The sequence below is a fragment of the Aquarana catesbeiana genome, linkage group LG06, assembly GCF_042186555.1.
Source record: "Aquarana catesbeiana isolate 2022-GZ linkage group LG06, ASM4218655v1, whole genome shotgun sequence".
NCBI classification, from domain to species: domain Eukaryota; kingdom Metazoa; phylum Chordata; class Amphibia; order Anura; family Ranidae; genus Aquarana; species Aquarana catesbeiana.
In genome coordinates this window covers 281,370,719-281,442,807 of record NC_133329.1, presented here as the reverse complement: position 1 = coordinate 281,442,807, position 72,089 = coordinate 281,370,719, and the positions used below count along the sequence as shown (strand labels likewise).

Genomic DNA, 72,089 nt, shown 5'->3' with positions numbered 1-72,089 from the left:
AAACTTAAGTGTGTGCATAGCCAAAGCTTTTTAAAGCTTTGGGTAGAGTGGGGAAGGGTTATAACCCCTGCATGTTTTTATTGCTGTTTGTGTCCCACTGGGGAGATTCAACTATTTGTCCGGTTGGCTATAGAGAGGAAATCTTTCAGTGGGGCAACTCAGTTTTGTTTCCATGCCAGGAAGTGAACGGAAATCTCCCCAACAGGAAACAGACAACAAAAAATAAATTAGCAAAAAAAAAAGGTTTGGGTATACAAAACTGGATGCAATTATTTTATTCCATGTTAACCAGTTGCGGACCGGCCACCATAGATTTACTGCAGCAGGACGACTGCTGTGCACCAGATCACCTACCTGGTACGTGATCGGCGCTTCTAGGTAGGGGGCGCGTGTCCACCCACCCAGCAGTGCTACGATTCGCATCAGCACCGATCTGTCTACAGGTCCAGGCCAATTATTATTGGTCTGGACCCGCTGATCGGTACTGGTGAATGAGAGATCATCATGTGCCCGTGTTTACATGGGCACAGGATGTAGTTACATACATAGTAAGGTTGAATAAAGAGACCAGTCCATATAGTTCAACCTGAGTGTGGGTGCGTGTCTACAATTGTCCCTATCCCTGTACATTGTGTCTCATTAAGATGCTCATCTATTATATTATTATTTTTATTTAAGGTACCCATATAGCGTTGTCAATTTTACACAGTGCTCTACACATACATTGCGCACTCATATCGGCCCCTACCCTCAAGGAGCCCACAATCCAAGGTCCCCAACTCACATTTATATACTAGGGCCAATTTTGGACAGAAGCCAATTAACCTACCAGCATGTCTTTGAAAGGTGGGAGGAAACCGGAGTACCCAGAGGAAACCCACGCAGGCACAGTGAGAACATGCAAACTCCAGGCAGGCAGATGTGACAAGCTCATCTCTTGTGGAGTCCTTTGTGGTTCCAGAGAGAGAATTTTACAAGACTAGGGATGAGCTTGATGTTCGGGTCGAACATAAGTTCAACTCGAACATCGGGTGTTCACCCATTCGCAGAACAGCGAAAATTATTGGGCGTTCGCGGGAATTTCAAGCGCCCGCGGAATGCCCCATAATGAACTGAGATCGCAGTGCATTGCTGTATGATGATTGGCCAAATCATGCACCTGACCTGTTGGCGTGGACGGAGAGATAGTGTGATTTAGATTAAGCTGGCAGGTTATTCAGTTAGTGGCAGATGCAGTGTATTTGATATATATACTCTCAGTCTAGTATATATATATATATATATATATATATATATATGTATTTTTATATATATATATATATATATATATAAAAATCCAAAAGGGGATTGCTGCACAAACCGTATTTATTTTTAAATTTTCAAAAGGACATCACCATGACATCCATAAAATCAGGAATACATATTTGATATTTGATATATATATATATATATATATATATATATATATATAGTTGAAGCCCTATGGCCGATGCGGACATGGATAACCTTTAAAAGTGTGCCTTGGTCTGATGGACGGTATGCCAAAATAAGGGGGCATACCCTAGTTTAAGAAATGATTATATTGTAAAGAGAAATGAATAATTGAGAAATGCCCTGAAAAGGGGGATGGGAGGGTGGGTATCGCGCAGAGGAAACCGACAAGTACCACAGGCGAGTGGGCTGGTTAAATACCCCCCGGGCTCCTCCCATAAATTCAGACCACCATACTGGCTTCCTACTTATGGTTGAAGCCCTATGGCTGATACGGACATGGATAACATTTATAGTTAAGATAAGACTTACCATATGAAATGAACCTGGAAGTGTGGACTTACCATATGAAATGGACCTGAAAGTGTGCCTTGGTCTGATGGACGGTATGCCAAAATAAGGGGGCAAAAACATTCAGGTAGGGGTATAGTATTTTATTGGTATTAATTTATTCATTGAGCCAATTTTGAAAATGTCTGTGCCATCTCCACTTGAGGATTAGGGATATACTGGGTGAAGCAGGCTGACTTCCACCTGCCTAGTCTTTTAATGACGTGGTCTGGGACCCCGTGGCAGGATGCTGCTGAGGCCGATCCAATACGAAAGGAGTGGCCGGAGTACTAACTAGGGTTAAGGTCAAGGTTGTGGAGAAGTATCCTTATGTGTTTTACAAACTGACAGGCACTTAAGGGTTTGACTGGAAATGTTAGAAGGGGACTGGAGGCCGATTGTTCAGGCAGGAGTGACAGAAAATGATTAAGTACGGTGACTGGACACCAGGCATTATTGGTTTTGTAAAGGTGAATGTCCACTCCAGAGCCTGCCTGTTGGGTTTTAGAAACCTCGAGGTGGAGGACGAAGTGGTCTTGGTAGTGAACCAAGTGCCGTCTGCGTAGTACTTGGCCTGCGGGGTTGTTACAGGTAAACTCGCCAGGTCGCAAGAACGCGTAGTAGGCCAAGTATATGGCTGCTTGTAGGACCGTACTGGAGAGAAGACCGAATGGAGAAGTATTCAGGATGGTCGACATATCCCTAAAGATAGGCCCCGTAATGGGTAAAAGTTTGGTACTGACCACCGGTTGGTGTTTCTGAGTGCCACGTAGGATGGTTCGGATAGCGTGGGATGAAAACAGTGAAGACTTTGCAGGGACTTGAAGAGTCAAGAAATGTTGTATGCCGGCTAGGTATAGCCGAGTAATATTATGGGATAAGGCTAGCTGAGTGTGGCAATATGAAATGAAGGCCAGTACTTGCTTGACATCTGTTGTTCCCTCGAAGCAGGGTGCCAGGAATTTATTGAACGCCCTCCAAGCTGTCTGGTAGGCTTTGAGTGTGTTATGGGACAGTGAGTGATTGATGAGCTGCGTTGCTCCTTGTAAATGTTGAACTAGTCCAGGGTCAGCTGAGACCAAACGGGGATAGGGGCCGACACTGGGTTGGCTCCGGGAACCTGTTTGAAATAGGAAGCGTAATTAAAACGTGATAGTGCATCTGCAGCTAGGTTGTATTTGCCTGGAATAAATGAGCAGTGGATATTAAATTGATGTTGCAAAGACAGTTATACCAATATGCTCAGGAAGGACATGACTGCTAGGGACTTGGACCTGCCTTTGTTGATAATGTCTGCCGTGGCCTGATTGTCGGTGGTGAAGACCACAGTTTGCCCTGTCCAATGATGACCCCAGAGCTGTGCGGCTGCCACTATGGGTTAGAGCTCGAAGAGGGAGGATGTTCGGGTGAAGCTGGGTATCAACAGTATCTGCGGAGGCCAGGGTCCTAAAAACTATTGGTGGCCAAAAATTGCCGCAAAGCCTGTAGAAGCTGCAGCATCTGTCACCACCCGGGGTGAATGGGATGAAACCGTAGGTATAAATAGGGATATACCATTCCAGGTGGAAAGGAATTCCTCCCACATAGATAGGTCCGCTATTGCTGCGGTATCTAGATTTAGGATCTGATCGGGGTCTTGTGTTTATGACAGAAATACCAGCAGACGTGACACGAAGGTGCGACCTTGTGGAATAATTCGCATGGTGAAATTAAGCATTCCCAGGAGAGATTGCAGCTGCTTTTTAGTACACCCCCTAGTGTGGGTAAGCTCTTGGAGGACCGCCCTAATGCGGGTTAGTTTGTCGAGGGGGAGACTGGCCTGCATGGTGCCGTTGTCTAAGTTGACCCCAAGAAAGGTGATATTATGTGCTGGACCGTCGACTTTATGCTCAGCGATGGGAACATTGAGATTTCCGAATACGACTCTGAGTTTGTCAAGGTCTCCTGGGGGCATACTGGGTGGTTCTATTAGTAAGAAGTCGTCCAAGTAATGGATGACCTCTTGACACTGAGCTTTGTGCAAGAGTATCCAGGCGAGGGACTGAGCGAATGTGTCAAAGAGCCAAGGGCTACTCTTTGAACCGAAAGTCAATTTTGTGGCAAAATAGTATGCCTCCTTCCACTTGATGCCATGCCAGCACCAAAGGGATGGGTGGATAGGCAGGAGCTTGAAGGCGTCTGAGATGTCGGCTTTGGAGAGCCAGGCGCCTGTACCTGCTTTGATGATCGCTTGGATTGCCATATCCATGGAGGAATATTTTAGGGAGAACTCTTCAGGGGGATTGGGGAATTGCAACTGGGGATGTGGGAAGAATGAGGTGCAGACAGGTCGTACACCAAGCGTAGTTTATTTGAGAACTTGCCCTTGACAAGCCCAATAGGGCTGACTCTCCAAATACTGAAAGGGGGCTGAGTGAAGGGGCCTATAATGAACTCTCGATCTATTTCTGTCTGTAAGAGCTGGTCTATGGCCTGCTCGTCAGTGGCCACTGAGCAGAGATTCCTACATTCGTAGGTAGTATGGGGCAGTGAAATGAGGCCGGTGTAAAACCCTTCTGAGAAACCCTGGATAAGCTAGGTGGCAAGGGAGGGGGTGGGGTGTGAGGTGAGGTAGAGCCCTAGCCACAAGACATTGACTCGGCTTAGTCATGCCCTCTTCTGTTGCTTGACTTCGCACAGGTTTCTTGGATGCGCTCTTTGGCATAAGGTGCAAATGTGGAGCAGGCGGCACTGACTGAAGTTGCAGGACCCGTAGTTATAATTGTTGCAGATGGCTGCCCCTCCCACGGTTCGGACTGGTCGTCCGAATTTGTCCACCTGAGGCGTTTGTGCAGGGGCTGACTGACCTTGAAGTGCACCGGAGGTGGAGGTAAATTTGAAGGGGCGTCTGATTGTCGCATTGGCGCACCAGGTGGCGGTGTGAGTGGAGGACTGGCAAATTGCACACAGTGGTGAGCGCAAGCCGGCAAAGTGGCGACAGAACAGCTCTGTGTCCATGAGGCTCCAATTTGTGGTCTTTTGAAACTGTGTGAGTCTGGCTGCTGCCTTTGCGGAAAAAGAACGATGATAGTCATAAAATGAAAATCCTCCATACTTGTAGCCCAGATCTACTACGGTATGGAGGTATAAGTCCAGCTCTTCCCTCCTGCTGGGGCAGCTGAACATAGGACATCCCTCAGCATGCCAAAGGTCAATGTGAATTCTGGGACAGATAATTTCCAATTGAGTCTGGGGTCTTTGGCCTTAAGGACCACCGACACGTCACCCCAGGTATAGGCCTTATTTTCCGCCAGATCATGGACAGAAATGAGGAGAGAGGCAAGGTTGACGTCCCTGCCATCCAGAATGTCCTTCCTGATACTGGCCAGAACCAAATGGGAGGGGTAGACAATACTGGCTCCACCCTATTGTACCTGCAGGAAGGGGTGTCAAAACTTGGGTTGCGGTCGGGTCAGGAATAGCCGTGGCCGGCCGAGCCTCCAGGAGAGCCACTCTGGTTTGTACGTCCATGACCGAGGAAGACAGGGACGCTACCATAGTGTGGAGTTGTGAGATGGCAGAGGATATTGACTGGAGAGACACCTGCTGGGTGCTGGGTCCTGCTGCAGCTGGTGGGGGGAAGAGGAGCTTGAAGAGCTCGCCTTTCCTGGCTGTGGCAGGGAAGGGCACGCCTCTGTATCTCAGCTCTGCTGTCAACTTGGGAATAGTCCATCCCCTGAGGGACTGCACACTGCCGCTCTCTGAGACCGGAGAAGGTGACAGAGGGGCCGTGAGGTCTTCGCTGCCGGCCTGGGACATGGTTGATCTAGATAAGATATCCTGTCCTTGAGATCGTGTTTTGGTAGACTGGAACCTGTTGGGGGTGACATGAATTTTAAAGGGGTTGTAAACGTATAAATTTTTTCACCTTAATGCATTCTATGCATTAAGGTGAAAAAACTTTTGATAATACCGCCGCCCCCAGCCCCCCCGTTTTACTTACCTGACACCTCGAAACTCGGCCGCTCGCTCCCGACCGCCATTCAGCCGATCAGCCTGGTCGCTGATTGGCTATAGTGGATGGATTGAAAGCAGCACAGCCATTGGCTCGCGCTGCTGTCAATCAGATCCATTGACGCGGCGCGCCGGGGGCGGGGCCGAGTGATACAGCAAGCGGCTATAGCCACCGGCTGTATCACGGGAGCGCGCCCGCAATAACTAACCACCATGCGAGGGAGCTCGCATTAAGGTGGTTAGTTATTGCGGGGAGAAGCTGAGACAGCCGCCGAGGGACCCCAGAAGAGCAGGTTCGGGGCCACTCTGTGCAGAACGAGCTGCACAGTGAAGGTAAGTATAACATGTTTGTTATTTTTTTTTTTTTTTTAAATTTACCTTTACAAACCCTTTAAGTTTGCTTCCTTTCCCTAAAGCCATACTTACCCAGCTTATGCTCCTTTTTTTTTACCTGGGGGGATATAGTCCAACCTGGTGCAGGGTGGACCTACTGAACTTTGACTGACCTGGAGGAAAATGAAAGGTGACAACTCATGAAGGGTTTGCTAACTAATCTTAAAGTAGTACTTGTATGGTGATTTAAACGACAGGTGCATGGAATGAAACAACTAAGTGAAATGTTAATGCCTTGATGGTGGCACGAATTGATATGCTGCGACTGCGACAAGCTACGAGTCGAACTGTGGGGTCTGGCATGAAAGATTTGAATCTTAAGTGCGGTGTAGCAACAACGAAATTAATGAAATGTTTGCCTTGATCATGAAATGAATGAAATATTTTGCCATGACAGATGTCTGGCGCGGTCATGCCACGACTGTGACTGACAACGAACTGGACTCTGGAGCATGAACTGAAATGAAGCAACAGAAAACATCGGTGCACACTGGAACGAATCGGTGCATCTTTAGATGCGACTGGATTCGAATCGGAGCGCAGTACGTAACAATGAAATGACTGAAATGTTTTACCCTGACCGAGGTACGAATCGATTGTGCCACCACTGCGACTGACAATGAACCGAGCTCTGGTACAGGTATGGGATAAACCGAAACAACAGGGGCACGCCTTAACGAATCGGTGCATCTCGGATGCGACTGGATTCGCAACTGTGGTGCGATATGTGGGAGTGAAATGAATGGTATTTAATTCCCATGACAGAGATGCGGATCGGTCGCCCGGCATCTGCGACTAACCATGATCCGGACTCTGGAGCATGTACTGAAATGAGGCCGAGCCCTGGGGCACACCGTAACGAATCGGTGCATCATAGATGCGAGTGAATTCGAACCGGAGCGCGGTAAGTGACAGTGGAATAGTTTGTTTGCCATGACTGCAGCACGAATCGATCATGCCTCTTTGCGAATGACTACGAATCAGACTCTGGACATGTACCGAAATGTGGCAAATACCTGGGGCACGCCGAGACGAATCGGTGCGTTTTTTAATGTGACTGGATTCGTATCGGAGCATGATACATGACAGTGAAATGCTGGCCATGACAGAGATACGAATCTGTGAGTCGTGACGAGCAACTGACAACGAATCTGACTCTGGAGCATGTACTGAAATGAGGCCGTAAGCAACCGGGGCACACGGAGCGAATCGGTGCATCTTTAGATGTGACTGGATTCGAATCGGAGCGTGGTACGTGACTGAAATGAACAAAATAATTTGAAATGGTTTGAAATGTTTGAAATGCTTAGAAATGTTTCTGAAATGAGAAGTGACTTAGTATCGAACTGACACGAGTCAATAGAAAATTGCTAATTTGCGAATCACAACGGTTTGTCTAATGAAGCATGGTAACAATTGTTTAGATGGGCCTTTGGTGGTGGTGGTGCCACAACACTGTAACCCCTCACAGATACTCCTGTTGAGCACAGGAACGGGCCCTGCTGTGAAAAATTAGATCAGAAATTGTATTTACATGCCCGTGTTAAACAGGGACAGGAAAATTGGGCCTCAGGCAGAGGTGGTGGTGCCCTAAACCAAAAATATTGTTGGAAGCTAGCATCATCAAGATTAGGATAGTCTAGGAAAGAATAGGATAGTCACTCAGCATAGGCAGTCTTCACGGGATCCCACATCCATAGAAAAATCAATCAGTTACATTAGCACCGGGTGCTTGATAGCTGCTGATCCAAGACTTATTCATTTTTATGAATGTGAGCCTATCAACGGAGTCTGTGGACAGACGCACTCTATGATTCATTACAAACCCTCCAGCAGCACTGAACGTGCATTCAGAAGGAACGCTGGATGCAGGACAGGCCAGTAGCTCAATTGCATATTGAGCTATTTCTGGCCAGTGGTCCATCCTCAAGACCCAGTAACCCAGTGGATGCTCTGTTGGAAAGGTCTCCAAGTCTGCTCTTGCCCCTAGGTATTCCTGCACCATGTAATGCAGATGCTGGCGATGGTTGCTTGAACCGATCATACCTTGGTGCTGAGGACTGAAAAATTGTCTAAAGGCATTGGTCAGTCAGCCACCTTCTCCACCGCTCTTCCTCTGACTGATGAAGCCTCAGCAACACGTTGTCCAGCACCAGAAAATTGTAACCTCCCAGGGTCTGGAAATGCATAGCACAAACCTTTCTTCAAGGCCTCCTGAAGATGTTTCATCCTCTGCTCCCTCTGCAAAGGCAGGATGAGTTCTGCAACCTTACCCTTGTAACGTGGATCAAGAAGGGTTGCCAGCCAGTAATGATCCCTCTCCTTGATACCACGAATCCTAGGGTCCTTTCACAGGCTTTGCAGAACCAGGGAGGCCATGAAGCGTAAGTTTGCAGAGGCATTCGATTCTGAGTCCTCTGGGTCACTAAGGATCACGAGATCCGTAACAACCTCCTCCCAGCTACGTACAACTCCTTGGGTTTCTGGGGACTGAAAACCATACCTTGAAGACTGCTGCTCAGTGTTATCCTCTATGTCTATGCTGACACAATCCTCCTCCTCCTCTTCTTCTTCTTGTGTGTTTGGCGGGCCCGCAGGAATACTATCTGGATAAAGGGGGCCTTGAGGGGTACGGAAGTCCTCCTTTTCCTCCCGCTGTTCTACCTCAAGTGCCCTGTCCATTATTCCATGAAGTGTCTGCTCCAACAGGAAGACAAGAGGGACAGTATCACTGATGTATGCATCGCTGCTCACCATCCTCGTGGCCTCCTCAAATGGTGACAGGACAGTGCATCCATCCTTGATCAGTAGCCACTGGCGTGGCAAAAAGAAGTCAAGCTCCCCTGACCCTGTCCTGGTGCCATACTCACACAGGTACTTATTGATGGCCCTCTGCTGCGTGTGCAGCCACTTCAGCATTGCCAACGATGAGTTCCACCTAGTGGGGATGTCACAAATGAGGCGGTTGGTGGGCAGGTTTCATTCCCTTTGAATGTCAGTGTCAGCCAGTGGAGCACTGGCATTGTATGACTGGCGGAAATGACCACAGACTTTTCTGACCTGCCTCAGGAGATGTTGTAAGCCTGGGTATCTGCTCAAGAACTGCTGCACCACCAAATTCAGGACATGTGCCAAACAAGTGTCCCTGTCGGAGGGCAGAGAGAAGGTTGGTGCCATTGTTGCATACAACCATTCCTGGCTGAAGCTGGTGTGGCGTCAACCACCTCTGAGCCTGCCCCTGCAGAGCTGACAGAATCTCTGCCCCAGTGTGGCTCCTGTCCCCTAAGCAGACCAATTCAAGCACCGCATGGCATCTTTTTGCCTGAGTGTTTGCGTAGCCCCTTGAATGCTTACGGAGCACTGCTGGTTCAGAGGACAAATCTGCAGAAGAGGCCATAGAGTAAGAAGAAGAGGAGGGGGTGGAGGAGAGAGCTGTGGCAGTATCACCACTAGCATTTTGAAGGTGTGGTGGCGGAACAAGCTCCAGCAATACTGAACCCTGTCCTGCATCCTTCCCAGCTGCCAGCAGAGTTACACAGTGCACTGTGAAGGAAAGGTAATGTCCCTGCCCATGCCTGCTAGACCATGAGTCAGCAGTAATATACACCTTACTGCTGACCGCCCTGTCCAACGAGACCAAAAAATTGCCTTCCACATGCCGGTAGAGAATCGGAATGGCCTTCTGTGAAAAGAAATGGCATTTTGGAACCTGTAACTGAGGCACAGCACATTCCACAAATTCACAAAAGGGGACAGAGTCTACCAGCTGAAAAGGCAGCAGTTGCAGTGCTAGCAATTTGGCCAAGCTAGCATTTAGCACGCAGAGCAAGTGGATGGCTGGGACCAAATTTCTTTTTACAGTTTAGCAACTGAGGTTGGGAAATTTGCCTGCTAAATAGAATGGTGGTGTACTGCTAGCAGATTGGCTGCAAGTACTTGGGACACCTATTGCTATACCTTCATTCCTCTCAGTGCAGATTTTTGAGAGGAATGGAGGTATAGTAGGGTTGGAGATCCCAGATGAGGAGCAAGGAGAAGTCCGCCTTTTTCTTTGATGTGGGTCAATGGGATCCAAACCTCATTGTTTTACACACACTCACTTCAAAGGATCCCATGCTGGGATATGCAATGAAGGGAGGCCAACCCATAATCAATACTTAACTTCCTGGGAAAATTCAAGTTAATCTCCTGCTCAGAATAGTCACAAGGATTTGCATTAAAGGGGGCTGACTTCTGCAAAGTATAGGGATTCAAGATGTAGCCAGTCCTTAACCAGGAATAGGGAAGCTCACCAGTCAGAGCCACGCTATGCCAACCAATGAGGCATCAGCCTTTAATGATATACACAGACTAGATGGGAGGGAACAACACACACTTTTATGGGAGAGCAGCCATCAGAATGGAACCTTGGTGCAAAGGGTAATTATGGGAAAGGACTGCATTTTACTTGTAACTAAATATGTTTGCAGATTAATGTTTTAAGGAATATACTCTGTATTTCTTCATCTAATTCTGTTATTTTAACCTAATATTTTCTTCCTTGGTGTAGACTATAGATAGATGGTTGTGTATTAGATAGACTTTGAACTACTTACCAATAAATGTTGTTATTGTGTTAAAGCTTTCACTCATGGTTAAAGAACTCTCATTTAACCCAAATCATATCTGAGAGATATTAAATCTCAAATATAGTATATGGGAAACAGACTGCATGGGAGGTCGTCATATGTCTGGTCAAGCATGTGTTGCCCAAGCGGCTGCTGTTCTGGCCATGCTTGATCCGCTTCAGACATAGGTTGCAAACAGCAATGGTGCAATCTGCTGCACACGTGTCAAAAAAGGCCCACACCATGGAACCTTTTAAAATCAGCGGGGAGTCAGCAGCGCCCTGCACCTGCGGAGCTCTGCCGTGTGATGCAGTAGGGTGGCTGCACTTAAGCTGCCCCCTAGAGGTCATCCTGCCTCGTTGGAGTTGTGCCTCCTCCTCCTCTCTTCTATCAGGCACCCAAGTAGAGTCAGTGACCTCATCATCCCCTCCCTCCTCATCACTGGAGCAAACTTGGCAGTATGCTGCATCTGGGGGAACATGACTGCCAGTTTCTTGTCCTTCTTGGGCACCCCCTCTCTCTAGGTTCACTTTACTCCCTTCCTCAACCTGGGAACCAACAGTGGAGCCTACAAATCGCTGCACATCCTCCAGCAGCATGTACCCGACACTGTGGTCGAATAGTTCGAGGGACTCCTCCGTGCATGATGGAGGGGCTACGGAAGGAGTGACTGTGGACAAGGAGCCAGTGTAATAGGTAACTTTGGCAGCTGCATAGGAAGGCAAACTACTTTGAGCCTGGGTGACAGAGGATGAGGAGGATGAGAACGGCTCTGCCACCTGCAGAGGATGCACCATGTCCACGACCAGCACTGTTGACTGTAGACACAGAATCTGCTTGCCCTCTTTAATGGACTGTGAGTGTCTGCCTCTCCTTGGTGGCCTTCTGGACATGATGTATATTTTGTTTTGCAACACCGCACTACACTGTATTGTGTACTGTGTACACCACCAGAAACGTAGTAGCAACTGCACTACAGCTGCACTGTATTGTGTACTGTGTACACGACCAGAAAAGTCATAGCAACTGCACTATGGCTGCACTGTATTGTAATTACAATTTTTGATCTAATATTTCACAGCAGGACCCATTCCTGCGCCCACCAAGAGTATCTGTGAGGGGTTACAGTGTTCTGGTACCACCAACACCTAAGGCCCAATTTTCTGCAGAGTATATAGGGCAGGCTGTATAGTATGTATACTTCTGTTCAGAGAATATAGTGCCTGGGGGCCACGCCATTTTTAAAAAAAATTTGGGTGCAGGGTTCCCCTTAATATCCATACCAGACTCAAAGAGCCTGGTAATGGGGGGGGGGCATGCCCTTTTTCTCAATGATTTTTATCTATTTTGCCAAGACCCAATTCATTACAGCCGCAAGCAGTTTTACATTACTTTTTTTCCTTTAGAAATGTCATTTTGCTGTGGTATTGTTCTAAACACGGGAAAACTGCGCCACTTTACAGGCATACTATAGACACCCCCAGGCACGATATTTAAAGGAATATTTCATTTTTATGGTTTCACTTTAAGCATTATTAAAATCACTGCTCCTGAAAAAACGGCCATTTTTAAAACTATTTTTTGCATTGATACATGTCTCCTGGGGCAAGACTCGGCCCCCAAAAACTTTTTTATGGCAATAACTTGCATATAAGCCTTTAAAATGAGCACTTTTGATTTTTCACATTCGTGTCCAATAGACTTTAACGGCGTTCGCGTGTTCGAAACAAACTTTTTGCATGTTCGCATGTTCTGCTGCGAACCGAACCGTGGGGTGTTTGGCTCATCCCTAGACAAGACACAGTGAGTAAAAGCAGCACACAAAAACACAGTAAAACACTTAGATAGGCACAATTGACCCACCTGATTTCCCACAGTTAACCCTTTCACTCCCTGTCACAGTGTCTCAAGGTACAGTGTACAGATTCTTTACTGATCACTGTATTGTTGTCACTGTGTTAGTGTCAGTTAGTATCAGTTAACGTCAGTCCTATATAGCAGTTGTCATCAACCCTGTCCCCAAGGCCCACTAACAGGCCAGGCTTTATGTATTACCTTGGGGGGATGCAGACTAGAATACTGCAATCACTGAGCAGCAAATGATATCACCTGTGATGTATTTCAGTTATCTTGCAAACCTGGCCTGTTAGTGGGCCCTGAGGACAGGGTTGATGACCATTGCTATATAGAGTCAGGGTCCCACCACATATTCCCTAATAAAGTTTTAACCCCCTGACCACCCCCAGTTAACCCTTTCATTGCCCTGTCACAGGGTCATTAGTACAGTGTACAGATGTTTTTTCTGATCACTGTATTAGTATCACGGGTGACGCCAGATAGTGTTAGCATAAGTTAGCATCAATTCCTGACATCGACAGATTGCCCTCCACATAGTCACTAATACATTTTAACCCTTTGATTGCTAATGACACTAACACACACCGTACACCTCTATTACTAGTATAGTGTCTGAATGAATCAATATCTTTGATCAGATCAGAACTATACTAGCATCCCCAATAGTATAGTGTTCCCAAAAATGCAGCATTAGCAGAATCAGCCAAGACACCTGCCATCACTTGCATTTTGCCCCTCCGCCCTCTCCAACAAGTGTAGTGTCAATAGATAACTGTCACTTCCGATACACAGCACACAAAAACACAGCGTTAGCAGAGTCAGGCCTGATGTCTGCTAGCACTAGCTGGTAAATTTTTTTGTAGTAGTTCAAGCAGTCCCTGACAGCCAGGTGCTGTTTTACCCATAAGTCACACTAGATACATAAAAAAAATAGTGTCCAAAATGCCAAATGAATGGTACACTAGTAAAGAGGTCTACAGGATTCTGAGCATGACAGATGAGAATGATGGGGAAGCTTCACTGTCAGAATCAGGCTCACCTGTAGAGAGCAGCCACACTGACAGATAGCCCTGACAACACAGTAGAGGTCCCTGTTAAGGTCAGGCATACCGGACCCCATGCCCAGGTTGCTGAGGCAGTACAATCGCATGATTCACGTGTGGAGCAGAGTGCTAGTACTAGTGCCGCTCTACCTTCTGGTGAACTGGTGAGCCCCAGCGGCCTAATACAACCTGGTCTTAGACAAACCAGCACTGCAGTAACACTTGGTGACGTGGCGAGTCCCATAAGTGCAGTTCAAGCTGGTTAGCACAACTAGTGTACCGCAGCCACCAAGAATTCAAACGCAGGCCTGTAAAGCCCATAGTGCCATTCCTGATGCACTTGCAAATTCTGATTCGTAGCCCACAGATTCCGCAGCGCTTGTACTTCTCCCATTCACTGGCCAACCCAGAATTCAGGTGGAAACAGCACCCTTGGTTTTTTGAAGCTTTTTGTCATGGAAGATCTGTGCGGATTTATTGGACCCAAGCAATTTATACACTGAACAATTTATCGCCATAAACCCAAATTCGAACCTTGCCAGACAATTCGAATGGAAACGTATCTCGGTTTAGACGTTTTTGGGCCTACCCCTCAACAAGGGCATTACTAAAAAGATCCATTTCATCATATACCCATGTTTTCTGCTGCTATGGCCAGGCATAGATACGAGAATTTTATGCAATTTATGCCATTTGGCATTAATGAACTCTGTCATCCTTGGGGTGACCCTGAATATGATCAACTCCACAAAATTCAGCCCCTCATAAATAACTTTAACCAAAAATTTTCAGCCTTGTAAACCCCCTAACAAGTTGTCTGTGTAGACGAGTGCCTCAATAATTTTTCTGGCTGCCTTGCTTTCAAACAATTTCTCCCCAGCAAGCGTGCCAGATATAGTGTCAAAAAGGGAAGAGATAGTCACATGGAGTCCCCCCACTGCCCAGACTACATAAGGAGCAGTGGCAAGATTGTTTGGGACTTGGTGTCACACTTATTCGGATATATTGCATGTGGACAATTATTATACAAGCTTGCCACTTTTTAGACATCTTTTTGAATTTGGAATTGGCTCATGTGGCACCGTACGACTTAATCGATGGGGCTTCCCCCAACGGCTTGTAAATACTTAGACACTTAGATGGGGGGAGGGAGCCTGCTTGAGAAATAGAGAATTGCTTGCAGTGAAGTGGAAGGACAAACTGAATGTTTTTATCCTGTCTTACATTCACGCAGATATGACAGTCCAAATTGCAACAGCGACTGGTGTTGTTGATAAGCCCCTCTCTGTTCCCGACTAGAACATTAACATGGGAGGGGTGGACTTCAACGACCAGATGATGGCACTGTACTTAATTTCCTGTAAAGCCAGAAGCTGGTACAAAAAAGTGCCTGTATATTTATTCTAATTGGCCGTGTTCAACGCTTGTACTATACAAAGCATCAGGAAGAAGTGAATCCTTCCTAAAATTCCAGGAAAAGATCATCACAGTCCTTTTGTATCCAAAAGGTGATGTGACCCAATTTCCCAATCCAGATGCAGTGAGCCAGCTGAATCAGAGGCATTTTTTGGATGTTCACCCTGGTACCCCTACCCAAGGAGCACCCCAAAAAAGATGTTGTGTCTGTAGTAGATGCGGATACAGGCATGACACCAACTATTTTTGTCCCTCCTGTTCTGGCCAACCTGGTCTCTGCCTCAAGGACTGTTTCCATCGCTACCTCACACTAATGGACCATTAGTATAGGGTACAGCATGGCACAGTCTAGGGAACACATTCACACAGGCTCTCGAAAGATGCTAGATGGCTATCACATTTTGAGAGACCCTAGCCTGGTACGTTTAAAGTTTTTTACAGCTCCAAAAAAGTGTAAAATAAAGTTTTAAAAAAAACATAAAAAATTATAAATATAAAAAAAAAGCCATGTTGTTTTATTGAGCTAATGTTCTGTTCTTACTGTTATAGTGTACCGTATACTATACTGCTATACTTTGATGTTTCATTGTTACTATGTTTTATTGTTAACCATTGTTTGCTTTGCAGGTACGCTATTCTACTGTTTTACTGTACTGTATGCTATACTGCTGTATTGTAATGTTTTATTGTTACTGTGTTTTATTGTTAACCATTGTTTGCTTTGCAGGTACTCCATTCAGCTGCAGCACTGATCTGTTTATTCTGACAGCACAGTAAAGATGTTGTGTCTGTAGTAGATGCAGATACAGGCATGATACCAACTATTTCTGTCCCTCATGTTCTGGCCAACTTGGTCTCTGCCTCAAGGACTGTTTCCATCGCTACCACACACTAATGGACCATTAGTATAGGGTACAGTATGACACAGTCTAGGGAACACATTCACAAAGGCTCTCTAAAGATGTTAGATGGCTATCGCATTTTGAGAGACCCTAGCCCGGTACATTTAAAGTTTTTTACATTTCCAAAAAAGTGTAAAATAAAGTTTAAAAAAAAACATAAAAAATTATAAATATAAAAAAAGCCATGTCATTTTTTTGAGTTAATGTTCTGTTCTTACTGTTATACTGTACTGTATACTATACTGCTATACTGTGATGTTTCATTGTTACTGTGTTTTATTATTAACCATTGTTTGCTTTGCAGGTACGCCATTCTACTGTTTTTCTGTACTGTATGCTATACTGCTGTATTGTAATGTTTTATTGTTACTGTGTTTTATTGTTAACCATTGTTTGCTTTGCAGGTACTCCATTCAGCTGCAGCACTGATCTGTTTATTCTGCAACAGGGTTTGCCTTCACAATACATAAATCAGTAACTACAGCGCTGTAGGAGGTGATTTCACCACCGCAGTTTAAAAAAAGAGCATATATGGTGAAGCATAGGGGCTGGGGTGGACAGAGGGTGGATCCCAAGAATGCAGCCGGTGATTCCACCAGCTGACCATAGAGCTGATCGAAAAAACTCCAATCATCTCTATAGCCTAAGAAACTGGAAGTTACAAGTATTTCATCACTTCGATTTTGCTGGATATAAACAGGGCCATTTTTAAATTCATCTTATCACATGGATCTTGGTGTGGTCAGATGCTTTAGGGAAGAGGAGAGATCTAGAGTCTAATAGACCCCAATTTTTTTTAAAAAAGAGTACCTGTCACTACCTATTATAGGGCTTATTTACATTCCCTGTGATAACAATAAAAGTAATAAAAAAAAAATGAAAGGGGTAGTCTAAAAATAAAATAAAAAAGCAAAATAAATAATAATAATGAAAAATTAAAGCACTCCTGCCCCCCCCCCCCCATGCTTACACGCAAAAGCGGACACAATCTCCTGTCAAATGTAAACAGTAATTGTACCATGCATGTGAGGTATCACCGCAAACATTAGATTGAGGTCAGTAATTCTAGCACTAGACCTCCTCTGTAAATCTAAAGTGGTAACCTGTAAAAGCATTTAAGGGCTTTTAAAAATGTATGTAGTTTGTTGCAGCTGCATGGGCATGCATAATTTTAAAGCATGTTGTGGAACAACTTTTCACTGCAATTACAGCTGCAAGTCTTTTTTGGGTATGTCTCTACAAGCTTTGCACATCTAGAGAGTGAACTGTTTGCCCATTCTTCTTTGCAAAATAACTCAAGCTCTGTCAGATTGGATGGAGAGTCTTTCCACTGATTCTCAATTGGATTTAGGTCTGGACTTTGACTGGGCAATTCTAACACATGAATATGCTTTGATCTAAACCATTCCATTGTAGCTCTAGCTGTATGTTTAGGGATGTTGTCCTGCTGGAAGGTAAACCTCTGCCCCAGTCTCAAGTCTTTTGCAGACTCTAACAAGTTTTCTTCTAATATTGCCCTGTATTTGGCTCCATCCATCTTCCTATCAACTCTGATCAGCTTCCCTGTCCCTGCTGAAGAAAAGCATCGCCACAACATGATGCTGCCACCACCATGCTTCACGGTGGGCATGGTGGGTTCAGGGTGATGTGCAGTGTTAGTTTTCCACCATACATAGCATTTTGCTTTTAGGTCAAAAAGTTTCATTTTGGTCTCATCTGACCAGAGCACCTTCTTCCATATGTTTGCTGTGTCCACCACATGGCTTCTCACAAACTGCAAAAAATGTGACTTCTTATGGCTTTCTTTCAACAATGTTTTTTTTCTTGCCACTCTTCTATAAAGGCCAGATTTGTGGAGTGCATGACTAATAGTTGTACCGTGGACAGATTCTCCCACCTGAGCTGTGGCTCTCTGCAGCTCCTCCAGAATTACCATGGGCCTCTTGGCTGCTTATTTGATTAATACTGTCCTTGGCCAGCCTGTCAGTTTAGGTGGAAAGCCATGTCTTAATAGGTTTGCAGTTGTGCCATACTCTTTCCATTTTCAGATAATGGATTGAACAGTGAACCGTGAGATGTTCAAAGTTTGGAATACTTTTTTTTAAAACCTAACCCTGCTTTAAACTTGTCCATAACTTTATCCCTGACTTGTTTGGTGTGTTCCTTGGCCTTCATGATGCTGTTTGTTCACTAAGGTTCTCTAACAAACCTCTGAGGGCTTCACAGAACAGCTGTATTTATACTGAGATTAAATTACACACAGGTGGACTCTATTTACTAATTAGATGACTTCTGAAGGCAATTGCTTCTACTATATTTTAGTTGGGGTATCAGATTAAAGGGGGCTGAATACAAATGCACACCACACTTTTCACATATTTATTTGTAAAAAATGTTAAAAACCATTGTTTTCCTTCCACTTCACAATTATGTGCTACTTTGTGTTGGTCTATCACATAAAATCCCCCCCCCCCCCCCAAAAAAAAAAAAAAAAAATTGACACTTTTGGTTGTAACGTGACAAAATGTGGAAATATGATTACTTTTTCAATGCACTGTATATCTATATATATAGTATGTAGGTTATCCACTTGTAGACCAGACCTATTCTGACACTTCTCTCTACATGTAAAAATCAGTATTTGTTTGCTAGAAAATTGCTTAGAACCCTCAAACATTATATATTTTTTTAAACAGAGGCCCTAGAGAATAAAATGGTGATTGTTGCAATGTTTTATGTCACACGGTATTTGTGCAGCGGTTTTTCAAACACAATTAAAAAAAAAAAATACACTTTAATCAATTATAATATATACAATATATTATATGGTAAAATATAAAAGATGATGTTAGATACCTAACATGTCACGCTTTAAAATTGTGCACAGTCATGGAATAGCAACAAACTATGATACTTAAAAATCTCCATAGGTGATAGTTTAATTTTTTTTTACAGGTTATACATTTAGAGTTACAAAGGAGATCTAGTGCTAGAACCATTGTTCCTGCTGTAACGTTTGTGGCGATACCTCACATGTGTGGTGCGAACATTGTGTACATATGCATGCATGGCCTAGGTATGTGTTCGCCTCTGTGTGCGAACACGAGGGGACAGGGGTGCTTTAAAAAAAAAAAAATATTCTTATTTATTTTATGAGTTTTTTATTTTTACACTGTCCCTTTAATTTTTTGATCACTTTTATTCCAATCACAAGAAATGTAAACATTCCTTGTGATAGAAATAAAGCATGACAGGCCCTCTTTATGGAGACATCTGGGGTCTATAAGACCCCGGATCTCTCCTCTATCCTTGAAAGCATGAGATAAAAAAAATATTGATCTCACACTTTCCAGAAAAAAATCACCAGAAAATGATTGTCACGAAAATGCTTGTCACTTCTGGTCTCTTTGACTATAGCGGTGATTGGAGATGATTCCGGCTCCAAATACCTCTATTGTAAGACAGTGCAACCAGCAGATCAGATCCAGAACCACCTGCTGGGGTCATGGCTGACAGCTGCACCCATAACCACTTGATGTAAATCACATACATGTACGTGATTTGGTGGCAAGTGGTTTTGCTACATACTGCACTGACAGAGGCAGCTTCAGTTAGTGAAGGAAATACTTAATTTAGGCCGGATCTTTTTTTTTCTCTGACCACGGGAGGAGAACCAGGAAGTGCAAAGAAGAATAGAAAAATAAAAGGTAATTACAGCGATTTAAATTTTTTTAAATGGCATGTCAGCATCTAGGCAAGGAAGAGAATACATACAGATATTGTTCAAAATTTGTGTGGAACCCCGCTTTAAGGCCATTGTCCACCCCCCATCACAAATGCCAAATCCTTTTTCTTTCTACTGACACTGGAAAAGGTTTCTCTCCCACTGACCATCGACCCTGTTTTTTTCCTTCCCACTAATCCCTAACACTCCCCTGGTTCTGGGGCAATATTTCTTCTCACTTAACAGCTAACTTCCACTAATGCTGCAAATTTTTTTCGATGCCTAATGGTAAGAAGGGGCACTCTGGCATGACGGTAAGAAGGGGCACTCTGGTAAGGAGGCCTAATGGTAAGAAGAGGCACTCTGGTGGAGAAGCCTTACAGTAAGAAAGAACACTCTGGCAGGGACGCCTGATGGTAAGAAGAGACACTCCAGCGGGTACGCTTGCTAGTTAGAATGGGCACTCTGGCAGGAACATCTGATAGTAAGAAGAGGTACTCTGGCAAAGTCACTTCGATGGTAAGAAGCACACTCTGGTGAGGGCTCATGGTGGCAAGGGCCATTCTGGCGGGGACACCTGATCACAAGAAGGGGATACTCTGGAGGGGATGAATGATGGTAAGAAGGGGCCTTCTGGTTGAAAGGCATTATCTGGACCATAAGATAGCTGGCCAGTCCCTAGCACAGGTTCCCCCCTCCTTTACAGTGAATGGCTGATAGGTCTACCAGTGTCCTAACAAACAATGACTTCACAGGCCCGCCCCACTTCCATAATAATAGGAGGATGTTAGTGGAACTTCCTTCATCCAGAGCTGCAGCCTGCTCCAGCACCTACCCACTCCCTAACTAGACAAGTGCAAAAATTTGTTTTGGTTTTATCCATTGAGTAAATAATTACTTTTCGTCATAATCATTATGTTAGAATGATTCATTTTCCTATGGTGCTGGAGCCCTTTCTGCGCACGATTAGGGAAAATAGGAAGATCAAGGGGATTTGTATTGGATCAACGGAAAGTAAGATCTCAGCTTACGCAGATGATCTACTGTTGTAGCTCTCCTCAAGAGTCATTGACGGATCTGATGTTGGAAATAGACAGGTTTGGCCTTATATCTAATTTTAAAATAAATATTGAGGAATCAGTGTTGATGCCGAGCCATGTGCCTTTGAGGATGAAGACCACCTTGTAACAATCTTTTCCTTTTGTTTGACGCCTTGATTCTATATTATATTTAGGGATCTATATCTCTTCAGATATAAAGCACCTATATGATCTAAACTATGGACCCTTGATGGTATCCATAATAAAACACTTGCAAAAGTGGAGAAGTCATACTCTAACACAGTTTGGCAGGGTAAACACACTTAAAATGAGTGTAATTCCCAGGCTTATGTGCGTTTACATACCGTACCCATAAAACTCCCACAGACATTCTTTAAACAAATGCGAAGGGCTTTTATGACCTTTGTGTGGGGAGATAAACATCCCAGGTTGGCACACGAGATTTTGAGGAGACCAAAACAGGAGGGTGGGACTCCCGGATATAGCGTTTTATTACAGAGCCATGGCCCTGGTTCGTATAATGAACTGGTGCCATGACTCTGCTAGTAAAATTTGGGTGCTCTTGGAGAAAACATTAGCAGGAACTTGGCCGGAGCCCCCTGTATTCTGGTTTCGTATAGGGGATTGTTGGAATATGCATCACCACTGATGAAGACAACACTATCCATTTGGGATAGAATGAACAGTACAGGAAAGTTTGCCCCCCCCCAATATCCCCTTTAACACCATTGGAAGGATTTCCCTGGTTTTCCCCGGAGGAAGAGAAAGGGAGTTTAGATTGCTGGGGAATGGACGGGAAGGGAAACTGTGCTGGCGTGGCCCCACAGGGTAAATTGCTTCCATTGGTGGATTTGGTTCGAATACTGGGGGAAGTGCCATTGGCTGTATGGAAATACCATCAACTGACAGACTTGTTCAATAAGTGGAAGCACCAGATTAAGCCAGCAAACCCGCTTACTACTTTTAAGGAATGGTGTGTTAACTTATCAGAGCAGGGTCATATGTTGTCTCGAATGTATAGGCTCTGAGAGCCCAAAATATGACAACCCCCTATTTCATTCGAAAATGGGAAAGAGAACTGGGCTATAATTTTACATCAGAGCAGATTAAAAGGCTGATGGGAGCGACACACCATACTTCTATAAGTTCCCATATACAGGAGATTGTCACGGTACTACTTACAGTGAGCCCACAGGTGAGCAGGTGACACGGGATCCCCCAGGGCGTGGAGTCTAAGGGCCAGCCAGTATTCTGCCAGGAACCCCTCACAAGGGTTTGGGCTTAGCTGCGTGCTGACCCCAGGTCACTCTACTCGCTAGGGAAGTACCAGGAGACACTGTCAGACAAAGATGGATGAAAAGGAGAGCCGGATAGTGAGCCAAGGTCAGGGCGGGCTGCAGACAACGTAATCAGAACAAGCCGAGTCAATACACAAGCGATCAGTTCACGAGAGGCCAGGTTTAAAGCAGGTTACATGAAGGGAGCTCAAAAACAAATGTTGCTCAAGCAACCAATAGCTGGTTTGAAAGGGATTTAAACAGGGAAGCACATGAGGGGCTGGGCAGGATGTAGAAGGAAGGAATCATATATTAGGCAATAGGTGTGGCCAGCGACACCCATAGCTGCAGAGTGCACAGAGCAGAACACAAGCTAGTGGAACAACAGGTGCCAGCCAGCCTACAGCAGTAAAGGTGAGACACAGATCAGCTCCGCAACTGATCTGTGACAGAGATGTCTTATAAGTTCCTGACAAGATAGTATCGTACACCGGTTCGATTGGCTCAGATATATCCATCGGCGGATGTTAACTGCTGGAGGGGATGTAACCAAAGGGAATCATTTCTGCATTTATGGTGGCATTGCCCAAAGATTAAAGTTTTCTGGGAGGAGATAGCCCCTTGGATTAAGAAAATGACACTTAGACCTATAGAGTTCTCTCCATTACATTTTCTTTTTCATGGGATGCCATCATCTGCTAGGTTTTATAAGAGAAGCGTTACTTCCCATTTGCTAAATGCAGCCAAAATATTGATACCTAGATTTTGGAAACAGTCTGGATGTCCCACTATAATGGATTGGAAAAGGGAGGTAGAAACAATTATGGAGCAGAGAGATGGATATATATGGTTAAGACCAACAGAATACATTTAAAGATACATGGGCAGGATGGCTGTATTACTCCTCAGAAATAGGGGTGGATTAAACCCTTTTGGGGGCAATGCTGCGTTATGGATTGGTTAGTCTGTGAGATGCATCTGTTGGGGGGAAATTGGGAGAAGATAGGTTTTTTTTTTTCTTTTTTTGTGCTGTTTTTTGTGTTGTTTCTTTTTTCCTCCTTTGGGAGGCACAGTGGAGAGATGATTGATGTAATTAAAGGAAGAGTATAAGTTATAATAGTAAAATAGGCACGGGATGGGCAACACGTAATGGAATCACATAGGGAAGGGTATGATGAAATGAAAGGTGGAGAGGTATAAAAATAGTAATAGTAGAGTGAGATTATATTGCATTAAAACATTAACCACTTGCCGCCAACCATATAGCAAAATGATGGCGGCAGTGGTTGTTGGAAGTGGTTTCAATATCCTGACCGGACGTCATATGACGTCGCCAGGATATCAAGACGCTGCGCGCCCCCGGGGGCGCGCATAGCGGTGATCGTTGTTGCGGTGTGTCAGTCTGAATCACGGCTGATCACAGTGTAAACAGGAAGAGCCATTGATCGGCTTTTCCTCACTCGTGATTGATTATCAGCCCAGCCCCCCGAGGATGCCCACACTGGACCACCAGGGATGCTACTAGTACCACCAGGGATGTCACCACCAGGTATGCCACCCTAGACCACCAGGGATGCCAATCAGTGTCCACAATGGATGCCAATCAGTGCCCATAATGGATGCCAATCAGTGCCCACAAAAGGCATCACTGATTGGCAGGCATTATTGTTTGGCACTGATTGGCATCCATCCGTACCATCAATTAGTGTACATCAGTGCTACCTATCAGTGCCCATCCATGCCCATCTTTGCCACTTATCAGTGCCCATCTGTGCCACCTATCAGTGCCCATCCATGCCACCTATCAGTGCCCATCCGTGCTGCTATCAGTGCCCATCAGTGCCACCTATGTGTACCCATCAGTGCTGCATATCAGTGTCACCTATTAGTGCCCATCAGTGCCACCTACCAGTGTCCCATCAGTGCCGCATATTAGTGCTCATCACTATGCCCATCAGTACCACCTCATCAGTGCCACCTCATTGGTGCCACCTCATTGGTGCCCATCAGTGCTGCCTTATCAGTGCCCATCAGTGCAGCCCCATCAGTGCCCATCAGTGAAGGAGAAAACGTACTTATTTACAAAGTTTTGTAACAGAAACAAATTATACTTTGAATAATGTTTTGCACACATTGAGTTTTGGTTATTGGTAGGCAAGTGGGTGGGCTTTTTCTTTTTTTTTTTTCCTCTCTTTTTTTCTTTCTCTCTTTTGAAGAGGACATGATCAAGTATCCGGTGTGTTTCCTCAGGGTGGGGTTAGTGTGGTGTATGTTAATGAAAACATTAATATAGATATATTGTGCAATGTGTCTTTCTATGTTGTATGTTGGAAATTGTCTTAAAAAAGAAAAAGTGAATTAAAAAAAAAGAATGATTTGTTTTCGGAATGATTTGTTTTTGGAATGATTTGTTTTCGGAATTGATTAACATTTTTGGAAGTTCTGTTATTCTTTTGCTATTTCGGAAGATTAGCTATATTAGTTTTAACACAATAATTTGTTAGTTCTTTAGTCATTTGTATATTAGTCATTTGTATATAAAGAAAATATTCAGAGTTATATGTTTTATTTAGATGCAACGGAATTAAAGTGGTTGTAAAGGCTAAAGAAGCTTTTAGTGTGCAGCTCCCCCACAGCTCCCTCTAATACCTAACCAAGCCCGATCCCCATCTAGCTGTACGCGAGAGCAGTGGCTCTCCTGGGTCTCTATCTCCACAATGGCTAAGACACAGCAGTGGGAGCTATTGGCTCCTGCTACTGTCAATCACAGCCAATGAGGAAGGAGCATGCACAAGTGTCTTATGGGCGCACAGAGAGGGCTCGGAAATGAGCATGCACAAGTGCCTCTTTAGCAAGCGGCTTGCTATGGGGGCACTCGGCAAGGGGAAGGGGCCAGGAGCGCAGGCAGGGGACCCAAGAAGAGGAGGATCTGGGTTGCTCTGTGCAAAACCAAGTATAACTTGTCTATTTTTATATCTTTAAAAAAAAACTTTAGCCTTTAATATCATTTTAAGATTTGCATTAGACTAAGGAACTAACTAATGACAATCACAACTGTACTTTAAATCACATTAAATCATTTAATTCATTGCAAATGCAGTGTCAGGTAGCCCTACCAGAATTAATCACTCCTTCACAATATATAATCCCAATAATTTCCCCATTCCCAACTGTCTTTATTGGGCTGTGCACATACAAATCAAATGAATGGACTCAACCCCAAAACAAAAAGAATCTGATAAGAATTTTGACACTATGCTCACTAGTATAAAAAGGAATGGATCCAAATCAATCCAGACCATTCGTTATGTCGTTACATTAATTTGGATGCTTCAAACATTAACAAAATGAAATTAATGAATGTGAATAAATTTGTTGTTTTCCTTATAATTTATTTCAGATTAGGTAAAATGTGTTACTATTGTGATTTAGAGATCAGATATATCCAAATCTCCGAATCATGCAAATTTCATCCAAATTTCAATTTGTAATGAAACAAATTGCACAAGTCTGTCTCTGACCGGCACTAAAAGTTGCCAGGATGCCTGGTGGTAAGAAGAAGTACTCTGGCAGGGAAGCTTGATGGTGATAAGGAGCACTCGGGCGAGGACGCCTGATGGTGGTAAGGGGCGCACCGACGATTACGCCTAAAGGTGTTAAAGGGCACTCTAGCTGTTTTGTTGTGGTCAAACAGGCCAAAGGTCAGGGCAGCTGGATAACGGGGATTCTGAAGAAGCAAGCAAAAGGTCAAGACAGAAAACAAGGATCATGGTGAATCAGGCAAAAGATCAGGGCTTGTGAATGACAAGGCTTGTCGAGAAACAGGCAAAGACCCTAAACCAATATCAGAACTAGAACAGAGATCGTGGGTACAGGAGCCAGGGAACAGATACTTTATGAGATCATTGGTTAGGCAACTCCGAAATACAATAAGCAGGTTTAAAAAGCTTTTTCAGACATTAAGTCAGATGAAGTGCCTGGCAGTATTTCTCTCTAAGAACCAGCAGTGCCAGAAAGTCTACACACGTGGGTACTGCGCAGTAAAAGACCTAGATCATGTTTATTGAGAATTCTAAAGTGGAACAGAAAACTAGCATTGGACCCAAGTATGAAACAGCATACTGATCCTGCAGAGACTCTACATGAATGGCTGTAGACAGTGACACAGTTTGGTTTTCAAGATAGTAAAGTGTGACATACATTTTTTTCCAATTCTAAAAATTAAAAGTAGCTTTAGGCAGAGCTAGAGAAGTACATTTTATGATTATATTTATTTTTAACGCCAAATTACCTAAAGACATGTAGAAATGTCATGTGTTTTATCAAATGTTAGTTTACCTAAAGTGGGGTTATCATTTGCATTCATCTGACGAGTTACTCCTATATGTTTTTTTCTTCTAAAGGAAAATTCTGCTTAGTTCAAATTTGTGCTTGGTTTAAGAAGTTTTTTTTTTTTTAAACATTCAAAGTTTATTTAAGCTCAACAATAGTACAGAAAGGTGTACAATCATGTATAGAAGTCATACAAAACAGAAACGTTGCATATCAGCTAGATATTGCGCCTAGTGATAATGGTATCGCTTACATTAATCTCTGGTGGTAAAGTGAAAATATACCAAGGCATCAATGACACGTTAGAAAGTAATCACTTATTATTTCTATGATCTGAGAGGACGTATAGCTAAGTCATTCACAAGTGATGCCATTCATTTATTTGCGGATGTGATCTTTATGTTACCCTTAAGATGTTCTATACAAGAAAAAGCTAAGCAGAAATAAGAAGAGACAGAGAGTAGTGTGTGTGTGTGTGTGTGTGTGTGTGTGTATGTGGGGGGGGGGGTCTCAGTAGGTAATTGTGGTGGTAAACAGGTGTGAGTTTTAATTGTGTCTAACTTTATTTTATTTAATACCTTCGCAGTGATATTAGAAAACAGTAAATATAGCTAGAGTTTGATCAGATGTACCTTAGTTTATCTATTCTTTGTTTGTATAGGTATTAATACAAGTTATCTGCCGGATTTCAGATCATTGTACACATCAGAGTAACGAAATTCAAACCAGGGTGACCAAGTTTTATGCAATATGTTCACCCCATCAGTGGCCTGTGCTAGCGTCTCTTCCATTTCACATATTTCAGATACCAGAGCCAGCCACTCCAAAAAAAGAAGGCACTCAAGTAGTTCTCCAGCAGACCGGGATCAATGCCTTAGCTGCATTTAATGCTTGGTTAATGAATTTTTGTAGCGTTTGAGTGGGAAGTTTGCGATATGTAGAAGACAACAGGCAGCATTAAGCGCTATTTTGGTTTACGTAATTTGTTTGATCCGTTCCCTGACCTGATGCCAAAATGAGGCCAGGTTAGGGCAGTGCCACCAAATGTGTATAAGGGTGCCTGTTTCACTCCCGCATCTCCAGCATGAGCTTGAGGTCTGAGTATTCCATTCATGTAGTTTTGCTAGAGTGACATACCAGTCTGTTAGTAATTTATAAAATGTTTCCTGTGTCTTAGTACTAATGGAGCACTTGTGTGTTAAAATGCTAACATTTTTACATTGATTGTCCGTTATGTTCATCTTAAGTGCATTAGACCAATGTTTTCTAAATCTGTCTTTGGCATTAGGGTTTGAATATTGTAGCCACGTGTAGGCAACTGAGGTCACCTTCTGTAAGTGTGTGTCATCAACACATACCTTCTCTAATTCTGTAAGCTGTCTGGAGAAATTTCCCTGTTTGGCCGTACCACCTACGTAGCTACGTAATTGGAAGTATGTCCAAAGTGATAGATTGGGGATTCCGCTGTCCCTTTTTAGTGCCACATAGTCCTTGAGCCTTTCTTCGTGGAAACACTCACCAGCTCATAAGGAATTATTAATGAATGGATGGCAGAGCGAACGACTCCCAATCCCAGGGGGGAAGTCCGGGTTGTCGTTTATGGGTGTTAGGGGGCTTAGTAAGGAAGTCACTGCAGGGTGTTTTGCAGCTTCTAGGCAAGCAGTCAGCGTGGTCTCCATTAGTGGGTGTTGTTTTCAAATGTGTTTTTGTCGGAGTCTTGGATTCCATGGTGAAAAAAGTAGTGGGTAGGGGCTCAAACCAGCCTCTAAGGCTACTCAGTCTTTAGTGTCCCCATGGCAATGCCAGTCCACTATTCTTGTTAAATGGGAAGCCAGATAATATTTCTTGAATCTGGTCAGTAGAGAGAATTGATCCTGGGCCTTTTATGTGACCATAAAAATTGTAAGAGGATAGTGTGTAGTTTTTTGAGAAACCTCTGAGGGATTTTAACTGGTAGAGCGCGTAGTAGGTACAACAGCCTGAGCAGGATGGCCATCTTTAGAATGGCAGCCCTCCCGAACCAAGAGAAGAAGCCTGTGTTCCATAGTTTTAAATCCTTTTCTATTGTCTGAAGTAAAGGTGGGAAATTAGAATCGTAGGTCAAGGACAGCCTAGGGGTCAGTCAATTTCCAGGTATTTTAGTGCTGTTCCCTCCCATTTGAATGGGGCAGTTTTCTTGGATCCTAGCAAGGTTTGGTGTAGACAAGTTAATATTCATGGCCTCAGACTTAGACTTGACTTGAGATTGGAGACAAATCCATAATGAGCAAAAGCTTTTATGAGATTGGGTAGAGTGATGTGCGGTTTTGTCATGAAAAATAAAGAGTTCTAATGAGAGAATGAAAAGTAGTGGAGACAGGGGGCAGCCCTGTTTTGTACCATTCAAAATCTCTACTCTGTCTGACAAGGTACCATTAATTTTTATTCTGGTTGAGGATTTTTGATAGATTGCTGTGATCCACGACATCATGTGAGGATTTAGTCCTATGTGATTGCAGATCGCGAACATGAAGTCCCAGGAGACTCTATCAAAAGCCTTCTCTGTGTCTGTGGACAGGAGAAGACTTTCGATGCACAGAGTCTGGGAGGCATGTGTTAAAAGTAGTGCTTTAATTATGTTGACTTTCGCTTCCCTGCCAGGCATAAAGCTGACTTGTTCTGGGCCTATGATGATGTCTAGGAGTGGTCTCAGCCTATTAGCCAGAATTTTAGGTAGAAGCTTCAGGTCTATATTCAGTAATGAAACAGGCCTGGGGCTGGAGCAGTCTGTGGTATCCTTGTTGGGTTTAAGTAGGACCGTGATGTGCGCGGTGAAGAAGTCAGAGGGCCCCGAGCAGGGGCTGGACATGGAGTTAAAGGCTTTCCTTAGGGGATCCGTCAGTATGCTCAAAAAAGTCTTACAATAGATGGATGTGTATCCATCTGGGCCTGGGCTTTTGGATTTCAGTGGAAGAAATCTGGTCTTCTAGTTTGGTTGTGTCAGCATCTGATAATTTGGGGAGACCGCTACTATTCAAATAGTCTTGTATTGCCTGAGCTCTATCCCCTGTTACATCAGGGGGCCTGTGTTGTGGAGGTAAATTATACAATTTGGAGTAATAGACATGAAAATTAGTCGCAATGGCCTCTGTTGTTACGTCTAGTGTTCCATCCGGTAGTTTGATGTCCAAGATATTCTTTGAAGTGTCCTTGTGTTCTTGTGGAGCCCTAGCAAGAAATCTGCCGATTTGTATGTAGTAAATCTTCTTTTTGAAGAAAAGTAGACTCTTCCTTTGAATTTCTAATGTCTGCTGTAGTGCTTTTCTCGCTTCTAGTAGTTCTGTAGCAGATGTCTCAGTCAGAGACTGTTCATGTTTCATCTCTAGTTGGGAGATTATACCTGTTAGTCATTTAATTTCTGCTTCCTGTTGTCCTGGGAGTGATAGGAACTACCGTTTGGGAAGGTCCCTCTGGGATATAAACAAGTAATCTATGCGGGAGTAACAGTTATATGGTATGAAATGAAAGGTGAAGTCCCTAGCCTCCGGGTAAAGGAATCGCCAGGTGTCAATTAGTTGCACTGAGTGTAGGAAGGACTTAACCCTGTAAAGGATATTGTACATGATGCACATCTTCCCCAAGGAAAAGTCAACTAGGGGATTTAGAGGAATATTGAAGTCCCCCCCAAAATGAGGCAGCCTGATGTGAACCCTTGGAGTGCTCGTATCATGCGTTGGCAAAAAGTTACATGGGCCAAATTGGGGAAGTAGACGTTTGCTAGGGTAATGGGTGAGCCCCCATACTTGCACTTGAGGAAGATGTATCTTCCTTCTGGGTCCACCAGGTGGCCTGTCAGAAACTCCTTTCGATTTTTCAAAGTCATTTGTGGCATCAAATGCCTCAGTGAAAAATGAGTTTGTCAGTCTAAAAATGAGTTTGTCAGTCTTGGGATCTGGTTAGTCTCGAAGTGGGTCTCTTGCAGGAAAGCAAAGTGTGGCCTACCTTTCTTGAGTTCTCTTAAAAGTGTAGACCTTTTTTCTGGTACATTCAGCCCTTTCATGTTATGCGATATGACTGTAGGGCCGGGTCCCAGGGAGGAATAAGCCATCTGGAGGACTCACGAGTGTGGAGATCTGATCTAAACCTGTAAAATAAAGCTTAAAGCTAATCAAAATCCAGCTCTTAAAATTACAAACATGGGGGAGCAGGGTAGCGAGAGATACAAGGTAAGGGAAGAAGAAAAGGAGTTACAGTGAAAATGTTTTTTTTATTTTTTTGGGTACTATTTTTAGTGCTATCAAAATCAAAATAAAATATTCAATGATCTAGAAATACATTTCCTACTGTAAAATTTGTTTCCTCAGTATTTGGCCGTTTCCATTGTTGATGTGGGCATATGAAGCCCAATCGCGATTGCTTCCTGGAAAATGAATGGAGAGGTGCATGCTGGGTAACCAGCATGCACCTCAATCTCGTGCATGCACGATTTAGCGCTGGTTGTAACATTGCCATAACAACGGGTGGCGATGGAGGAAGCTCCCGCCCCGTTGTTATGACAATGTAGCGTGATTACAGCCCTCGGTGCTCACCCAGTGACTCCTGGGAAATGATGACAGACATCTCCCAGGGGCACTAGCGAGGGAAATGATGTCAGGCGTCTTGGAGAGGTAGAGGCAGATTACGGGGGACCCCCTAGAAACAGACCTGAAGAGGTGAGTAAAAAAAAATGTTTCCAAAGGTTGTTCTAGGTATTGAATGGAGTTGAATAATGTTAAAAAAAAATTCTGACTGGAACTCCGCTTTAAAAAGAAAGAGAGAGAGAAAGGGAGATTTATCAGATCACTTTAGAAAGTATTAACTGTACTAAAGTATGCAATTAATGGATCATGGGTCCAGAAGTCTCAGACCCAGTCTGTCAAGTTCTCAAGTACCTGACTGATGAGCCCGATAGTGCAGAGGAAGGCCTCCCTTACGTATCTGACTTGCGGCCCCTGGTAGAGCAGACAGGTGGCACGGGAGTGCAGAATGGTATGAGTGCCTGGCAGGATCAACAGCAGATGGGTCAGATGGCCGACACAGCAGACAGGACCAGCAGGCTGGATGGATCAGCAGACAGGTGAGCAGACTGGATGGATCAGCAGACAGGTGAGCAAACTGGATGGCTCAGCAGGCAGGTGAGCAGACTGGATGGATCAGCAGGCAGGTGAGCAGACTGGATGGATCAGCAGGCAGGTGAGCAGACTGGATGGATCAGCAGGCAGGTGAGCAGACTGGATGGATCAGCAGACAGGTGAGCAGACTGGATGGATCAGCAGACAGGTAAGCAGACTGGGACTGAAGCTGCAGTAGGTAAGTATAGCAGGCTGGAGGAGAGTCTTGGAAACGTCAGGCAGGCCGGGTCGATAATCAGGCTGGCAACAAAGGTACAAGAGGAGCAGGCAGAAGGAATCGTCAAGGGTCAGGTGCAGGCGGATAACAGGAACAGTCTCAAAACAAGCCGGGTCAAACAGGAGCACATAGCAGATCTTCAGGAAACACATACACAGAGCTGCAGATCAAACAGCAAGGACACAGAGCTGCTGAGGTGTTTAAATAAGGAAGCCTGTTGCCAATCACTGAAATCAGCCTGGACTAAGTTAACCCTTAGGTGGCAGATCCATGACATTGATCCTCTTAAAGGGCAGCCTCCGGTTGCCCAATTGGGCCAACTTCACATCATGGGATCTCTTGAAGGATTGCATTAGTTCTTTAGCATGAATATTGCTTTCCGGCTCCCAAGAGTTATTTTCCGGCCCATACCCCTTCCATTTAATTAGATACTGAACCTGATTGTACCTCCTTCTACAATCCAAGATTGCCTCCACCTCAAATTCCTCCTCTCCATTGACTATTACAGGCTCCGGTGGACCAGTACTTCGCTCAGGGAAGGGATTCGGAACAGCAGGTTTCAAAAGAGTCACATGGAAGACGGGGTGAACTTTAAGTGAATCGGGTAATTCCAGCTCATAAGCTACGTCATTGATCTTTCTCTTTACAGGAAAGGGGCCCATAAACTTAGGGCCCAATTTTCTTGAGGGGCAAGCCATTTTCAAGTTCACTGTAGACAACCATACCTGGTTGCCGGGTTCCAGAATTAGTTCTCCTCGTTTTTTCCTGTCAAAGATCTCTTTATTGTACTCTTGAGTTTTGGTCATGGTCTCTTGTAATAGTTTGTTGTTTTTAGAGAAGAAATCTATCATTTCAGAGACTGCAGGGATTGAGCATTCAGGTATGGTACTAGGCAGGAAGGACGGGTGATAGCCGTAATTAGCAAAAAATTGAGTTTGTTTGATGGCAGAATGGGAAGAGTTATTATAAGCGAACTCGGCAATGGGGACTAAAGCAACCCAGTCATCTTGTGAGAACGAAGAAAAGCAACACAGGTACTGCTCCAGGGTCTGATTGGTTCTTTCCATTTGCCTGTTCGTCTGAGGGTGGTATGAGGACGAGAAGGCCAATTCAGTCTCAAGGGACCAACACAAAGCTTTCCAAAACTTGGAGGTGAACTGGACACCCCGGTCAGACACAATAATGGCTGGGACTCCATGGAGCCTTACAATTTCTTTGATGAATATTTTTGCATTTTCCACAGCCGAGGGTGTTCCTTTCATGGGCAAAAAATGGGCCATTTTGGACAGTCTGTCCACCACCACGAAGATGGTAGAAAAATCCTCTGCCGGAGGGAGTTCCACAATGAAGTCCATTGAGATCATTTTCCAGGGTCTCTCTGGAATGGGCAATGGCTTCAGTAAACCCCAGGCTTTTACCTTGCTGTTCTTGCTTTGGGAGCAAGTAGTACAAGACTCCACTCAACTCTTACAGTCATCTACCACCTGAGGCCACCAAAACATGCGTTGTACCAGTTTGGCCATCTTCAGGGCACCGAAGTGCCCAGCCAGCTTGTGGTCATGACAGAGCTCCAATACTGCCACCCTTAAGTCCTTAGGTACAACAATTTTACCTTCATGCCAAAGTAGGCCATCCTTTGCCTGTAAGCTGATGAAGCAACCTCAGCAGAAGCCTGTTTGATTCGGGATAGCAGATTCTCCTGTAGTATGAGAAAGTTTCCTGAGGAAAGGATGGTGTCTGGAAGTGTGGACCTCTCAGAGTCGTTGAACATACGTGAGAGTGCATCTGGTTTTGTATTCTTCGACCCCGGCCTGTACGTTATATGGAATGAAAATCTAGAGAAAAAAAGTGCCCACCTTGCCTGCCGTGGTTTTAATCTCTTTGCTGTTCTCAGATATTCTAAATTCTTGTGGTCCGTATAGACCAGAATGGGATGTGCTGCACCTTCAAGTAAGTAACGCCATTCTTCTAATGCGGCCTTGATGGCCAAAAGCTCACGGTCTCCCACATCATAATTTCCTTCCGTTGTAGATAATTTGCGGGAAAAGAAAGCAACTGGGTAAAGTAGGGCTTTAGCTCCTTGCCGTTGAGACAGCACAGCCCCTACTGCAACTTCCGAGGCGTCAACTTCAAGAACAAATGGTAAGGCAGGGTCAGGGTGCTTCAAGATGGAGGCTGAAGTGAACAGTTTTTTGAGGGCTTTAAATGCCGATTGCGCATTGGGAGACCAGAGGAATCGGGTTCCTTGTTTAGTTAGTTAGGTAATGGGGGCAATAATAGCAGAGAATCCCCTAATAAACTTCCGGTAGAAGTTGGCAAATCCAATGAAGCGCTGAACCCCCTTCTTGACCACAGGAGCTGGCCAATCTAAGATGGCAGTGACCTTCTGGGGGTCCATCTTGATGCCTTCAACAGAGATTATCAGGCCTAAGAACTGGATACACAGAAGTTCAAATTCGCACTTCTCCGGTTTGGCGTTGAGGCCATGCTGCCGGTGTCGGGTTAGCACATTTCGGACATGCCTAAAGTGGTCATCTACCGTGGGGGAGAAAATCAGGATGTCATCCAGGTACACAATGACGTACAAGTCCAGATAGTCACGAAAAATGTCACTGACAAAGTGCTGAAAGGTGGCTGGCACGTTGCATAACCCAAAAGGCATGACTAGGTATTTGAAGTGCCCGAATCGGGTACGAAAAGCCATCTTCCACTCATCTCCTTCTCGAATATGGATTAGGTTGTATGCTCCCCGGAGATCCAGTTTAGTGAAGATGACTGCGGTTCCCAGTCTCTGAAACAGTTCGGGCACAAGAGGCAGCGGGTAACGGTTTTTGACAGTAATCTTGTTTAATTCTCGATAGTCTACGCAGGGGCGTAGTGAATGGTCCTTCTTTTCAACAAAGAAGATGCCTGCGCCAGCCGGAGAAGTAGATGGGCGAATAAATCCTTTCTTAAGGTTGTCATCAATATAGTCCTTCAGCGTGCCCAACTCAAGCTTGGTTAAAGGGAAAATCCTTCCGAAGGGTACCTCAGCCCCTGGTAACAGTTCAATAGGGCAGTTGTAGGATCTATGGGGAGGAAGGGTCTCTGCACCCTTCTTACTGAACACGTCCAGAAAATCATGATATGCCTATGGGATTGATTGGCGTAATTCAGGATCTGTGTCAAGGCAGAGTAAGGGTGATGAGTTGACTGAGGCCTCTTGCAGGCAATGTTGCTGGCAATAACTTGAAGGAAATTTGATTTCTCCAGTGGCCCAGTTGATGTGGGGATTATGGGCGGAGGTGATACCAGCTGAGGTAGCGCTTTGAGGGTTGGCGGGAGATGACAGAATTTGAACTCGATCTTCCAGCTGAGTACATCCCTCTTGTAGATCTTTAACAGCTTGTGTCAAACCCGCCAGGTGTTGGCACAGTTCTTCCATGGGGGAGGTTCCTCGCTCAGGCTCAGACATGGCTGTTTGATACTGTCAAGTTCTCACGTACCTGACTGATGAGCCCGATAGTGCAGAGGAAGGCCTCCCTTACGTATCTGACTCTCGGCCCCTGATAGAGCAGACAGGTGGCAGTGCAGAATGGTATGAGTGCCTGGCAGGATCAACAGCAGATGGGTCAGATGGCGGCACAGCAGACAGGACCAGCAGGCTGGATGGATCAGCAGACAGGTGAGCAGACTGGATGGATCAGCAGACAGGTAAGCAGACTGGATGGATCAGCAGGCAGGTGAGCAGACTGGATGGATCAGCAGGCAGGTGAGCAGACTGGATGGATCAGTGGGCAGGTGAGCAGACTGGATGGATCAGCGGGCAGGTGAGCAGACTGGATGGATCAGCGGGCAGGTGAGCAGACTGGATGGATCAGCAGGCAGGTGAGCAGACTGGATGGATCAGCAGAAAACCACAAAGACACTCTTCCATGAGGACAAGTCAGTGATGAAGGTATACATTTTTTTTAACAACTATCCAAAAAATTGAAAATACTACATTTTAAATATAGATGTCACTAAACAACCTTATTTCCCAATTAACATTAAAAATAACTAATGTCTGGAGGAGGTATAGGTGGCCACCTATTTCTAAATAAAGCTCATGCAGCACTCATTCTCACATATACACACACACACTAGGAGATCTTGATCGCTCAAAAAAATCTGTATAGATTGTGGATGTGCACCTCTGGTGATCAAAGGGGTTAATCCATGAAGAGGTAGATGTAGATAGTGTTAATAAGCAGTCCCGATCACTGATGGTATAGTGACAGATAATGGCAGTCTTATAGATAATGTGAAGTGCAAGTGTAGTGAGATAATTCCTTATTGCTTCGGTGAAGCTAGTTTATGACATTTGCAGCTTCAGTTTCACCATATAACAGAAGTCTGTTCAAGGATAACCAGAAATAAGGATGGCACAGCAGATGTTATACAGCATTTAAGCAAGATTAAGAAATGAATCTGACTTTACCATCAGCTGGAGCGGTTCATCAAGCAGCCCATTATATCAGATATCAGAGGATCCAGTATACAGAGGGTGGAATTGAAAAGAGACCTCACCGGTCTATAGTTAGCTGTCACTGGAGCTGAGGTGCGGGGTCCCGCTTACTAATCTCTGTGCAGCTTGCCGCTTTCACAATGCTTGTGTTCATCAGCTGTTTTTGTAGAGATTGTCCTCGCTGTTATTACATATAAAGTGTCTGCTGTTGAAGCTGCTGTCATCAGGCTCTCAAGCTAGATCACGGTCAGTAGGAAACGAAGAGACATGCAGAGCAGTTTGATAAGTATATCTGTGTGGCCATCCATAAATCCTCCTCAGAGATACCAGTTAGTGCTGCTTACATGTTTCGCTAATTCAATAGCTTCCTCAGAGCCAGTGACAGCTACCTATAGACCGGTGAGGTCTCTTTTCAATACCACCCTCTGTATACTGGATCCTCTGATATCTGATATAATGGGCTGCTTGATGAACCGCTCCAGCTGATGGTAAAGTCAGATTCATTTCTTAATCTTGCTTAAATGCTGTATAACATCTGCTGTGCCATCCTTATTTCTGGTTATCCTTGAACAGACTTCTGTTATATGGTGAAACTGAAGCTGCAAATGTCATAAACTAGCTTCACGGAAGCAATAAGGAATTATCTCACTACACTGCACTTCACATTATCTATAAGATTGCCATTATCTGTCACTATACCATCTGTGATCGCTTATTAACACTATCTACATCTACCTCTTCATGGATTAACCCCTTTGATCACCTGAGGTGCACATCCACAATCTATACAGATTTTTTTGAGCGATCAAGATCTCCTAGTGTGTGTGTGTATGTGAGAATGAGTGCTGCATGAGCTTTATTTAGAAATAGGTACCCACCTATACCTCCTCCAGACATTAGGTCTTTTTAATGTTAATTGGGAAATAAGGTTGTTTAGTGACATCTATATTTAAAATGTAGTATTTTCAATTTTTTGGATAGTTGTTAATAAAAATTTATACCTTCATCACTGACTTGTCCTCATGGAAGAGTGTCTTTGTGGTTTTCACGAATTGTTTTATATGATTACATATAACTCAGAGGACAACTAAGTTCTGGTGTCTCTGATTTTTATTCACAATCCGAGATAACGAACTTTGACGGTGTGACTGTCTGTTTTAAATAATCCCCATTGAAAGGTTCAGACCAAGGTACGGCCATTACATTTCCTGGAGGGACTACAGGCATTGGTATATTGGAGCAGTTGAGATTTCCTTTTGGCATTTTGCCTTTCCTTTTTTTGCTTTGTCTGGATGGATCAGCAGGCAGGTGAGCAGACTGGATGGATCAGCAGGCAGGTGAGCAGACTGGATGGATCAGCAGACAGGTAAGCAGACTAGGACTGAAGCTGGATGGCTGCAGTAGGTAAGTATAGCAGACTGGAGGAGAGTCTTGGAAAAGTCAGGCAGGCTGGGTCGATAATCAAGCTGGGAACAAAGGTACAAGAGGAGCAGGCAGAGGGAATCGTCAAACAAGCCAAGGGTCAGGTGCAGGTGGATACCAGGAACAGTCTCAAAACAAGCCGGTGTCTTGTCGAATACAGTCCCCTATCCAAAAGTGTCCGCCCTGTACTGCGCAGGCGCAGTACGGAGGACAAACGAGACGCCGAAAGTCTCCGAAGTTCAACAGCTGATCGTCAGCTGTACACGGCGCCTGCGCATTTATTCTTACCCTATGTCCAGGATCATTCCCTACTATCCAAGTGGACATAGAGTTAGAATAAATAGTTGCCGAGCGTAGCGAGGCCGTGCCCGAAGCGTGGCGAGCGAAGCGAGCCCGCAAGGGGCCCTCTTACACAGCCATCGCTAACAGGTGCCCGAGCGCCGTGTACAGCTGATGGTCAGCTGATCAATTTCGGACATTTTCGGCATCTCCTGCTCCTCCGTACTGCGCAGGCGCTGCGCCTGCGCAGTACGGGGCGGACACTATCTGATAGGAGGACACTATATGTCAGAACACCGGGTTAAACAGGAGCAGATATCAGATCTTTAGGAAACACATACACAGAGCTGCAGATCAAACAGCAAGGACACAGAGCTGCTGAGGTGTTTAAAAAAGGCAGCCTGTTGCCAATCACTGAAATCAGCCTGGACTAAGTTAACCCTTAGATGGCAGATCCATGACACAGTCCCACTTTGTGGCAACGTGGATAGGCTGCAACAGAGGAGTGAAAGACAAATATTATCACCTAGTTACTTCAGAGTGTTAGGCTCCAAGTTTTTTTAGAAAAAACTAAGCAATAGGTGATGTATAACACAGCCATAAATAGAAGAAACCTAGCCTGTAAATAGCTCGTAATTTCCACTAACATAGTAAAACAGTAAAACATTAACTGGAATGCTGATGCATTAACCCTACAAGAAAAGAAATAACTGTAGATTATTCAATCCTGAACATGGGCACTAAGGTATAAAAGAACGGCCTAGAGTCACTGTGGTGCGAAAGTGGGTAATCCCCAGCTGTTGGCATTGCTGTTCGCTGTTCATTTGTTGTCCTCCATTTGCCAAATGGCACTGTTCATGAGTGAAAGCTAGTTCTCATAGAACAGGGTAACCCTGGCTGGAAGTTAGGAGATACTTCATCACACAGAGTCTGGCTCAGGCCTCTAACTAGAAAGGTCTGTGTACCTCAGAGCATCCTCCAAGTAAAAATATAGAAGTCAATGCGAGAGTCACAGTGGGCCGAGCGGCATTCAAGTTTAACAGGAAATGTCTGACTATGTTCAACTAGGCAGACAATGTGTATGGTATCCCGCTGAAATATACCATATGTGATCAAAAGCATGTGTGGTAGGCCTCAGTTACCAGGGGTGGGTGCCCATTTGGTCCTCATCCGGGGCCCTGGAGGGGGGTGGTCTCAGGTTGGAAGTCCCCCCATGTGAGCTGGAACCACAATTATGTTTCATCTTTTAAGCTAGTTGCTAATTTTTCAGGGGAGGAGAAGGGGGTTCTGTTTGGGCTTCCTTCAGCACGAGGGAGTGCAAATTCCTGGTACCATTCCGGGAGAGCTATGGGATCTGGGTTCAAGGATTCATAGAAGTCGGGCAGATCTGTCGGGGTACGCAGAACGTGATGTTTGCCTGCCTGGGTGACAATGAGGGTAAAGGGGAATCGCCATGTATCCTTCAGGTCGTTTTCCCTTAGTTTGTCTAGCAGGGAGCGTAGTGACCTACGGTTCCTCAAAGTTATTTGTGATAGGTCTTGAAATAGCATAATAGTTTCCCCATTGAAAACGATGCTATCATTTCTTCTGGCTTTGTTCATTATGGCTTCCCTCAGTTGGAAACTTTGCAGGCAGCAAATGATGTCCCTAGGAGGGACTCTGTCAGGGTCTTTGGCTCTAAGGACTCTATGGGCTCTATGAGCCTGCACAAATTCAATTTCAATGTCCTCCTGTCTCTCTAAGAGGCTGTTGAACACTCTCTGCAGAGCAGGGATATTTGGGCTGTGTCCACTGACTCTGGGATCCCCCTCACTCTAATATTGTTCCTTCTGCCCCTGTTGTCCAGGTCTTCTAAATGCCTGTTTATTTCAATTAGATGTGGGGAGTGGGAGATTGCCACACTTTCCAGCCTGTGCAGTCTCCTATCCCTGTGTTTCCCAGTTGTCTCCACTGCGGCTAGCTTCTCTGTAAGGACCAGCAGATTAAATTTAAGGTCCATTATGGCTGCAAAGAAAGTGGATTTGATGTCGGCTGCAAAGTCTGACATGTCAGCGTAGGTTAGGTGTTGATCCGTCTGTTTATATCCCCTACCTGTGTCTTCTGCTGTGGATTGCAAGTCCTCACTGAAGTCCTCCTCCTCCCTCTGTGTCCGTACCATTTTGTTCCCTGCCATGCTGCTACGGGAGACTGACTGGGATTTGAACAGATATGATATGTTCCTGACTGCGGTAGTTGCCGCGCTGCATCTGGAACGAGACTGCGGGGTCTGGTGAAGCTTTTTGCCCATTTCCAGGGTGATGTGCGCTGGGTATCAGGCTGCAGGCCGGGTTTCTTCATGGAGCTCTGCTAGTGTGCATCCATCTCCGTTTCACGCCAAGCCATGCCCCCGGTTTTTTAGCGTTGGTTATTATGATTGTAACCTTTCTTGTTTGTCTTGTAATATCTGTTTATTTTTGAGCTCCTGCATGGGCGGCTTATTTGCTTGCTATGATATCCTGCGCTGATTCTTAAAAACCAATAAATACATTGAAACAGAAAATGTATGCTATGCTGTATATTAACTTTCCAGCATTGTCTGATGCTCATTAGGCAGCTCTTTTTTACCATGTGTGTAACAATGAACTGTAGCTTCTGGCATAACTAAACAACAATATGCGCAGGGAACAGACAAAAGATATACATTTTCCTTAGTGGACAGAAAGGTCACTACTCTTTCAAATGTACAGTATGCATGCATCAGCGTTACAGAACTATATAACTGGGCCCCGTCTGGTCCTGATCAAGTACTGAGTTTCTTGCTGTCAGTACTAGATCAAAATGGGGAAGGTAAGCGGCTCTTTTGTTAAACCAGTTAATAGGAATTTCAATTACCGTATATACTATATATAATTTTACAATTTTACAGACAACACATATACTGTATTAAGATATGTGTTTATGAGAAAGAAGAAATCATATAAATTAGATTTTTTTTAACTCCATAAAATAAAATTTGTACTGACAATGAAAGTGATAGTCTAACTTCATATAGCATCTGCATTTTTCTCAGGACATAAATGCACATCATGTAAATATTATTGATGTTCTGTAATTCACTACCCACAGACATACATATATAAGTCTTTGTCAGGGTAGTGTAATTAGACAAATGTAAGATGATTTCTGATTTACTGATATAGCTAAATGCGTAACATTGCCTTCTATTACTAATACAGGTTTTGAGTTTCTAGAGTAACAAATGTACAATAATTGTTTTTCCAAAGTACTCAAAATGTAGTTTAATTGGTTTATGTGTTACATTTTAATGTAACTTTTTTGTTTAGCATAATTAATAGTTTTGCATCTTTTTGCAGATATATTTCTATGAGGACAGGAACTTTCAGGGCCGATGCTATGAATGCAGTGCTGATTGTAGTGATATGTCCTCTTACTTTAACCGCTGCAACTCCATTCGTGTAGAGAGTGGAAACTGGATTCTCTATGAACACCCCAACTACAGAGGACGTCAGTATTATCTGTGGAGAGGAGAATATCCTGACTTCCACCAGTGGATGGGTTTCAATGATTCAATCAAATCCTGTCGCCTGTCACCTCAGGTATTTACAATATAGAGTTATTGTATTTATTATTTAACTTTCCCTCAGTTCTAAATCTGTTATATTGTCAATATAACCAAGAATGTATAGGTATCATCACAGTAAAAAAAATGGCATTCTTAACTCCTTCATGACCAGAGGTCATTAAAGCCTAACACAAATTTAGCAACACCAGTTTACATCAGGTAGTTGGTAATAACTTTATAGCTAATTTGCTTAGGTATATGATTTTCACGCGTTTTTAAAGCGGAGCTCCACCCAAAAGGGGAAGCTCCGCTTGTTTGCACCCTCCCCCTCTACTGCCACATTTGGCACTTTTTAGGGGGGGGAACGGGTACCTAGTTTCAGGTAAGATTGCTGATCGGTGATCTAGGCCATTTCCGGCCCCTCCTCCTTCCCCCCACTGCCTTCTCGGACACACACAGGTCCCAGAACACAATGGGACCATTTCGAAAGCGCATGCATCTGGCTTCACTGCCTGGTTCCCTTACTTACAATGCCGGAGCCTGCACCCAAAGCCGTTTGACAAATCTGCTCAGGTGCCAACATTGAGGAATCCCTGGACAGGTGTGTGTCCTTATATTAAAAGTCAGCAGCTTCAGTGTTTGTAGCTGCTTACTTTAGTTTTTTTTTTTTTTACAGACTAAAGCTCCTCTTTAAGGACATATAAAGCTGCTATATGATACACTGTTGTAAGAAATACCTATCCCATTTTTTTCATGACAAATGGACACATGTCTTTTGTTCTGGGACTATTTGGGGTTTGTAAACAAACCTTTTGTGATCATTAAGATGGCTGCAATAGTAGTTTCATGACTGGGAACACTAAACCCAAAAAAACAAAATCCCTGCATTCATTCTCTTTTTTTGCTTGTTTAGGTTGGATACATAGATTTTGTCTAATGTTAAGCAGGGAATACACGGACAGAATATCAGCCAGTTCTGTTCAGCAGAAGCTGGTCTAATGACCTCTCGCCGAATGCCTGCTCTGCACTTTGACATTTCTCATATAGGTAAGGGGCGTCATGGACTGGTGCGGGAAAACCCATTGACAGCTGATAACTCATCAGTTGTTAAGGACACCGCGGCCAGCTTCCTGGCCCTGCTTCTTAACAAGCATCTTACACTTTGCCCAATCTGGGCACAGAATGCACTGTGCAGTGCTCAGTGCCTTGCAGGGTATTCGTATGGGCGAACACCCAGCAAACACCGTGAAAATTCGGGTGTTATGTGAAAGGCCGAGCAGGAAAATGTTTGCCCATCCCTGTTGGAGACCCATCTTTAGATCAGCACTTGCAGCCTGAGGTGGGGGGGCACGTTTATCAGCATACAAAGACACAGTGGGAGAGACCCCTGTATCAACATTTCTTGTGTTGATGCAAGGATTTGTGAGTTTTTTTTACATTTCACCCGCTGGTTGAGCAAAAAAAAAAACTTCAACGTATATACCCTGCTTTATATACATGATGACGTTATGCTCATATCCATTATTTCTTTTCCTTTTTAAGCATAATGGCCCTTTTAAATTAAAAATTTATGAAAGAGGAGACTTCAAAGGCCAGATGATGGAATTTACAGAGGACTGCCCCCATGTCTATGAGAGATTTCGCTACAATGACATTAATTCTTGTAACGTACATGATGGTCATTGGATGTTTTATGAAGAACCCAACTACAGAGGACGTCAGTACTACCTGAGACCTGGAGAATACAAGAAATACTCTGAATGGGGCGCTGTAAATGCTCGTATTGGATCCTTAAGAAGACTGCATCAGATGCATTAAAATTAAATAGTGTTCAACAGCATGTATCGTTGCCAATTAATAAAACTGGATTTTTCCTGTATGTGAGTTCTGCATTCATGATGTTTCACTTTACAATGTTTTTTTGACTACTATCTTTTCATACTCATGATTGAAATTAGCCTATTCTAAATGCCAAATCATAGAAAAATTTGGTGATATCATAAAATCAAATGCATTTGATTTTTTTTTCATTTTACAAATATAAATGAGTTGATTTATGAGTCCAACTTATGTTATCAGCAAAGGATGAACAGTGCTTGCTTCCACTTGGCACAATGATACTTGGTTTGCTTGCCTGTGTTAACAATGACATATTTGAACACAATCATGCTTATTAGTTCATCTCTTACAAATACAGTGGGGACAGAAAGTATTCAGACCCTCTTAAATTTTTCACTCTTTGTTATATTGCACCCAGTTGTTAAAATCGTTTAAGTTTTTTTCCTCATTAATGTACACACAGCACCCCATATTAACAGAAAAACACAGAATTGTTGAAGTTTTTGCAGATTTATTAAAAAAGAAAAACTTAAATATCACATGGTCCTAAGTATTCGGACCCTTTGCTCAGTATTTAGTAGAAGCACCCTTTTGATCTAATACAGCCATGAGTCTTTTTGGGAAAGATGCAACAAGTTTTTCACACCTGGATTTGGGGATCCTCTGCCATTCCTCCTTGCAGATCCTTTCCGGTTCTGTCAGGTTGGATGGTAAACGTTGGTGGACAGCCATTTTTAGGTCTCTTCAGAGATGCTCAATTGGGTTTAAGTCAGGGCTCTGGCTGGGCCATTCAAGAACAGTCAGAGTTGTTGTGAAGCCACTCCTTCGTTATTTTAGCTGTGTGCTTAGGGTCATTGTCTTGTTGGAAGGTAAACTTTCGGCCCAGCGCGACTTTTTTCTTTTAAAACCTTCGGCCCAGTCTCAGGTCCTGAGCACTCTGGAGGTTTTCTTCCAGGATATCCCTGTACTTGGCCGCATTCATTTTTCCCTCGACTGCAACCAGGCACCCCCACACATGATGCCGGCACCACCATGCTTCACTGTTGGGACTGTATTGGACAGGTGATGAGCAGTGCCTGGTTTTCTCCACACATACCGCTTAGAATTAAGGCAAAAAAGTTCTATCTTTGTCTCATCAGACCAGAGAATCTTATTTCTCACCATCTTGGAGTCCTTCAGGTGTTTTTTAGCAAACTCCATGTGGGCTTTCATGTGTCTTGCACTGAGGAGAGGCTTCCGTCGGGCCACTCTGCCATAAAGCCCCGACTGGTGGAGGGCTGCAGTGATGGTTGACTTTCTACAACTTTCTCCCATCTCCCGACTGCATCTCTGGAGCTCAGCCACAGTGATCTTTGGGTTCTTCTTTACCTCTCTCATCAAGGCTCTTCTCCCCCGATAGCACAGTTTGGCCAGACAGCCAGCTATAGGAAGGGTTCTGGTCATCCCAAACGTCTTCCATTTAAGGATTATGGAGGCCACTGTGCTCTTAGGAACCTTAAGTGCAGCAGAAATTTTTTGTAACCTTGGCCAGATGTGTGCCTTTCCACAATTCTGTCTCTGAGCTCTTCAGGCAGTTCCTTTGACCTCATGATTCTCATTTGCTCGGACATGCACTGTGAGCTGTAAGGTCTTATATAGACAGGTGTGTGGCTTTCCTAGTCAAGTCCAATCAGTATAATCAAACACAACTGGACTCAAATGAAGGTGTAGAACCATCTCAAGTATGATCAGAAGAAATGGACAGCACCTGAGTTAAATATATGAGTGTCACAGCAAAGGGTCTGAATACTTAGGACCATGTGATATTTCAGTTTTTCTTTTTTAATAAATCTGCAATTTATTATTATTATTATTATTTCTATTATTATTATTATTATTAAGTCAACAATTCTGTGTTTTTCTGTCAGTATGGGGTGCTGTGTGTAAATTAATGAGGAAAAAAATGAACTTAAATGATTTTATCAAATGGCTGCAATATAACAAAGAGTGAAAAATTTAAGGGGGTCTGAATACTTTCCATCCCCACTGTAGGTTACAATAGATGATTATAGTGGACCTAAAAATGCACGGTCCACTGATTTACCCAGGGCCTCCTTCCCCAGGACAAAACACTGCATTAAAAATAAAAAGAAATAACCTGTGGATAAAAAAGTTAGTATGCTTACCTACCCCCACTGCCACCTTTGGAGCCCAATCGAGGGTGACGTTACCATCCTTCTCCAGAACAATGTGTTCAAAGAGCCACTGGGGACTTTTTGACATGCAAATGGCGTCAGATGTGGGAACACTTCAAACAATCTCAATAGCTCTGGGGGAAGTGACTCCCACGCAGTAAGGCTTCCTTCAATGGGCACCCAACAGTAGCTTAACCTTTTCGCTGCCAGGCTTTTTCCATTACAGCTTTCAGAGTTTTTGAAAGGTCCCCCAAACCATACAATTTCTGAAATCAGATTTTCTTAGACCCTACGATATTTGCGGAAATGTTTATCAAAATAATATTTTTGCTAAAAATACATTAAATTTAAACAGGCATACTCCACTTTTAAGTACACAATGGGGTTTATTTACTTAAGCTGAAAAGTGCAAAATCAGGCTCACTTCTGCATAGAAACCAATGAGCTTCTAACCCCAGCTTGTTCAATTAAGCTTTGGTAATAAAACCTGGGAGCTCATTGGTTTCTATGCAGAAGTGAGCCTGATTTTGCACTTTTCAGCTTTAATAAATAAACCCCATTGCTTACTTAAAAGTGGGGTATGCCTGTATTAGTACAACATTTCTGCTAAACTCCTACTAAATATAAAAGTTAAAACTGTATTGAGTTCATAAATAACAAACATTTGTATTTGTTACATTATTACATTTTGTGAAATGGTGAAAACTGAAGATGCGCAAAACAGTAAATAAAAACAATTCACTCAAAAAATCTGTAGGTTGCAATTTTCCCTTACAGCTTCCAGAATTTATAAAAGATCCCTCAAACTATATATTTTCTGAAAGCACACGACATATAGAATTAAAAGAATTGCTACAGATTTTTAAGGCCCTGAGATATTAGCGTGAATGTTCATCAAATCACTATTTTCACTAAAATGACACTAAAATCATTACTAGTTGATACATACATGGCAAATTTTACAATTTGCGGCACAGATGCCAAGGGATTGGTAAGGGGGGCCACTGTTGGGAGGGACAGAAAGACAGGGGCATGTATGGAAAATATTTTTAAAGCCCCTGGGGCTACCCTGAAGGTGGGGGAGGTGGAAAGCTGGTGGCTGCAGGGTAGCCACAGGGGCTCCGGGTTGCGGGGGGAGGGGATCAGAGCGGGTGGAAATTGGTGCAGGGGGGTTGAATTGGCAGGGAAAAAGTCAAAAGAGTGTGTGGTGGCATTGAACAGCGGTGGGAGGTGGAGAGGCTGGAGACACTGAAAAGCAGGCATCAGCGGCATCGGTGGGTGGATCACATTTTATGTGAATAACTCTTATCAGCAGATTGTCATCCGGATGAACAGAGCTATTGGTTTGCTGAACAGTTCTGCTATAGGTTCTTGGTCACTGAACTGACCATGTGCTTATAGCAGAAGGAGGAATGTCAGGTCGTACTGTGTACGGACCTTGCCAGCTGGAAGCAGTGCTGTAGGTCCGTATGGCATACAGACCTGGCAGCAAAAGGGTTAAACCATAAAAATACAGCATAGAGTGCCAGACCAAATTCAGATAAAACTGCCCAAGACAATTTTGCTGTTGATAAAAGAAAGTCTTATAGAAACATCCAAGCTCAATGCCACTTTGCTTTCATCATGGTCAGTGGCTGCTCATCCATAGGGGGCGCACGAGCGCCACCCCTGCCCCCCCCCGCCCAGCAGTCACAAAAAAGAAATTCATTTTTTTTTTTTTAAAAAAGGTCCCTTTAAATAAAATAGAAAAAAATGTTCTTTAACCACTTCAGCCCAGAACCATTTGGCTGCCAAAGACCAGAACGTTTTTTGAGATTTGGCACTGCATCGCTTTAACTGACAATTGCGCGGTCGTGCGACATGACTCCCAAACAAAATTGACATCCTTTTTTCCCCACAAATGGAGCTTTCTTTTGGTGGTAATTGATCGCCTCTGTGTTTTTTATTTTTTGCGCTATAAACAAAAAAAGAGCGACAATTTTGAAACAAGGCAATATTCTTTACTTTTTGCTATAATAAATATTCCCCCAAAAATATAAAAAAAAATTTTTTCCTCAGTTTAGGCCGATAGATATTCTTCTACATATTTTTGGTAAAAAAAATTGCAATAAGCATTTATTGATTGGTTTGCGCAAAAGTTATAGCGTCTACAAAATAGGGGATAGTTTTATGGCATTTTTATTAATATTTTTTTTTATTAGTAATGGCGGCGATCTGCATTTTTTATCGTGACTGCGACATAATGGCGGACAGATTGGACACTTTTGGCGCTATTTTGGGACCATTCACATTTATAGAGCGATCAGTGCGATTAAAAATGCACTGATTACTGTGTAAATGTGACTGGCAGGGAAGGGGTTAACCACTAGGGGGCACTGCAGGGGTTAAGTGTGTCTTAGGGAGTGATTCTAACTGTGGGGGGCTGGGCTACGTGTGACACGACACTGATTGCCACTCCCGATCACAGGGAGCTTTGATCAGTGTCCTGTCAATAGGAAGAATGGGAAATGCTTGTTTACATCAGCATTTCTCCGTTCTTCCTCTCCGTGGGATGATTGCGGGTATCCCTGTGGACATCAAGTCCATGGGACCAGCGATCACACTCATGGAGCTCGTAGCGGCGCATGCGCACCCACAATGCCGCATCTTAAAGGGCAACGCACAGGCACGTTAATATGCCTATACTTGCCCTTCTGCCGACGTATATCAGCGTGAGCCGGTCGGCAAGGGGTTAAGTGCACTGTGTTCGGGCGCCGGACACAGTACACTTTGGGAAGCACCACATCAATGCAATCACGAGATTGCAGACAAGGAGCTTCATTTGCAAGCTTTTGACCTGCTTTGCGGAGCAATCCAAATCGCCGAGCAGCTTCTGCCCATAGTATTACTACGGGCGGGAGTTGCTTTGTTCAATTGAGGATGGGGCAGGAGAGGAGCGGAGCATGCTGAGATTGATGTTGTGCACACCTTGTGACTCAGACCAGGAAGCAGAGTGAGTGTACAGCTCCTAGTCGGGGGATAGGGGAGCTGCCTATTGAAGTGTGATAGACGGTGAGGACTGACACATCATACAGAGGACAGTGTGTGCAGGTAGGACCAGAGACCGATCAGCTTCGCTGTTTGCGGTATATAAAAAGGGATTGTGTAGGTGAAGGATAGAGCAGGGAGAAAAACCAATGTAAATAAAGAGCTCTGGAGAAAGGGATTGATTAAAGCTCAACCTGGCTACACACATTGTACTAGTTTTATTCCATTTTTGGTTTAAGGGCAAACAGTAATAATCAAGGAGGAGATTTTTATACACAATGACTGTCACACACAGGCAGTGCTAAATATGAGCAGTAAGGGTTGCTTTGCTGTATGAGTTTACTTGTGCATGTGTATTTTTTTTATTGAATTTTTTTTTAACATATAAAATTTTACGTTTTGAAAAAACATCCTTGTGCACATATAGTTGTGTATGACGTTTTTTGTAATACATGTCTATGGGCAAAAGTACGCTGCAGCACCCAAGCAGCACAACTACAGCTGTAATTTACATTGTTCACCCATACGCCCTAAAAAATAGAAAAAAAATGTTCTTTAAGTGCACTGTGTTTGGGCACCGGACACAGTGCACTAAGGGAAGTGCCACATCAATGCAATCACGCGATTGCAGACGAGGTGCTTCATTTGCAGGCTTCTGACCTGCTTTGCGGCGCAATCCAAAGCGCAGTGCAGCTTCCACCCATAGTATTACTACAGGCGGGAGCTGCTTTGTTCAAGTGAAGAGGTTATTTCTGGTTTCCCTGTTCTAGGTGAATTTCAAAAGTCCTCATTTTAGCCAGAAGATTTACACCCTTAATGACCAGGCCATTTTTTTAAAATACGGTCATAGAGCTTACCACAAACAGAGCTTTCTTTTGGTGGTATTTGATCACCTCTGTTTTTATTTTTTGCACTATAAACAAAAAAAGACCGACAATTTTGAAAAAAAAAATATTCTTTACTTTGCTATAATAAATATCCCAAAATAAATGTAAAAAAATGAATCAGTTTAGGCCAATATGTATTCTTCTACATATTTTTGGTAAAAAAATAGCAATAAGCGTATATTGATTGGTTTTCGCAAAAGTTATAGCGTTTAGCGTCTGCAAAATAGGGGATACCGTGTTTCCCCGAAAATAAGACCTACCCCGAAAATAAGACCTAGCATTATTTTCCAGGAGGGCTGTAATATAAGCCCTACAATGCAGAGCATTGCCCACCCAGGTGTTACAACAGCGAATGAATTTTCGCTGTTGTAACACTGATCCTCAATCCGGCCATTCAGAAGCGGGTGTGAGAGCCGTTTTCTGATTGGCCGAAAAGAGAAAACTCCTGATTGGCCGCCAAGAAGGAGGGAGGAAACGGAAGCCTCTGCGCCGTGGATACTGCCACCGAGAATGGGAAGCCGTGATGGGGTAAGTGCGACTGACCGTCCCACTGACCAACCAACCAGGGGGGTGTCGTGGCAAAAACATTCCACCGACCACCACTGACAGGGATCGCGGGTGGCAGGCGAACATCGTGGCCACCGGCCATGCACATCAGCTCACCTGGTGGCCCGCCCCCACAATGTGATTGATGATGGATACATCGAGGAACACTATTTTTTTTTGTTTTTAATAAAGGACTTGTCAAAAACTGTTTCTTACTTTTTGACACTTTTTTGGTGAATGGGTAGGGGTACAATGTACCTAATACCTATTCACATAGGTGGGGCCAGGATCTGGGGCCCCCCTTGTTAAAGGGGCTTCCATGTTCCAATAAGCCCCCTGCCCGCAGACCTCGACAACCACAGCCCAGGGTTGTCAGGAAGAGGCCCTTTTCCCCATCAACAGGGGGACAAGATGCTTTGGGGGGCACCCTCCCCATGTTGAAGGCAAGCAGCCTGGTATAGTTCAGCAGGGGGGGCACTCGTCCCCCCCCCTTTCCTTGCCTGCAAGGCTGCATGCTCAGATAAGGGTCTGGTATAGATTTTGGGCGGGATCCCTCGCCTTTTTTTTTTTACATTTTGGCGTGGCGTTCCCCTTAAAATCTATACCACACCAAAAGGGCCTGGTATGGATTTTGGGGTGGACCCCATGCCGTTTTTTTTCTTAATTCTGTTATAGGGTTCCCTTTAACCATTTCAATACAGCTCACAGTGCTTTCACACTTTGAATGACAATTACTCAGTCATGCAACACTGTGCCCAAACAACATTTTTATCATTTTGTTTCACACAAATAAAGCTTTCTTTTGAGAAATTAAGAACTACATTTTTTTTACACAATCTTTTCATAATAACAAGTTATTTCTCACAAACAGCATATGCATACTTACAATTACACCCCAAAATACATTCTGCTACTCCTGAGTATGGCAATACCATACGTGTGAGACTTTTTCACAGTCTGGCCACATAGAGAGGCCCAACATGTAGGGAGCACTATCAGGCATTCTAGGACCATAAATTACACATCTAATTTCATTCCTACCTGTCACACTTTTGAAGGTCGTGGAGCACCAAGACAGGGAATTACCCTATTTTGGAAAGAAAACACCCCAGCGTATATTCTATAAGGCATGGGCTGCAGATAGGTACGCGGGTACTCTGATGGGCTGCAGATAGGTACTCGGGTAGTCTAATGGGCTGGAAACAGGTACTCGGGTACTCTGATGGGCTGCAGGAGGGAGGGAGTGTTCCTGCTGGCGTCATTTTACAATGTGCTGGTAGGGAAGTGGTTAAAATCCATACCAGACCCAAAGGGTTCCCCCACGCCATTTTTTCCTCAATTTTTTTAAATTGACATACAGGTGCAGAAGAATTTGGCCTTGGGGTGTTGGTGGTGCCTGAACACTTTAAGGCCTCTTTCACATGAACGATCCATTCAGGTCCGCCTGTCAGTTTTTTAGGCGGACCTGAACGGACGCTCCATAGACCTCTATGGAGCGTCGGATGTCAGCGCTGACATGTCCGCTGACATCCGATCCGCTCCGAAAAAGTGTAACGGAGGAAAAACCTACTTTTCCATCCGTCATCTCTACAGTCCGTCTTCATCCGATCCCCCATTGGGGAGAGTGGCGCTTTGACAGGTCCGTCGATACACAGTGTGCAGACCTGTCATCTGCCTGCTCAGCAGGGATCGATGGAGCGATCCCCCGCTGAGCAGAGCGGGCTCTGTACACGGACACGTCCGTGTGAAAGAGCCCTAACCCCTCACAGTTACTCTTGCTGGGTGCAGGGCCCTGCTGTTAAAAATGAGATAAAAAAATTGAAATTACATGCACCTGGCAAACAGGTGCAGAAAATTTGGGCCTGTTCTGCATGTTGTGGCTCAATAACAGGGCCAGCTCGGGAAAAAAAGAAGTGCGCCCCGCCTGCAGAGGATGAACCATGTCCACGATCACCACTTTTTACTGTAGACACAGAGGCTGCTTGCCCTCTTTTAGTGGCCTGTGAGCGTCTGCCTCTCCTTGTTGGCTTTTTGGACATGATGAGGATTTTGTGGGGGGATTTTTATTACTTTTTATTATAGAGAGTGGGATGGAAATATGGTGCTTGGGTGCAATACTTTTGTGCTTGGTACACTATAAACCGTTTTATTATTGTTTTTTTTTGGGGGGGGGATTTGTATTACTTTTTACTATAGAGTGTAGGATGGGAATATGGTGCTTGGGTGCAATACTTCTGTGCTTGGTGCACTATAAACCGTTTTATTATAAAAAAAATTTAATAAAGAAAATAAGGGTGCAGCAATTGTGAAGATTTTTTTTTCTGCTGCAAAAAAAACTAAAACAAATTAAATGTAAAAAAAAAAATTAAGAAAGGTCAAAAAAACAGCAATTATGGCAATTTTTTTTTGCTGCTGCTGGAAAAATAAAAATAAAAAATCCCAAAAAAGAGAAAAAAAAGGGAACCATTGCTGACACAGAAAGAGGAACACCTGCAACGCAGAAGGGGGGACAACAATTATGCCCTTATTCTTAGTGCTGCTGCCCTGCCCAAAAAAAAAAAAAGTATTCCATTGCTGTGCTGACGCAGAAGGAATAACGCCTCTGACACAGAAGGGGGAGTACTAAACAGCAGCTACAGAGCCTGATACTGAAAGAAATGAAAAAAAATATTAATAGAAAAGAAATGGGATCAGTGGTGACATAGACGTGTTGTACACACCAACACTTCAGTGGCACTACAATGCTGTGTTAGGCCCCTTTCGCACAGACAGACCGTCTATCCGTTTTTCTTCCATCAGTCAACGGACGACAATGCATTCCTATGGGCAAACGAATGACCATCCGTTACCATTCATTAACCTCCACTTCTGTTTTTATCCGTTTTTTTTAACATACAAGGCTACATCCAGATCCGTCAAAATCTATATTAACTGACAATGTCCGTCAACGTCCAATCAGTTAAGATCCGTTTTGAAGAAATAATTCAAAGTTCATACTTTGACAAATAAAGAACAAAGTGAAAATACCTTTATTTTAAAAGGGTTATGAAGAATAATAAAACTAAAACTGTTTTGAACATATCATGTGCTTTTGTGTCTTTTTATGCTATCAAAACACAATGAAATAACCAAATTAATTAATTAATACATTTAAATTTGCATTGCATTATTTATATATGTTTTCACTGCCATGGAACTTCTTCTGATGGAGATAGAAATAGTCGGCAAATTGTACACGCATGGCAATGTAGGATGGGAGGAGCAATGCACAGAAACTGCTGTAAACAGATGAAAACGGAGATTAAGGGAACAGAAGACTAATGAAGACGGATGAAGTAACGGTTAAGAACTGATACGTTTTTAACGTTGCTAAACTGATGGTGCCCATGTGAAAGGGGCCTTATTCACATCACACTATATGACTCTTGACTGTCCCTGGAGATTTGCCCACCAGTGTCCCCCTGCTGTCCTCTCCTTGCTCATGTGCCTCCTGGTCAGGATCCCTCCATGTGTCATAAGAAGGGGTCCCTTCTGCACCAGGCCTGAGTTCACCCCCCAAGACTAGGGGGTTACTCTCGAAGGCCTTCGACAGCCTAACACTCCATCTCCATCTTCTGTTGGCGCTATATCCCCCATGTTGTAAAGCGCTGCACAAACTGTTGGTGCTATATAAATTCTATGTAATAATAATAATCTTCCACCCAAACTCCACACTGCTCCAGCCAGGCAGACCCTGAGTATTTGAGGGGGCCTGCTCCGTGCAAGCCCATCTGTTGGGGATTTGTCAGGGCCCTCAGAACACTCCAGACCGCTCCTCCTAGACTCCACCCAACAGCTTCTGGAATCTTATCCAAGTTTCCATCAAGCAGGGGGAGTCACCAGAGATGCTGCTGCTGAGTCATACAGCCTGCCTGAGTCACTTAACCCTGACCCAGAAAAAACAAACAGGCTTGGCTGCCAGCAAGCCTGAATTTACCTACACTAACAAAAATCCTAACATTAGCCACGCTAGGGGATGCTACACATTTATTGTGAAACCTCTGAAATTTGTTAGTAGTTTAACCACTTTGTGTCCATGCTATAGCTCATATACATCTACAGCGTTGTTTCTCCAGTGGTAGGAGGGCATCCCTGGGCATCCTCCCATGTGCACACCTCATGTGTGCATCAGGAGCACTCTGTGACCGCTGTGTGCAATCACAGATGGGAGTAAAGGAATAATCAAAGCAGCCCTTTACCAGGTGATCAGCTGTGTCCAGTCACAGATGTCACAGTGTAAACAGACTCAATTCCTTTACCAGTTATCGGTTTTCCTTTCCTCACACAGAGTCCGAATCTGTGAGGGGCACAGTGAGTACAGTATTTCACACTGATACACAGTGCCCTGATCATCAGTGCAGCCTCATCAGTCCCTGATTATCAGTGCAGCCTCATCAGTGCCCATCAGTGTAGCTTATCAGTGCACATCAGTGCAGTTATCAGTATCCATCAATGACCATCAGTGCCACCTCATCAGTGCAGCTTCATCAATGCAGCCTCATTAGTGCACATGAGTGCAGCCTCATTACTGCCCATAATTGCAGCCTCATCAGTGCCCATAAGTGCAGTACAGTCATATCAGTGCAGCCTCACCAGTGCCCATCAGTGCAGTCCCATCAGTGCACATCAGTTCAGCCTCATCAGTGCATATCAGTGCAGTCTCATCAACGTACATTAGATAAAAAGAAAAAATACTTATTTGCTAAATTTTATAACAGAAACTAGGAAAAACTTTTTTTTTCAGAATCTTTGGTCTTTTTTAATTTATTTAGCAAAAATAATAAGCCCAGTTATGATTAAACACCACCAAAAGAAAGCTTCATCTGTCTCAAAAAAATAATCAAAATTAAATTTGGGTGCAGTGTTGCATGACTGAGTAATTGTCATTCAAAATGTGACAGTGCTGAAATCTGAAAATTGGCCAAGGCAGGAAGGGGGTGAAAGCGGCTGGTATTTAAGTGGTTAAACACATAATTTTTGTTACACAATACTTGTTTGCATATATACTGTATGTGCCTCCTAACTGCACATACAGTACATATGTTTAATATATGTTATCTAACTAGATTAATACTATCAAAAGGAGGCTGACAAGCCACTTATGTGATAGTAAAGGGGCAGTGACAGTCACTCTTTAATCATATAGTGTTATTTTAATGCCTCTTCTGTATCCAGACTATGCAGATGGGAACAGGTAGCCTCTGCTTTGCAGGTACACTATATTGTCAAACGTATTGGGACGCCTGCCTTTACACACACATTAACTTTAATGGCATCCCAGTCTTAGTCCATAGGGTTCAATATTGAGTTGGCCCATCCTTTGCAGCTATAACAGCTACAACTCTTCTGGGAAGGCTGTCCACAAGGTTTAGAAGTGTGTCTATGGGAATGTTTGACCATTCTTCCAGAAGCGCATTTGTGAGGTCAGGCACTGATGTTGGACGAGAAGGTCTGGCTTGCAGTCTCCACTCTTAATTATCCCAAAGGTGTTCTATGGGGTTGAGGTCAGAATTCTGTGCAGGCTAGTTAAGTTCCTCCACCCCAAACTTGCTCATCCATGTCTTTATGGACCTTGCTTTGTACACTGGTCAAAAATCATTTGATGGAGGGGGGATTATGGTGTGGGTTTGCTTTTCAGGGGTTGGGCTTGGCCCCTTAGTTCCAGTGAAGTGGAACTAAGACATTTCGGACAATTTCATGCTCTCAATTTTGTGGGAACAGTTTGGGGATGGCCCCTTTCTGTTCCAACATGGCTGTGCACCAGTGCACAAAGCAGGGTTCATAAAGACATGGATGAGCGAGTTTGGGGTGGAGGAACTTGACTGGCCTACACAGAGTCCTGACCTCAACCCCACAGAACACATTTGGGAAGAAATGAGAGTGGAGGCTGAGAACCAGGCCTCGTCCAACATCAGTGCCACTATGAAGAAGTAATTAGTAGCTTCCACTTTTATTCATCTAGCAGCTGTTTTTTAACATTTGTCTGCCCCACCATTAAAGCTGCAGTGGTAGCAGTGAATGGATTTAGGAAAAAATATAATAATTTTGCATATATGTCCTTTTTTATCTATTTATTATAGCGAAGGCCAAAAAAATAAATATTGAAATATGAAATATTAGATATCACAATAGTTTGTGTTCTCATTTTCAGCCAGCAAGTGAAGATTTTTCACATTTTCAGGTGAGCAGGCATTTGAGGACCTTTTTAATGAGTGATATTATAAGATAAATAGGATACTAGTCTGTTTAAATGTGTTTTTTTTATATTTTGAAAAAAACTTAAGAATAAAAGTTGTAGAAAACAAATGACAGGAGGAGGATTTCTGTTGTCCAGTAAACTGCTGTCAGGAGCTATGGGTTGCATTTTAGTTTCTAAAAAGTAAAAGTAAGCTTGTTTTCATGCTGATGCTGCATGGTGTTGATTTATTCTGGTGGTCCAGCGTAATCTTATTAAGTGTTCTTGCAAGACCACTTACTGTTATCTCACATATATATTATTATTCTTATTATAGCCAAATTTACCACCCTAACTCCTCCCACAGCTTTTACACTACATAGACAGTAATATACCAAAACGTGCGGATTGTTCCTGATTGGTGTGCTATTACTTTGTGGAACGTTTCACCGAATGGTTTACGAAATATCGACGTTTTTGCGGCAAAATTGGCCCCATAGGAATGAATGGCGAAATGTTCAAAACTAGAGTGGGAGGTGAAAAAAGCTGAAAAATCAGGACATGATTTCTAAACTGACTGCCACCACTCCCTCATTTTCAAACCCACCTACACAAATCTTATATCAAAACGTTCAGCTATCCCTGCTGCCACTAAACATGTCCACAGCTAAGCCATAGTCCTGATAGTTTTCACAATATGACCATTTGTTTGCAACTCACGCCGTCCATTGACATTCATTGAAACGCCACTCTAGCCACTTCAAATTTGAAGGGCAATATCTAAACTGTGACTGTGCCTTCATTTTTAATATTTCAGAGACATACTATGCATCAAAAGGTCTGGTCATATTTTAAAAACTATAAATCCTACAGCGAAGAGCTTTATATTGTGAGAATCACAAGACCCAGACCTAGATGCAAAAGAAAAAAGGGGGAGAAAGCAAGAGGAGGAAGGGGGAAAACGGAGGAAGGGATAGAGGGGAGAGAGGATGTGGGGGAGGTATGAAAGGGGGGGAGGGGAGGGAGGGGGAGGGGGGAGATCTCCCCCCCTTTCATACCTCCCCCGCATCCTCTCTCCCCTCTATCCCTTCCTCCTTTTTCCCCCTTCCTCCTCTTGCTTTCTCCCCCTTTTTTCTTTTCTCCCTCCCTTTCCTTTTTTCTCCCCCCCCTCTCCACTTTCATTCCTCCCTTTTTCCCCCCCTCATGTTCTTCCTCCCTTTCCTTTTCCCCCCTCCTGCTTCTTTTTCCCTTCCTCCCCTGCCCCCCCCCCTCCTCCCTCCCATTTCTCTTCCCTCCTATCTCTCTTCCCTCCTTCTCTTCCCCAAATTCCCCTTTTTCCCTTTGTCCCTTCAGGACTCCGCAGTGCCCCGGGTATGTTGCTCCAGATGCAACAAACCCCATTGTTTTTGTAAAGAGAGATTTATGTATCATTTTTTTATGTACTATATCTATACCCTTTTTTTGGCCTGTTAAACATTGTGTTTCAATATTGGTTTTGAAATGCTGCTGTAAATATGTACATTTGATTTATATGTGTTATGTGAGAAGGTTTGCGTCCACACCAGTGAGCAAAATGTCATCTCCGGGCTGGACGCAATACCTCCTCTGATATTCCTTAATGCAGCTCAATCATGTTAAATGTATTGTTATATCATGTGTTGCACTCTCCTCCCCTTATAACGGTGTGAGGAGTTTATTCTCCCCCAAATGGCGAGCATGCGTCTTCCCGGCAGTGGGCGGGGTTTCCCCAACAGGCGAACCTAGCCCCTGCCTCCCGACAATGATGCTTAATGCGTCATGAATATCGGGGCTAGGCGCATGCGTCAGATTTTATTCCGCACATGCGCACTAGTGGGGAGCAAGACCCGGTGACGGCGGCGTCTGACGTTCACAGCGCCGCTCGTCTTCCGGGTTGGGGGTTTAAAAGGCAGACATCAGATCTGCCTGACAGGGATGGCATTACATCCACACCCAGCGGGTCACGATCACCAGACAGACCAAAAGTAAGTAACCAGCCCTATAAGGGCCACATTGTAATTCTTTAAGCCACATTATGTCTAAGCCTGGATGCACCTCCTCCTAGAGGTTCCCATGGCTATAGCACTTTGCAATCATAACCTCATTGCATTGCCATACTTTTCTCCTTAAGGGTTCCTTGGGTCCAGACAGACCAAAAGTAAGTAACCAGCCCTATAAGGGCCACATTGTAACTCTTTAAAAAATTAGTGGAAAGGTTTCCCCGGGGGGGGGCTTTAAAGCAGCAAAATATTTTTGAAACAATGTTTAGTAACCATGTTTGGTAAAAATATTGTTTAACCACTTGACCACTGGGCACTTAAACCCCCTTAATAACCAGACCAATTTTCAGCTTTTGGTGCTCTCACATTTTGAATGACAATTACTCAGTCATGCAACACTGTATCTATATGAATTTTTTGTCCTTTTTTTCACACAAATAGAGCTTTCTTTTGGTGGTATTTAATCACCGCTGGGTTCTTTATTTTTTGCGCTATAAAAGAAAAAAGACCGAAAAATCTGTAAAAAAATAAATTTTTCTTCGTTTCTGTTATAAAATTTTGAAAATTAGTAATTTTTCTTCATATATTTTGGCCAAAATTTATACCGCTACATATCTTTGGTAAAAATAACCCAAATTAGTGTATATTATTTGGTCTTTGTGAAAGTTATAGCGTCCACAAGCTATGGTACCAATATCTGAAAATTGATCACACCTGAAGTACTGACGGCCTATCTCATTTCTTGAGACCCTAACATGCCAGAAAAGTACAAATACCCCCCAAATGACCCCTTTTTGGAAAGAAGACATTCCAAGGTATTTAGAAAGATGCATGATGAGTTTTTTGAAGTTGTCATTTTTTCCCACAATTCTTTGCAAAATCAAGTTTTTTTTTTTTCTTTTTTTTTTTTTCACAAAATTGTCATATTAGCAGGTTATTTCTCACACACAGCATATGCATACCACAAATTACACCCCAAAACACATTCTGCTATTACTCCCGAGTATGGCGATACCACATGTGTGAGACTTTTACACAGCGTGGCCACATACAGAGGCCCAACATGCAGGGGAGCACCTTCAGGCGTTCTGGAGTGCCCAGGCCAATTCTGACATTTCTCTCCTACATGTAAAAATCATCATTTATTTGCTAGAAAATTACATAGAACCCCAAAACATTATATATGTTTTTTTAGCAAAGACCCTAGAGAATACAATAGCGGTCATTGCAACTTTTTATCTCGCACGATATTTGCGCAGCAATTTTTGGAACGCGTTTTTTTTGGAAAAAAAAATGTTTTTTGCTTTAAAAAAAAACAAAACAGTAAGGTTAGCCCAATGTTTTTGCATAATATGAAAGATGAAGTTACGCCGAGTTAATAGATACCTAACATGTCACCTTTCAAAATTGCACACGCTTGTGGAATGGCGCCAAACTTCACCACTTAAAAATCCCCATAGGCGACGTTTTAAAATTTTTTACTGGTTACAAATTTTGAGTTACAGAGGAGGTCTAGGGCCAAAATTATTGCTCTCGCTCTACCGATCGCAGCGATACCTCACATGTGTGGTTTGAACACCATTTTCATATGTGGGCGGGACTTACGTATGCGTTCGCTTCTGCATGCAAGCACACGGACAGGGGCGCTTTAAAAAATTTTTATTTTTTTTTATTGTTCATTTTACTTTATTTATTTTAGTTTGACACTTTTTTCCAAAAAAAAAAATTTTTTGATCACTTTTATTCCTATTACAAGGAATGTAAACATCCCTTGTAATAGGAATATGGCATGACAGGTCCTCTTTACAGTGAGATATGGGGTCAATAAGACCCCACATCTCACCTCTAGGCTGTTCCTGAAATAAAAAAAAAAAAAAAAAAAAAAAAAAAGATCCTGGCTTCGATCATAGCGGTGAGTCGGTAGAAGCACCGGAGGGCGGCGGGAGGGGGGGCGTCCCCTCTCGCCTCCCGTAAGAACGATCAAGCAGTGTAACAGCCGCTACGATCATTCTTATGGTGTAGGGAATCGCCGGCTGAAAAAGATGATATCTGAATGATGCCTGTAGCTGCACCCATCATTCAGATATCCCCGCTCAAAGTCGAGGACGTCGTATGACGGAAGGCGGGAAGTGGTTAAAACGCATTTTTTTTTTTTAACACAAAGTTGTCCATTTATACAATATTTCTAACACATAGCATGTATATACCAAAAATGACCCCCCAAAATAGATTCTCCTACTATTCCTGAGTACGGCGATACCACATGTGTGAGACTTCCACAGCCTGGCCACATATAGAGGCTGGGTACGGCTGAGCATGGCTGGGTATTGCAGAGTATCGCCGAGTATGACTGGGTATGGCAGAGTATGGCTGGGTATCACCGAGTATTGCAGAGTATGGCTGGGTATGGCAGAGTATGGCTGGGTATGGCAGAGTATGGCTGGGTATGGCAGAGTATGGCTGGGTATGGCAGAGTATTGCGGGTTATGGCAGAGTATTGCAGATTTTTGTGGGGTATTGCAGAGCATGGCTGGGTATGGCAGAGTATGGCTGGGTATCACTGAGTATTGCAGAGTATGGCTGGGTATTGTGGGATATTTCAGGGTATTTCAGGGTATTGCAGGGTATGGCAGAGTATTGCGGGGTATTCCAGGGTATGGCAGAGTATTGCGGGGTATTGCAGGGTATGGCAGAGTATTGCAGGGTATGGCAGAGTATTGCGGGGTATTGGCAGAGTATTGCGGGGTATGGCAGAGTATTGCGGGGTATGGCAGAGTATTGTGGGGTATGGCAGAGTATTGTGGGGTATGGCAGAGTATTGCGGGGTATGGCAGAGTATTGCGGGGTATGGCAGAGTATTGCGGGGTATTTCAGGGTATTGCAGGGTATGGCAGAGTATTGCGGGGTATTTCAGGGTATTGCAGGGTATGGCAGAGTATTTCAGGGTATTGCAGGGTATGGCAGAGTATTTCGGGGTATTGCAGGGTATGGCAGAGTATTGCGGGGTATGGCAGAGTATTGCGGGGTATTCCAGGGTATGGCAGAGTATTGCGGGGTATGGCAGAGTATTGCGGGGTATGGCAGAGTATTGCAGGGTATGGCAGAGTATTGCGGGGTATTGCAGGGTATGGCAGAGTATTGCGGGGTATGGCAGAGTATTGCGGGGTATTGCAGGGTATGGCAGAGTATTGCGGGGTATTGCAGGGTATGGCAGAGTATTGCGGGGTATTGCAGGGTATGGCAGAGTATTGCGGGGTATTGCAGGGTATGGCAGAGTATTGCGGGGTATTGCAGAGGGAATTGCAGAGTATTGCACAGCATTGCAGGGCATGCAGAGTAGTAGGGATGGCTGAGCATGGATGGATGGATGGCTGGATGTCACTGTGCAGCGCTGTGGGCACTACAGATGCAGCCCACAACGCTGCAGCCATCCATCCATCCGCCTCTTCGGTCACTGTGTACCGATCGGTACACAGGAGGTGAGGAGAGGGGGAGGAGAGGAACCGGCGTCATCAGATGACGCCGGTTTGTTTACATGTGATCGCTCCGTCATTTGACGGAGCGATCACATGGTAAACGGCCGCGATTAGCCGCCATTTACCGGGATCTGTGATGCGCCGGGTCCTGTGGACCCGGCGATCACGGATGCTCTCGAGTGCGCGCCCTAGGGGGCGCGCGAGAGCAGAATTCTGGGAGGACGTCCCTGGACGTCCTCCCAGAGTTAAACAACCGCCCTGTAGCCGTCATTTGGCTATGGGCCGGTTGTTAAGTGGTTAATTCGGACATAGAATGCATTACATAGATACAATCAATATCACATAAAATTCCAGTAGTCGACACAAGCAACAACAAAGGACCATCTCCCATGGCAATCAATTCATTAAAAAAGTTCTAATTGTACAGTTACATTTTAACAATACTATCCATGTGAATCCCCTTGAATACCCCAATGCATTTCGACCCTTTTTCCTTTTCTGGTCTTCTTCGGGGGGGTTTTAAATTCTAGAGAGATACATCAAAAAATTCCATTAGGATTTTCTACAATATACAAAACATGATAGATCATTTTGTGATATTTTGAAAGTCTTGAAAGTACATCTCCATACATGCAATGCATTTTGGGGTGTGCAGCTGTGTCAACTTTTGCATGTGTTACTTCACTTTGTTGTTCTTCTTTTGGGTGGTTAAACACCCGTTCCCCTTCTAACACGTGCGAGTTGCAATAAGAGTAGAGGTATATCCCAATCCTTTGAAAACACAGCAGATAATTTCCCTTTCAGTTACCTATTTAGGTTATACAGGAAGGGATCTGCAATGGGCAGAATTAGCCTAAACTTAAGGGAACCGTTAATCGGTCAAAATAGACAGAGCAAGGTAGCCAAGTCTAGGAGGAATAAACTCCACGGGTGAAATAGACAATATTTCTCCCTCCTTTTTGTTTCATTTGGATTGGTGGGATCTAATATACCTTTAGCTCTTCAAATTAAAATTGCATCAATATACTTTTCAAATTAGATAACAAATCGCATCAATATACTACACACCAACAAATACAATTTTAATAATCCTGGTTGCCTTTCGGTACACACATCATTTATGATGTGCGTCCTGCATGGAGCGCCACGTCTCTCTTGTCGCCTTTGGGCTGGTCCCTCTTTTCCACTCGGCTTCCCGGCACGGTGGGGAGACGCGGTTGTCCGGCGTCTCCCCACACATGTGCTTCCACGGTGGGACCCATTCTCGTTTGGGCCACTGGAGGGAGCTCCTCTCCGTGCCGGCGGCGTTCCTGGATCACCCCGGACGTTTAGGGGTTTCGCACGTGCGAGGTTTGACCTGCGCATGCATGAAACGTTACGACGTCACGCATATTGCGTCGGGGCTGACGGCTGTTGTCGGGGCATCGCCTTCCGGAACGCCGAGGGGGCCACGCTATTACCGCCAATCTGCGGTTGGGTCTCCAGTTGCAGGGGGAGGATGTGGGGTGGAGATGAGCACCTGTGATCAAGAGGCAATTAACTCTATTAAATAAAGGTGCAGCTACCTGAGGATCTTCAGATGACCCCTGGATGGCTGCCAACACATGCAGGAAGGGTCAGAACCAACAAGTAAGTGCTTGTACTGGATATGTCCTGCCAGCCACAGCTCACATAGTATGGAATATATTCATATATTTTTTTATGATTTAGGTTTCTCAATACATTTATCACATTGACATCTTATACACATAGTCCAATAATAAGTAATAATAACAGTATTATCATTTTTACCACTTGTTTATAACCTTAGATATTCCTTTATTAGGCACTTCGCATTATTTCACCTTGTATAGATTGTTTTCACCATCACACATCACTAGCCTTCTTAGTTCTTTCCCCTTTTTCCACATGTTTGTTACATTTTTTTTTTTCACACGTTTGTTTTTTGGCACACATCAATAACACTTTATTTATGCTATATTTCATTACACAGACCCCATCCTTATGGCACTCATCAATAACATTCTACTTATGTTACACTTTATCACATAGATCCAATCAATTCGTTTTTTTTTCATAAACTACCCTACCACCCAGCATCATCACCTTTGTAAGGTGAGGCATGAAAATATAGAGCTGGTTTAAAGTGATTTTTTTCATCAAGCACTCCATACACTTAGTTCAACCTATCAAATATTCACATATCACAATTTAGATCCAAAAATATTAAAATATGAGCAATAGGGATATTATTAGTCGAGACCGCCCTATTAAATTGTTTCGAATATCAAGCAGTCTGGCTATATAGGACCATATGGAACACCCACCCGACACCCACTGACGACATACTAATTTTTACATATATCAAATTACAGGTGCCTCGCCCTACACCTTCCCCACTGGGTCCAAATGTGTGGCTCCTTGTAAGCCCCGTGGACTACGGACACGCCCAGAGGTGACAGAGGGAATGAGCAAACATTGTGGGACCACCGCACGTAACGGTTTTTATTAATTCAAACTATGCGACACAAGCCCACTTTCCTATTCCCAAATGGTAAGTACTTCTCCATATGTATGGAGATGTACTTTCAAGACTTTCAAAATATCACGAAATGATCTATCATGTTTTGTATATTGTAGAAAATCCTAATGGAATTTTTTGATGTATCTCTCTAGAATTTAAAAACCCCCTGAAGAAGACCAGAAAAGGAAAAAGGGTCGAAATGCATTGGGGTATTCATGGGGATTCACATGGATAGTATTGTTAAAATGTAACTGTACAATTAGAACTTTTTTAATGAATTGATTGCCATGGGAGGTGGTCCTTTGTTGTTGCTTGTGTCGACTACTGTAATTTTATGTGATATTGATTGTATCTATGTAATGCATTCTATGTCCGAATTAAACAATATTTTTACCAAACATGGTTACTAAACATTGTTTCAAAAATATTTTGCTGCTTTAAAGCCCCCCTGGGGAAACTTTTCCACTAATTTTGCAATGCATTTTGGGGTGTGCAGCTGTGTCAACTTTTGCATGTGTTATTTCACTTTGTTGTTACATTGTAACTCTTTAAGCCACATTATGTCTAAGCCTGGATGCACCTTCTCCTAGAGGTTCCCATGGCTATAGCACTTTGCAATCATAACCTCATTGCATTGCCATACTTTTCTCCTTAAGGTTTCCTTGGGTGGCTTATAGCTGATTGAAATAACTGCTAAAAGAGGTCATTTGGCCATCAAGCATTACCGCTGGGTGTTAGCAACTTTTGATCTTCTTGGTTTGAAGACAAAATCGGTGGGTTTTGCCCAATTTTAATTTTCTCTATTAATTTCAATTGCACCAGTGTGGCGGGTTATTCATTCCTTCTCAATTTCCTGGTCACGATTCTCCCTTTCCTCCCTCCCCTCCCCCCTTCCCCTCTCTATCCCTCCCCTTCTCCCCCTTTCCCCCCCTCTTTCCCCCCCTCCCCCTTTCCTTTTTTCCCTCACTTAGCCCCCCCTCCTCTTTTCCTTCTCCCTTCGCCTCTGTTTCTTCCCCCCGTTTTCCCCTTCTTCCCCTCCTTTTTCCCCCCTCTTTCTCTTTCCCCTTTTTTTCCTCCCCCTCTCTTTCCCTCTTCCTTTGCCCCTCCCCCTTTTGTCCTTCCTTTCTTATGTACTTTTTCCCTCTCATCTCGTTTGTTTTGTTTCTCCCCTGTTCCCCTCCCCCCTTTCCCTCCCTTCCTTCTCCCCCCCTTCCTCCCTCCCCCCCCCCCACTCCCCACCAGTGTTTCCACCCTACTCACGGTGGTGGCCACAACAACATTTTTGAGAAATTATAATCATTATTCATTTCTATTTTTACATACACCAGTTTACTTTGGAAAACAAAAAACCCCTCTTGCTCGCCCCCGGGGGAACGCCCGATGAGGGCATCTCACAAGTGCTGTTTCAGTCCTAAGGGACAGTGGGTGGTGAGTGCAAACACGCTAATAAATCGTTGATTAATTACTCCAGTGTTATGTCTTTTTCTTTTGTCCCCCTTCCCCTATGTATGTTTTGTATTTATAATGCTGATTATTTCACTTGTAGAAAAAGTGCACTTGGACGCCTCCTGAAGAAGCGGCTTGACCGCGAAACTGTCGAGGTCACGTTCATAAGCACGTACAAACCTACCTTCACTTACCCCTGTAGGCGTTGTTAACTGTTATCCCAATCAATATCATTGTGAAATTTGTCTTGTTATTAATCCATATCGATGTCTATATATGGTTGTTTTTAATATGTTTACTTCTTGAATAAATTGAAATTTTATCCACGTTGTATGCATTTATGAGGTACCGCAATAGTCTCTATACATTTCCGTGGAAGAAATAGGACTTAATTGGAGAAGTCCCTGTTACCTCCTCTCCAAATATTTCCATTAATGTAGTAGCTAGTAGAAGACCCTTTAAGTGTGAGTGTGAGTGTGAGAAGCAGCTCATTACCTGGCATGAATTAACCCCTATTCTAGAGCACTTGAAGACTGGTGTATGTTTAATGGACTGTTGGAAATAAAAAGTCTCCATGGCCAACCTAAGAGTTCAAATTCAGTTCTATTTACTGGTTATCCCACCCACATAAACCATAAACAAATGTTGATCCCAATATAGGCATAATTTAACTCTTACTCGCATCAACGATTTATTCTGTTTGTGAATAACAGTTACCTTCATCATTCATCAGTCAGATAAATGGAGATTGAAAGGTCTTATTCAGTTGGTCATAGAATATTTTCACGTCATCCATTGTGTGACACATTAGTTAATTTCAAATGGAATATTTTTGAATTGCAAACAGATCAGATAAACAAATTCTGTATATACTCTATATGTTAACTGCACTTAGCTTTCTGACTGATCATTTTTTTGTCTGTATGGCTTAAAACTGGCAATACACCGTATGGATTTTGTCCGATTCACTGTTCGGGCATATTAACAGCTGGTGGGGCTGGCTATTAAAATACAATAAGCACAGTGGGAAATCAGGAAGGATAGACTCATGTCAGGCTATCACTGGTGACTTATTTTAGAATGTGCATGCTCTGGGTCTGCGATCCTTATTTGTGCTGCACTATTTAGTATGCCAATTCTGTACATTTAAAATCTAAGAAAACCAGACCTCAAAATTAGTAGTGGAGAAATTATTTGCAAAATTTGGAAAGTGAAAATTAAACTAAGATGCAACTAAACTTAAAAAGTATCTAAACATCAGCCAGATGTTCCACTCCTTCAGATTTTTGAATGCTGAAGAGTGTGGCTGAGCTGCTTGTTACTTAAAAAACTGACCAGTGTAACACATAAAAGCCTGTAATGATTTAAAAATGATATGTAGAACAGGGCAGGTCTTGTACTAAAATGGAGGTGTTAAAGTGGAGTTCCACCAACTTTTACAACTCTTCAGCATCCCTCACTAAACTGTGCACTGTAAATGAATTGGATATTTTTAAATTTTTTTCTCAGCACCTACTGTATATCTGCTGTATTCATTTTTCCACTTCCTCCTCCCTAGCCGTGGCTCATCGCATCATTTCCTGTTTGCAATGCCTTCAGGGAAGGGGTGGCAACTTCCTCTGACACTGCCATTGCTATGGAAACCTGACCTGAAACCTATTACACTGCTTGTGCTGCAATGAGCATGTGTGAGATCTGCAAGGATGAGATCCAGGAAGAAATACAGTCTGGCTTCAGATGCCCACACTTAAGATGGCCACGGCCTGCTGTAAGTTTATAAAATAACAAACTACTGCTACAAACTAACAAAACAGACCTTAGTTTACAGACTAACTTTACTAGAATACATTAAGCTTGTGTATTATAGGGGTATTTTTATTTAAAAAGTATAATTTCGGCCGGAACACCACTTTAAGGGACTTACAACTTGTATTCCATAGCTTGCTGACTCTTTGAACACCAGTAATTTATAAGCTTTTTTTGTTAAGTTCTTTCTCTTAAGTTCTTTTTTCCCTCTCTCTATCTGCCCTCCTTATAGTTGTCTTCTACTAATTTTTTAACCAGTCCTCACCCCTAAAATTTCTTCCCACCATCAAATGTGAATGACTTAAAATAATCCCTGTGTACTCAGATTGGGGTATTTAAATGAGTTTATTTACAGTAAATGAGCATTCTTTTGCTAAAGATATAACTAATGCAAGAGTCAACTATGAAATAAGAACATTGTTCAAATTATTGATTGCACTTATTTGAATGTAATGCTTCTCTAGTAGAAATATTGAACACGTTTGAAGGAGCCAATTTTGGGGCTAGTGGCTCCCCATTCAGTGTATCTTCTGTACTCTCCAGGTCTCAGGTAATATTGACGTCCCCTGTAGTTAGGTTCCTCATAGAACATCCAGTATCCATCTTGTATTTGGACAGAATAGATGTCATGATAGCGGAATCTTTCATAAACATGAGGACAATCTTCAGTGAATTCCATCATTTGACCTCTGAAGTCTTCTCTCTCATAAATTCTAACCCTAAATGAACCTTGATGCTGTGTTAATAAAAGACAATAGTTAACATTTAATTACACTTCCAAAAACATCATAGTATACTTTAATTGTAAAAAAAGTAATAGAGTAATTAAAATGTTATTAAAATTCACTTCTATTTAATCAATAAGTTGATGCCAGCATTGACAAACCAACAAAAATGCTGTTTCCTAACTAACAGGTTAGTAAGCCCAGATCACATGATCTCTGGCTACCACCCATCAACTACAAAAGTAAGTAACTAAGAAAGACTTGAGTAGACTTGTAGTGGAGGAACAGCAAACCACAAAGGAAACTGAAGCAGCATATGTAATGAGCATATACAGCTGCCTCCATGTGAATACCATTTATAAATAAAGCAAACCATTAATATATTAACATCCATTTATAAGCAAATTTGGGTTTGAACAATTTAATGTGAAAAGGACATAATATCATTACGGTCAGAATCTGAACTGCTAGAGTCCATAAATCGAAATAAACCATCCAAACCAATAATATAACTATGTTCTACGAGTTTAGGTATTTTTACAACTTGACAAACCTTTAATAAACAGCAGCTGACAAAACTATCAAATATTACCTGGGGGCTCAGACGACAAGATTTAATGGAGTCATTGTAGCCCATCCATTGCTGAAAGTCAGGATATTCTCCCCTGTGAAGGAAATACTGGTGTCCTCTGTAGTTGGTATGTTCATACAGGATCCAGTTTCCACTTTCTACACGGATGGAGTTGCAGCGTCTGAAGTATGAGGACAGGTCTGGGCATTCAGAGTTGCACTCATAGGAGCGACCCTGGAAGTTTCTATCCTCGTAGAAGATGATCTAGGAAATTACGTTTTAGTAAATTTTTGTACATTTTTAACTTGGAACATTTGCAATAATCAGATCTAATGCTATATTTTTATTTAAAGCTTTTAATTTTGTTTGACACAATGGGGAAGATTTACTAAAACTGGTGCACACAGAATCTGGTGCAGCTATGCATAGTAACCAATCAGCTTCTAACTTGTTCAATTAGGCTTTGATAATAAAACCTAAAAGCTGATTGGTTATAATGCACAGCCACACCAGATTTCGTGTGCACTAGCTTTTGTAAATCTCCCCCAATGGCTACATGCACATTGGTGTTTTTCATGTTCCTGTTCTGCACTTTATCACACTATAGTCAGCTAGAGTAGTGTAAGCATACTAAGGTGATATTGCATAGAAAGTAACAAATGCACCCTCTCTGCTACACTAGAAGGCATGGACATTTAAAGTGCAGGTCTACTTAAATACAGATATACTTTAAAAAGATAGATACATAGATTTACTAAAAATCCTGTATAGTTTCCCATCCGCCTAGTTTCTATTAGATCAAAAGACAGTCCTCAGATACAGCTTGGTACATTTTATATTGCCTGGCTCTCTGCTGTGTAGGGGCTATGTCCACATCTGAATCTCTCCTTGGATTTTGTGCTGCAGTGCGCAGGCACAACTACAAGATCTCTAGAGATGAATGGGAGAGCTAAGTTGGCTGTTCAAAACTGCAAAAACATCTCTCAAAACCTGAACTCAGTGACACTGTAGTAAAAAATATGCCCTTCCTACAAAGATGCATGCCTAACAAAGTTAGCTTGAATAACCATTCTTGATACATTGATCACCATTCTTCATACATTGTACTTTATCTATGGAGGTGTAGCATTGTCATCCTAGGACTGGACTACACAACACCTTTCACTCTCCTGTTTTCTATAACATAGTTGAAAGGTATTTTGCAGTCCACAGAAATAGTTGTGAACGTTGCTAACTAATAACAACACAGGCAGAGAGCACAGACACTTACCTGCTCACAAGCTTTCTGTCAGAATCAGTAGGTATTTGTCTCATATATTGAACAGATATAGCAATATTATTTTATTGGTATATTAAACAAATTTAAAAGGGTAGTAAAGGTTACCTCTAAATATCACCCCCCCCCCCCCCACAGATCCATGTACTTACCTTTTATTTTATCTGCTCGGCTTAGTCATGTGATTCAGCAGCTCTGGTTCCCCTGTGTAAGGGAGCACCTGACAATGGCTGTGAAATCATGAAGCACTAACATCACCCTTAGGCTCCCATGGTACAGCCATTGTTGACAGCCGGACCTGCTGGGTCACATTACCCGTCCAAACCTGATTAAAAATAGGTAAGTACACACAACTTATTTATACAGGGAATGCAGAATAGGTAGAAGGAGGAGGAGGAGGGAGGGAACATTTTTTAAGAATAGTTAGAGACATTTTTTCCACTTTAAAGGAGGCAAAAACAACAAAATCATTGTTGGGATCTACATATGCTTTAAAAATAAACTGCTCATACTGATCACAGAGTAGAATTCTAACTCAAATACTTCTGAAATTTACAAATATTATTTTTAAAACAAATTTACTCTAAAGAATTTCCTGTATATACAGTTCTGCTGATTATATTGATATTTGTTTCACTTGTTAAATAACCGTAACATTACTTAATTATTGAAAATTATGTTTTTTATCATCTACATGTTATGCAGTGCTTGATGAGCATTAATTGTAACATGTTATGAATCTTAATTCAGCTTTAAAATCCTTATTTCCAAATGTATATTCAACATCTGCTTATCGTATTATAATTTAATTATTACCTTGCCCATTTTGTATAGAATATCTGTTCTGCTTGGAAAGAGGGAGCCTTTTATGCTGTACCTTATTTGCATACGTTTGAAATAATGCTGATCTTTTTAGTGGATACGAATGTATAGCTATTGTATTCATTGTTACGTAAATTAGTGCTTAGTATGTATATACTGTATGCTTAATGTCTTTCTTTGTTGGACACCTATATCCCAAAGCTTTACCTAAATAGCTATACAGCACTTTTAAACAAAATCTATTTTGTAAGTGTGTGAATAGTTTCTGTTGCAGTACTGAGCAGTCTGTTAGCAGTTTAGGACAATAATACACAAAAAGCCTTTATGTGTTTTATTTCTCGAAAATTCAGCCTGTGTTCAAATTAAACCAACTTTTAGTACACTGTTGCTTAGACTGTAATTAGTGAAAATAAATTATACAGTATATAAAATGTTGAAAAAATTAAACAGGACAGGAAGTTTTTTTGTTTGTTTTAATAATAGTTATGATCATTTACAGTTCTTAGGCCCCTTTCACACGATCGGCCCCCTCAGATCCACCTGTCCATTTTTTCAGGCGGATCCAAGTGGGCCACCCATTGACTTCTATGGACAGGCGGATGTCAGCATAGATGTGTCCGTTGACACCCGCCTGCCATCCGATCTGACAAGATTCACTCAAAACAGATGTATGGCGATGCGTTCGTCATTCATCCAGCAGATTGGATGGGATCAGATAAAAACAGGCAAGCTGTGCGTTTTCCGATCTCCCCATAGAGAACAGCAGGTTTCTGACAGGTCTGTCCCTGCACATTGAGCAGAGACGGACCTGTCAGCCTCCGGCTCAACGGGGATCAATAGAGTGATCCCCGCTGAGCTCTCAGAGTCCGTCCAGCAGATCCGCCCCATGTGAAAGGGGCCTTACAGTCTGGAATGAAAAAAAAAAATATTTAAGAGCTCCTATACATGTGTACATTCTGTTGTGGTGCATACTGCACATGTATTAACACGTGGTTTTGTGCACGATAACATGCATTGTGGTAAGGCTATACATTCATTTTATATGGGCTGCCAAAACAGCAGAAAAAAAAATATACCTGCAGTATTTTTTTAAAGAAGCTCACCAAAATGCAATGTGATGTAATGTGCTGCAATGCAGGTACATTGCAGGCTACTGTACATGTGTAGCAGGGTACAATTTTGAATGAATGAATGAA

The 72,089-nt window shown here is 43.3% G+C and overlaps 1 protein-coding gene and 1 pseudogene across 1 annotated transcript; one reads left to right on the top strand and one right to left on the bottom strand.

Annotated features, from left to right (window-relative positions):
* Nucleotides 1-40,725: 40,725 nt before the first annotated feature.
* Nucleotides 40,726-43,421, top strand: LOC141147747 (gamma-crystallin-3-like). The gene is made up of 3 exons (XM_073634929.1): nucleotides 40,726-40,806; nucleotides 41,334-41,576; nucleotides 43,085-43,421. Exons 1-3 carry the CDS (start codon nucleotides 40,798-40,800, stop codon nucleotides 43,358-43,360), a joined length of 528 nt encoding a protein of 175 aa, XP_073491030.1. The 5' UTR covers nucleotides 40,726-40,797; the 3' UTR covers nucleotides 43,361-43,421.
* Nucleotides 43,422-67,842: 24,421 nt separating this feature from the next.
* On the bottom strand, nucleotides 67,843-69,065 carry LOC141147746 (gamma-crystallin-3-like; annotated as a pseudogene).
* Nucleotides 69,066-72,089: the final 3,024 nt, after the last annotated feature.

What these genes read in the sequence shown, in the direction of transcription:
- LOC141147747 (XM_073634929.1), top strand. An exon ending in CCTGTCGCCTGTCACCTCAG is followed by an intron (nt 41,577 to 43,084) that starts GTATTTACAATA and finishes TTCCTTTTTAAG; the next exon opens with CATAATGGCCCTTTTAAATT.